General features: G+C 44.6%; 2 protein-coding genes, 1 long non-coding RNA gene and 1 pseudogene across 4 annotated transcripts; 2 read left to right on the forward strand and 2 right to left on the reverse strand.

Annotated features, from left to right (window-relative positions):
- The first annotated feature begins 300 nt into the window (after positions 1-300).
- Positions 301-15,672, forward strand: LOC129645970 (40S ribosomal protein S4, X isoform-like). 2 transcript variants are annotated; one of them, XM_055571567.1, is made up of 2 exons: positions 301-561; positions 14,780-15,672. In XM_055571567.1, the coding sequence occupies exon 2, from the start codon at positions 14,782-14,784 to the stop codon at positions 15,571-15,573; it is 792 nt and encodes a 263-aa protein (XP_055427542.1). In that variant the 5' UTR covers positions 301-561; positions 14,780-14,781; the 3' UTR covers positions 15,574-15,672. The 2 variants fall into 2 exon arrangements, with proteins under 2 accessions (XP_055427542.1, XP_055427541.1); XM_055571566.1 differs by having other exon boundaries at positions 303-561; positions 14,775-15,672.
- Positions 15,673-26,412: 10,740 nt separating this feature from the next.
- LOC129645974 (uncharacterized) lies at positions 26,413-33,125 on the reverse strand. Its single transcript, XR_008711614.1, has 4 exons — positions 32,720-33,125; positions 32,255-32,369; positions 28,907-30,444; positions 26,413-27,150 (listed from the first exon to the last, which is right to left on the reverse strand). It is a non-coding gene; the product is annotated as an uncharacterized LOC129645974 (long non-coding RNA).
- An 18,297-nt stretch (positions 33,126-51,422) lies between these two features.
- On the reverse strand, positions 51,423-61,402 carry SRSF3 (serine and arginine rich splicing factor 3). Its single transcript, XM_055571572.1, has 6 exons — positions 61,245-61,402; positions 59,342-59,549; positions 57,909-58,043; positions 55,722-55,760; positions 55,432-55,518; positions 51,423-55,254 (listed from the first exon to the last, which is right to left on the reverse strand). Exons 2-6 carry the CDS (start codon positions 59,545-59,547, stop codon positions 55,227-55,229), a joined length of 495 nt encoding a protein of 164 aa, XP_055427547.1. The 5' UTR covers positions 59,548-59,549; positions 61,245-61,402; the 3' UTR covers positions 51,423-55,226.
- Positions 61,403-69,661: 8,259 nt separating this feature from the next.
- LOC129647238 (protein transport protein Sec61 subunit beta-like) lies at positions 69,662-71,041 on the forward strand (annotated as a pseudogene).
- Positions 71,042-71,369: the final 328 nt, after the last annotated feature.

The raw sequence follows: 71,369 nt of genomic DNA on the forward strand, positions 1-71,369 counted from the left end.
CAGACGTGCCGTTCCTGTGTAGATGAATTGCATGGTGCTCTGCGCATGCTCCGAGAAGCCGCGCTCTCTTCCACGTATGGCGGTGTGATTCCTGTGTGGACAGAAACCAGAGGGTGTTGTGCGCGGAGGTGTATCAGTGGCGGCTGTGCAGTTACCACTGTAGATATTGCTTGTGTGGGGGTGGACGTTAGGCGGTGGCAGGAAGCCAAGGGCACGGCGGCCACTTCCGCAGTGAGAAGGAGGATGGGGGTCCCATTGCAAGACCTCGCCCGGGCCGGACTCGCACTTCCGGGCCCGCACTTCCGGACCCGCCTACGGGGCATTCTGGGAAGCGGGGCCACGCCCACCGCGCAGGCCACGGGGAAGCGGCGGAGGCGGTTGCGCGCGCTGTTACCGGAGCCGTCTCTTCCCTCGCCTGCTGGGGGCTGCCCTTTGAAAGCAGCGTGGAGTTTATATCGCCCAACTCGCCGGCTCCTACCGAGCGCCATACCCCGCACGTCTATTTTCTCCTTTAATCGTCACGGCCAGCCTTTGAGGGACCTTCTAATCCCCACCGCACAGGTGAGTTACCTCAAGCTCCAAGAAGGAAAGGAGCCATCCCGGCTCAGGCCCCTGACGCCCAAACTTGCCGCGAGAGAATTTATGACGAGAAAAAGGGCCACGGGATAATGAAACTCCCCGAATAGTGTGCCTTTCCCCCGAAACCTGTCGAAAGATAGCAGAAATCCCTCCTCAGACCTTTCTGAATTTCTCGCACTTGCTGGAAAGGGAGGGAATCATCGGTTAGTGCAATGAAAACGAAGTTTGAGGAATTGAGGTATTAGATAAGCTCGTATGGTATAATATGATACTTCCCAGAGGGTGTCCAAGTAAATAATGAAGAAGGTAATTGTCCAAAGTTATATTTAATACCCGTTGTGGAGTGAAGGATTAACATCAGTTTTTAAGTTCCACGTGGTCATTCTTCAGATGTGCTTCCGGTGGCGTCTTCCTCCTCCTCCTCCTCCTTTATTGTTTCTCTTTCTTCTGCTATATTTTCCTGTGTATTTGATCTATTAGGCTGAATCATATGAAATTACCTTTTATGTAGATCAAAACTAGTTAAATGTTGGCAGTTTCATATGTTCAACCTAATGTATTTTAGAAAGCTTTTGGGGCGGCTAGGGGGAGGGGTGTGTCGTGCAGGATCTTAGTTACCAGACCAGGGATCGAAACCACACTGCCTGCAGTGGAAGCAGGGTATCCTAACCACTGGACCACCAAGAAATTCTTGGAAAGCTTTTATATTTTGCGTTTCAGAAACCCTGAGATTTTCACTGATTGTAGGAGCTTATACTTAACGTATTATGGATAGAGAGGTGACATATGGTGTGCTGGAGCTGGCTCTCCAGGTGATTGTTAAATATTCAAGGATTTTGCAAGAGAGTTGTTAAACCATTGGTAGCCTGAAATTGGCCATGGAGGGAATATTTACACCATGGAAATTGGCTTCCCTCCTTGCCCTCCTGGGATCCAGTTTCAGTTCAGTTCAGTTGCTCAGTCGTGTCCGACTCTTAGGCCAGGCCTCCCTGTCCATCACCAACTCCCGGAGTTCACTCAGACTCACGTCCATCGAGTCAGTGATGCCATCCAGCCATCTCATCCTCTCTCGTCCCCTTCTCCTCCTGCCCCCAATCCCTCCCAGCATCAGAGTCTTTTCCAATGAGTCAACTCTTTGCATGAGGTGGCCAAAGTACTAGAGTTTAGCTTTAGCATCATTCCAAAGAAATCCCAGGGCTGATCTCCTTCAGAATGGACTGGTTGGATCTCCTTGCAGTCCAAGGGACTCTCAAGAGTCTTCTTCAACACCACAGTTCAAAAGCATCAATTCTTCGGTGTTCAGCTTTCTTTATAGTCCAACTCTCACATCCATACATGACCACTGGAAAAACCATAGCCTTGACTAGACAGACCTTTGTTGGCAAAGTAATGTCTCTGCTTTTGAATATACTATCTAGGTTGGTCATAACTTTCCTTCCAAGGAGTAAGCGTCTTTTAATTTCATGGCTGCAGTCACCATCTGCAGTGATTTTGGAGCCCAAAAATATAAAGTCTGACACTGTTTCCAGTTTCCCCATCTGTTTCTCATGAAATGATGGGACCGGATGCCATGATCTTCGTTTTCTGAATGTTGAGCTTTAAGCCAACTTTTTCACTCTCCACTTTCACTTTCATCAAGAGGCTTTTTAGTTCCTCTTCACTTTCTGCCCTAAGGCTGGTGTCATCTGCATATCTGAGGTTATTGATATTTCTCCCGGCAATCTTGATTCCAGCTTGTGCTTCTTCCAGCCCAGCGTTTCTCATGATGTACTCTGCATATAAGTTAAATAAGCAGGGTGACAATATACAGCCTTGACGTACTCCTTTTCCTATTTGGAACCAGTCTGTTGTTCCATGTCCAGTTCTAACTGTTGCTTTCTGACCTGCATACAGATTTCTCAAGAGGCAGGTCAGGTGGTCTAGTATTCCCATCTCTTTCAGAATTTTCCACAGTTTATTGTGATCCACACAGTCAAAGGTTTTGGCATAGTCAATAAAGCAGAAATAGATGTTTTTCTGGAACTCCCTTGCTTTTTCCATGATCCAGCAGATGTTGGCAATTTGGTCTCTGGTTCCTCTGCCTTTTCTAAAACCAGCTTGAACATCTGGAAGTTCACGGTTCACATACTGCTGAAGCCTGGCTTGGAGAATTTTGAGCATTACTTTACTGGCGTGTGAGATGAGTGCAATTGTGCGGTAGTTTGAGCATTCTTTGGCATTGCCTTTCTTTGGGATTGGAATGAAAACTGACCTTTTCCAGTCCTGTGGCCACTGCTGAGTTTTCCAAATTTGCTGGCATATTGAGTGCAGCGCTTTCACAGCATCATCTTTCAGGATTTGAAATAGCTCAAGTGGAATTCCATCACCTCCACTAGCTTTGTTCGTAGTGATGCTTTCTAAGGCCCACTTGACTTCACATTCCAGGATATCTGGCTCTAGGTGAGTGATCACACCATCGTGATTATCTGGGTCGTGAAGCTCTTTTTTGTACAGTTCTTCTGTGTATTCTTGCCACCTCTTCTTAATATCTTCTGCTTCTGTTAGGTCCATACCATTTCTGTCCTTTATCGAGCCCATCTTTGCATGAAATGTTCTTTGGTATCTCTGATTTTCTTGAAGAGATCTCTAGTCTTTCCCATTCTGTTGTTTTCCTCTATTTCTTTGCATTGATCGCTGAGGAAGGCTTTCTTATCTCTTCTTGCTATTCTTTGGAACTCTGCATTCAGATGTTTCTAGCTTTCCTTTTCTCCTTTGCTTTTCTCTTCTCTCCTCTTCGCAGCTATTTGTAAGGGCTCCCCAGAGAGCCATTTTGCTTTTTTGCATTTCTTTTCCATGGGGATGGTCTTGATCCCTGTCTCCTGTACAGTGTCATGAACCTCAGTCCATAGTTCATCAGGCACTCTATCTATCAGATCTAGGCCCTTAAATCTATTTCTCACTTCCACTGTATAATCATAAGGGATTTGATTTAGGTCATACCTGGTCTAGTGGTTTTCCCAACTTTCTTCAATTTAAGTCTCAATTTGGCAATAAGGAGTTCATGATCTGAGCCACAGTCAGCTCCCGGTCTTGTTTTTGTTGACTGTATAGAGCTTCTCCATCTTTGGCTGCAAAGAATATAAACAATTTGATTTCAGCGTTGACCATCTGGTGATGTCCATGTGTTTAGCAGAACTCTATTGGTTGTTTGATTTATCTTAGGCCAAGTGAAATCGGTTCAGAACCACATAGATCCCCAAACAGAAACTGAGACTGAGGAAAGAGTAGAATGGATGCTGGGGAGGCAACCAACAATTTCAGTGGTTGTGGGAGAAAACACTGAAAACTTGGGAATGTGCTGTCACAGTTCATAATTAATAATTCACTTTAGTTAGTGTTAAGTATTTATCAGCACTATTTGAAGTACTTTATATGTGTTAACTCATTTGATCCCCACAGCAACCTTATGGCATAGATATCATTGCTATCCCTATTTTACAGATGGAGAAACTGAGGCTTAGAGAGGCTGAGTAACTTGGCTGAGGTTATAGTAAGTGGCAGATAGATAGTGGCAGATAGTAAGTGGCAGAGTTTGGCTTTGACCTCAAGCTATCCTAACTCAAGAAAACATGCTTTTAACTACACTGTATTATATACGTTGTTAGTCTATAGTAATAACCTCCAAATTTCAGTGTTTTACAATAAAGACGGTTTATTCTTGCTCACATTTTTACATGTTGCCTATGTGTCGGATGTGATTCTGCTTCACACATCTTATTCTGGAACCCAGGCTGAAGGAGCAGCTCCTATCTTGGCCCCAGAGGAAAAAAAACAATTCTAGCACCATGCAGTGATTCTTAAGATTCAAGTAATATGTGGCATACTCCTTGTTACATTCCATTGGTCAAAGCATATCACGTGGCCAAGCTTGACTCAGGAGGGCTGGGAAATAGAATCCCCCTCTCCCTAGGCACTGCAAGTCACATGGCAACCTTCTGGGTAGTGAATAACTGGGAACTGTTTTAGGTTAGGTTCCCAGAAGCAGACCCTGAGTCAAGGATTAGAGTGCTCTATTAAGGAAGTGTTCCTAGGAGAATCCAGAAAAGGAGTGGAGGATCAGGACAGGGAAGGAGGCAAAGCTAAGTAAGGGTATAATTTCAGGCCAAGTCCTGAGCTGAGCCTTATCCAGAGGGGGTTCTGGGTATAAATTATACCTCAGAGTTTATCCCAACTCAAGGCAGGAGAGCTGGACTTTCATATTTCCACAGCTGTGAGTCATCAGTTAAGGACTGCTCTAAGGGCACTTTTTGCTTTCTGAATATGGATGAAGCAGTTCCAGTAGCCCTGGACCAGTCCTTCAAAAAGAATCACGGGTGCATGGCTCTTAGAAACAAAGTCACACAGAAGTCAGGAGAGGGAACAGAACCTGAAAAGAGATTTGAGGAAATGTGCACAGAGCACCAATAATTGACACTAAAGGAATAGTAATGCCATCTACCACACTGCCTCTATTTTAGACCGTTTTATTTTGGTATCAAAGGTATGACATTTTATTCTCCTGTAGTTAGTGGCATGTCTTTGATGTCAGAAAGAGGGACCACAGTTTTCTCCACTTGAAACAAAAGGTAATAGGGAATCATTACAGGTTTTTCAATAATCCTGTGTAGTACTTACTGAGCATGTGTGTCTAACACTGAAATTTCTCCAGAGTGAAGAAATCTGTGTATAATACTGTGGTGCAATTCTGTCAGTAACCCAGAGTTAGTGCAGCCTCCATAGGTTAAGGGTACAGTCCCTAATAAGACTGCCCTGTTCCACCTACACCAGCTGCAGGTTCAAGGGTTCCCAGGCCCTGCTTGCTTCTGAGCTATAAATTCAGGAGTTCCCATGACCTTTTCAGGTTTCTTAATTTGCTAAGATGATTTATAGAACTTGGGAAAGTGCTAGGCTTTATGGTTAGTTTTGTCACAAAGGATACATTAGTTTTGTTACAAAGGATTCAAGTCAAAATCAGCTAAATAGAGAGGTAGAGGAGGAGGTCTGGGAGAGTCCTAAACATGAGCCTTCCGAGCCCCTCCTTGAGGAATCTGGATGTGTCACCTTCACAGGACACTCATCTGTTCATCCAGAAGACTCAACCAAACTTTGAGTGTCCAGAGTTTTATTGGGATTTCATTATATGTGCATGATTGACTGAATTCAGTCTCCAGCCACCCTCCTCTTCCTGGAGGAAGTTGGGCTAATATCACATGACTCAAATCCCCAATCCTTTAATCACATTATTGGTCTTTCTGATGTAACCAGCCCCCATCCTGAGTCACTCATTAACATAAATTCAGGTGTGATCTGAGAGCCCCACCATGGTTAACAGAGACACCGTATCTCAGGAAAATCAGGAAGGGTTCAGAAGCTCCCTTCCCAGAACCTAGGACAAAGACCAGATAAATTCTTTATTATGCAGCATGTATCATCAGATTGGAGAACAATATTTAACTGAGCAGAATTTTTGTAATTCCACGGGTAAACATAAATGTAAAAGCAAATACAGTACATCAAAGACAAAAAGTCCTATCCTAAATGCAACCAGGGAAGTAAAACAGATGACCTAAAAAGGAACTGTAGAGTAACAGCAGACTTATCTTGCACAGCAGTAAAGGCTAGGAGATAATGGAGTATCTCCAAGAGAATTATAAGGTAGATTGCTCTTATTGCTCTTACTGAAAGATAAAGCATAAAATAATTATAGGATACTGTAGTGATATTTATCTGACATCCCAGAAGAAAGTTAATCTGTTACTGAAGTTATCCACATAAAAACCAAAACATTTTAATGATTTCTGATATAAATCATTCCAAAGTATATCACCCCATCCCCCTCCCTTCTTAACTGGTGAGTTCAGCATTCGTGTGCTTTTAGGTAGTGAGACTCCCAGGCAGGAGTTACTGAGGTCTTCTAAGCTGTTTGCACCAATATTAAATGTTTCCACATGCTGTATTTTATCGGAGAAGGCAGTGGCACCCCACTCCAGTACTCTTGCCTGGAAAATCCCATGGATGTAGGAGCCTGGTAGGCTGCAGTCCATGGGGTTGCTAAGAGTCGGACACGACTGAGCGACTTCCTTTTCACTTTTCACTTTCATGCATTGGAGAAGGAAATGGCAACCCACTCCAGTGTTCTTGCCTGAAGAATCCCAGGGGCGGGGGAGCCTGGTGGGCTGTCATCTCTGGGGTCGCACAGAGTCGGACACGACTGAAGCAACTTAGCAGCAGCAGCAGCAGCTGTATTTTATACTTCTTTCTGCTTATTATAATCCTGTCTCGCTGCAGCAGCAGTTTTATTGAAGCTCTTAATCTGTTGTTGATTTAATGTGCATTTGTCTGAATACGGGTCACAGGCTTTCTCCATCCTCCTAATATATATAGCTCATTAGCTATATCTGACAGATTTTATTTTTTGAAAATGAGCACCATGGTACAGTACATCCAGCACGTTCTTCTTACTGTGTCATGTTGACATCATGTAGGCTTTCCCCTCTTGAATCTGAGTGTGTCCATGGTGCTATGTAACTTCCAAGGTTATAAAAATATGATATAGCTTCCACCTCTCGGAATGCTTGTTCTTGGAACCTAATCACTATGCCACGAGGACGGGGAGAAACCACAGGGAAAGGCCCCATGTAGGTGTCTGATAGAACCCCAGCTGAGGCTCCATTCAGCAGCCAGCACTAATCTCCAGCCTTATGGATAAATGAGTGAGTGAGCGAATGACCTTTCTGGTGAGTCCAGCCCTAGCCTTCAAGCCACCCTAGTTGAGACCAGGTGGAGCAGAAATAAGCTGTCCCTGCTGATCCTGCAAGTAATCCAGATTATGAATTTAATAAGCCAAAGAGTGATGGTTTTAAGCCCTATCTAAGTTTGGGATGGTATCATTCACAGCAATATATAACTGGAAAACAGTGTGACTACTTTTTACTCACAGCTTAAAAGTTGTTCCATGTGGCTTGGTTGGAGCCACCTGGGAGCTCTTAACCCAGAGGTTTCCTTTGCCAATTTTAAGGAAGTTAAACCTTGTAAATTATGTTAAGTTTGTTCCTGCTCTAAACAAAACTTCTTTGGTTTCAAGGAAGGAAAAAAAGAACCCGTTCAATTTACTTCAGGAAAGGGGGATTTAATGAAGGGACACAGGGGCTTATAGGAACCCAAGAACAGAAACTGCTATATAGCATGGAAACTGCAGCTGTTTTTACATATGTAAAAGATATGTATACATAATATATAAACAAATATAGATTTTATATATACAGACATATGTATGTTTGTAACTTCTACCACTCTCTGCACATGTACTATATTCTTTTCTCATTATATATTCTCACTTCAGAAGTGGTTCATCATAACCTTTCCCCACTTTGTAGTCCCCTTTCTAATCTCAATCTTTATAATTCAAGTGCTGTTACTGATTCAGTGCCCAGTTTCCATTTCTTGAAAAAACATCTGATTAAAACAGCTCCTCTATGCTAAGTAAGGTCCCACAAAGGACAAGCGTCTGGGCTAATTACACCTGAACTAACTTTGGTCAGGTGTCCATCTCAGGGAAGACAGCTGCAGTTTTGAGGTAAGGAGTCCCCCAGAAAGAGTGGGTGGGCATGTAGTGACTGACATCTCTAGAGCAGCTCCTCATTAAGGCTGTTAACTCCTGGCCAGAAAATGAAATCTGAGATGGGATAAGCATGACCAGATGAGAATAGCACATAATCAGGAACTGGCAGCTCAGAGGAGGATCAGGAAGAGAGAGCATGAAGAAGAATTATGTCTGGCAACAGATGGTGAGACCTGCAGGCCCTGATAACATCTGTAGGTGTCACTTCACCCTAGATGGGGCCATGGTGTCCTTCATAGAGACCCCAGAGTATAATAGACACAGTTCAAGTTCTAGGTCAACTAGTATAAAAGCTGTGAGAACTCAGGCAAATTACCATCTTTGAGCCTTGGTTTCTTTTATCTGTAAAATGGGAGTAATAGCACCACCTTGCTGGGCAAGGGTGGGAATTACCTAACTCGTGCCACAGCCACTCAGTAAGTGTGAACTCCCTTTCTTCCTCCACATGGAAGTCAGAGCTCCCCTTCCAGGTTGTGAAGTGTGCTGGGACAAAGATCCTGTGGCTAGAGGTCAAAAGTTTTCTCACTCCAGTTACTCACAACCTCAAAGGAATTCCCTGCCTCAGGGCTTCACACCTTGCAAAGGTGAAACAAGCCTTTATGGGTCCAGAGCTACCCTGATGGGGCCACCGATTACACCTTTTTCTAAAAATCACCAGATTTCTGGAAATCTAAAGAACAGAAAGACTATAGATGGTTTGGAGACATAACCAATAGATGTGCAGTTTAGAAATCAGTGAACAGAAAATGCACAGCAAAATAGCATTGAAGCTCTTGGATAGGCCCCTCTCATTTTAAGAACATAGAGAAATTATTAAACTATCAGGCAGATCTCAGTTCCCTGAAGACTCTCACTCTCTTCAGGTGGGTTCAACACTGTACAGTGGCAATTACTGAACTGTGTGTGTGGCTCGTCGAATGCCAGAACAGAGACATGGAGCCTGAGGGGAGGGGCTCTGGGTCAGGAGTTCCAGGTCTGAGGTCCATTCCCAGCCTTGCTGCTGTCTAGCACTATGTCCTTGGGCAAGTCACTTTCCCTCTCTCATCCTGGATCTCCACACACGTAAAATAGGATGATTGGACCAGTTTCCAAGAGGCCTCAAACTCAAGTAGGAAAGGAGTATCTTAGTGATTAAAAAGAACCCTAAGAATTACCCAAAGTGAAAATGAAGTCACTTAGTTGTGTCCAGCTCTTCGCGACCCCATGGACTGTAGCCCACCAGGCTCCTCCATCCATGGGATTTGCCAAGCAGGAGTACTGGAGCGGGATGCCATTGCCTTCTCTGAAACATTAGTTCAAATCCTGTCTTCCACTATTAGCAGTGTGACCCTGAATAAATTGTTTAACCTCTATACACCAGTTTCCTTATCTGTAAACTGGGGATAGTTACAATATAAGATTGTTTTGAAGATCGAAGAAGATAAACCATGAGTGCGTGCAGCACACCACCTTGTACATAGTAAGTTCTTGATGAATGTTAGATATTGTTGTTAGTGATGGGGATTTTAAAATATATTTTTGAAAGCATAGCTGTATTAATCATGTTGACCCCTGGGACTCCTCAGGCCAGAATCAATAGATTTCTGGAGTGTCAAAAGAGGAACAGATAAAATTTGTACAAAAAAGTCATTGCACTCCTTCAGTTAACAAGTTTCCCTTTTTTTATGATGGTGGGGACCTCCTTGTAAGACAGTGATCTTGAAAGCCAGGTTATGGGGAAAATGAAATGATTTTACAAATGTTTTAAGCTCCCACTCCTTTATGTCAGCCTGGAGGACTTGATCATTCAGGAGGTTACTTAATCCAGGCTACAGAGAACTTAGTATATGGCACAGAGCAGTATTTCTGTAATTTCTTGAGAGAGGGAACAAGACTCAGTTTCCTGGGTCACATCCCAAATTGATGGCTAGGAATCTCCAAAGGTAGGAGCCTCTGAAGGGATGTTTATTTAAGCCGGCGCCCAGTTACTCTTGTCCAAGAAGTTTAGGAAACCTTGGCAGAGAGGAGAGATTACAAGACTGAGAACTGACCCTTCCCCAAGGTACATGGGAGGAGGAGAAGGGAGAAATGGTCATTTTAATGAGGTGACTGAATATTTATCTGTTAAGTGCAGTAGAAATGGAGGAGACCAAGATGCCTAATGGAAAAGTTGTCCCCTTCCGTCCCAGTTCCTGCTCCATGAGGTGTGGACTCATGAGACAAATGAGGGGAAGAAAAATAATGTCTTTGTACATCTGAGTGTTCTGAGTGTCCTGTGAATGAATTGCTGCTCTCAGTGATATCACAACATTGTCATCAAAACATCACACCATTGTTATCAAAAAGTCTTCAGCTTAGAGTCTCTTCAGCTTTGAAACCCAGCTTTTATGGGTCTGAGGTCACCCTGGGGCTAAATCAGGTTACGGCCCCTTTAGGTCTGAGAAGTTGCCCTTTGCCTTCAGGGCAAGAACCAGAACATGCTCTTCTGGTCTTGCTGGGAGACAGTTTGGGAGCAAGAGGCTGGGAATTAAATCTTCCTGGAGGAATCACATAGCCAACCAATTAAAGGGAGGGTCCACACAGATGGTTATAAGAGAACAGGTCATTGTGCTTCCCTGGCCTTGGCATTCTGGTTTTCTCCAGTGGTCACACTTCTGGGCCAAGGGTTCATGTCCCTGGGGCTCTGTCCTCTTTCTGAGAGGGATTTCCTTCTTTTTTCTGGTCACTTCTTGCTCTTCCCTAGTACAGATGAAGAACTCTTAAATTCTGAACATCTAATGCCTTTGATTATTAATTGTAGAAATAATCATAATAAACTCAGATTTGAACTATCATTTATACTGTTTTTAAAATTGTAGTAAAGAACATATAAAATCATTTTAACCATTTAAAGTATGCAACTCAATGGCATGTAGTACACTCAACAATGTTGTGCAACCAACACCACTCTCTAGTTCCTGAGTTTCCTCACCTCAGAAGAAACCCTGTACCTATTGAGTAGTCACTGTCCGTTTGTTCCTGACCCCCAGCTACCAGCAGCCACTAATCTGCCTTCTGTCTTTGTGGATTTGCCTGTTCTGGATATTTCATGTAAGTGGAAGCATATGATATGTGGCCCCTGGCTTCTTTCACTTAGCATAAAGATTAAATAGTATTCCATTGTATTTGATACACTGCATGTTGTGTATCAATCAGCTGGATATCCTATACACATTTAAAGTGATTTTTTTTTTTTAATTATTTATTTTTGGTTGCACTAGGTCTTCATTGCAGTTCAGGGACTTCTCATTGTGATGGCTTCTCGTTGCTGAGCATGGGCTCTAGGGCACGTGGGCTCAGTAGTTGTGGCGCATGGGCTTAATTGCCCTGCAACATGTGGGACCTTCCCGGACCAGGGATCAAACCTGTGTCACCTGCACTGGCAGGTGGATTCTTGAGCACTGGACCAACAGGGAAGTCCTGAAGTGCTTTTTATATACACCGTATCACCTGATCATCACCAAAACTCTGGGAGGTGGTCAGGGCAAATATTATTCATTGTTATGGAGATTTCCCCCATTTTACAGATGAGACTGAGGCTCATAAAGGTGGTTACTTGTCCAAGGTCTCATAGGTGGTTAACATCAGAATCAGAACCCAGGTCTCTGAGTTAGGATGACCAAAACCTTTCTTGAGCTGTTTGCTTTGTAATACTAAACAGTGTCCTTCCTCCAAGATCATGAGTAAACATGTGCTCATCATGGCAAGACACTTGAGGACCAGTGAGAGTTGAACCCTTCAGTTCAGTCGCTCAGGTGTATCCGACTCTTTGCAGCCCCATGGACTGCAGCACGCCAGGCCTCCCTGTCCATCGCCAACTCCGGGAGTTTATTCAAACTCATGTCCATTGAGTCGGTGATGCCATCCAACCATCTCATCCTCTGTCAGCCCCTTCTCCCACCTTCAGTCTTTCCCAGCATCAGGGTCTTTTCAAATGAGTCAGTTCTTTGCATCAGGTGGCCAAAGGATTGGAGCTTCAGCTTCAGCATCAGTCCTTCCAGTGAATATTCAGGACAGATTTCCTTTAAAATGGACTGGTTGGACCTCCTTGCAGTCCAAGGGACTCTCAAGAGTCTTCTCCAGCACCACAGTTCAAAACCATCCATTTTTCAGTGCTCAGCTTTCTTTATTGTCCAACTCTCACATCCATACATGACTACTGGAAAACCATAGCTTTGGCTAATAATCATAGCTAATAACCATAGCTTTGATAATCAGCCCCAGGGTTTGATATAAAGGTGGTAGAGCTACAGGAGAGACCATGCATGGCTGCAGCCAGCAGCCAGAGAGAGTGGGGCTCTGAGTCCTGGAGTGGAGGTGTTTGGATGGATGAATCTTACACTCCCTGCTTGCACAGGCCTAATTTTGTCCATTGACAAAGTTGATCGCTGCCTGCAAGGCCTGATCTTACAAGGCTTTTCTGCTCAGACCTTAAGAATTCTCCTTCCATCTCTGCATGAAGCATACATACTTTCCTAGAATACTTTACTCTCCAACAGCAAACGTAGCAGTCAGGGCTTCATAAATGTTTGCCAGCTAAGTCAGTTCAAGGACTTCAGGTCTCTGATGTTTCGCCCTTTTTCCTCGGCAATGTGTCACCAGTAGCAGTCTTCAGTGCAAATGAGCAGGACTTCGGGGAGTAGATCCCACTCTGCTGCAGTGAGAGTTTTATTCCCGCTAATAAAACAACAAAACCAATAATGGAATGTTTGGAAAGCTGAACAAAGCAACAAAAATGATCCATAACCTTACTACCCCAACACAACTGTTATTTTGAATAATTCTCTTTGCCTAGCTTTCCTTCCTTTCTACCTTCCTTCCATCCATCCATCATGAAAGTAATACAAAATATTGTAATATTTTAAACATTACCTAATATCTCACACCCAGAGAAAACCACTGTGAACATTTTGCCCACTTTAAGATTTATTCATTTATTTATTTGGCTGCACTTGGTCTTTTGTGGCCTGCAGTATCTTTGGTTGCATTATTTGGACTCTTAGTTGCTGTGTTTGGGATCTAGTTCCCTAACCAGGGATTGAACCCAGGCCCCCTGCATTGAGAGTGTGGAATCTAAGTCACTGGGCCATCAGGGAAGTCCCAGAAAGAGACACTGTAAAAAAAAAATAAATTTCAACTGCACTACATGGCATGTGGGACTTAGTTCCCCAACCAGGGATCCAGTCCCCACAGCCTGCATTGGCAAAGCAGTCTTAACCCCTGGATCACCAGGGAAATCCCTTCCTCCAGTTTCTTTAAATGCCTTTTTTTCATAATTGCAGCTATACTGAATATGCCATTCTGTTAGTATGTATGTTGTTTTTGTTACTAATTTTTTTCTAATAAATAGGTTTATTTACAGAAATTTATGGGAAAAATTAGCAAATAAAAAGGAAATAAAAATTACCCAGAATGTCCCTTCTGCATATGGAAATTTTAACATGCATTTTTTAAAAAGATTTATTTGTTTTTGCTTGTTTGTTTTTGGCTGTACTTGGTCTTTGTTGCTATATGTGGACTTTCTCTAGTTGCAGTGAACAGGAGCTATTCTTCACCGCAGTACTCGAGCTTCTCATTGCGGTGGCTTCTCTTATTGTAGAGCACGGGCTCTAGGTGCGTGGGCTTCCAGTCGTTGCAGCTTAGGGGCTCAGTAGTTGTGGCGCACGGGCCTAGCTGCTCCATGGCTGTGGGATCTTCGGGACCAGGGATCGAACCCATGTCCCTTGCATTGGCAGGTGAATCCTTAACTAGTAGATCACCAGGGAAACCCTAACATGCATTTTTTTTACATGATTGTGATACTACTGAATACAGTTTTTTTCTTTTTTCCCCACCTATCTTAATCTCATTTCCACATGTTGCCCATAAGTCTTTATCATTAACTTCATTTTTGTCTTTTTAATATGTAACACATTTATATAGTACAGTATTAAAAAAATTAGGATACTATGGAAAGGTTTTTTCCCCACTTATTTTGCATTTGCCTATTTTTCCTCCCACAGCACCCACTGTTACCTGTTCCTTGTGGACCCTCCTCCTGAAGTGCCCTTATGTGCATATGTAAAATACATTATACTTAAATATATTCTTTCCCCATCTTTCCATTTTTTACATAAAAAATAATGAACATTGCACACTCACTTTCTAAAACTCAACAGTATATCTTAGAGTTTTTCCTATTTATATTCAAACAGCGCTTCCTCATTTTTTTTAATATACCACATAGGATTACGCTTTATGTAGGGTAACATAATGTATCAAACTAGGTCCCATGAGGGGAGAGGCAAGATAGGGGTATAAGTACAAACTACTATTTATAATGTAAATATGCTACAGGTATGTATAGTAAAACAGAGACTATACCCAATATTTTATAACTATAGATGGAATATAACCTTTAAAAATTGTGAGCTACTGTGTTGTACACCTGAAACTTACATAATATTGTATATCATCTATACCTCAGTTTTTAAAAAAATGTTTAGAAATTAGCCCCCATCAGTGAATATTCAGGTTATTTTCCTCTCTTTGTGCGCAGTGCAGCTATGGCTCGGGGTCCCAAGAAGCACCTGAAGCGTGTAGCAGCTCCAAAGCACTGGATGCTGGATAAGCTGACCGGCGTGTTTGCCCCTCGTCCATCTACCGGTCCCCACAAGCTGAGGGAATGTCTCCCTCTAATCATTTTCCTAAGAAACAGACTTAAGTATGCCCTAACAGGAGATGAAGTGAAGAAGATTTGCATGCAGCGTTTCATTAAGATCGATGGCAAAGTCCGCACCGATGTAACCTACCCTGCTGGTTTTATGGATGTCATCAGCATTGATAAGATTGGAGAGAATTTTCGTTTGATCTATGACACCAAGGGTCGCTTTGCTGTTCATCGTATTACACCTGAGGAGGCCAAGTATAAGTTGTGCAAAGTGAGAAAGATCTTCGTGGGAACAAAAGGAATCCCTCATCTGGTAACCCATGATGCTCGCACCATCCGTTACCCTGATCCCCTCATCAAGGTGAATGACACCATTCAGATTGATCTGGAGACCGGCAAGATTACTGATTTCATCAAGTTCGACACTGGTAACCTGTGCATGGTGACTGGTGGTGCTAACCTGGGAAGAATTGGCGTGATTACCAACCGGGAGAGACATCCAGGTTCTTTTGATGTCGTTCATGTGAAAGATGCCAATGGCAACAGCTTTGCCACCCGGCTTTCCAACATTTTCGTTATTGGCAAAGGCAACAAGCCATGGATCTCTCTTCCCCGTGGAAAGGGTATTCGCCTTACCATTGCTGAGGAGAGAGACAAGAGGCTGGCAGCCAAACAGAGCAGTGGATAAAATGATCTTTATGTAACATGATTGGAAAAGTCTTTGTACTTAGTTAAAGATAATAGCACATAAAAAAATAAAGTTGTTTCCAGTCTGCTGCCAACAATACTACTGTGACTAACACTGTGTGTGTGTCATTTCACATGTGTGAGCCTCTGTCTGTGGAATAAGCCCCTAGAAGTGGAATTGCTGGGTCAAAAAGTGAGTGCATTTTTAATTGTGATAAGGCCAAATTGTACTCTGTAGGTTAGCAGCACCAACATGTGATTTAACCCAGTGTCTAGCCTTAGTTACTTTCTCCATCTTCTGTTGTCCCTATAACAGAGTTAGGACCAGCCTCAGGGATAAAGCAGTTTTCCTTTCTGGCCACTTATACATTATCTGTAATATATTGAAGGCTACTGGATGACAGACACTTGCTGTGTGTTAAGAGACAAATATGTATAAGACACAGGTGCTGTCCTTGGGAGCTGATCTCAGAGCTAGTGGGGGCTGGGAAGGGAGCACGGAGGAAGGGATGTGTAAGAAGAGCCCTCAGCCTCTGAAGGGGAGGAGCTGGGTGTGGTTTTGCTCTCCTTAACCTGGCACCTAGCAGAGCAGATGGTAGGCAGCCAGTATTCAATATACATTGAGGGAATAAACGATTAAATAACAGTGTCTGGTGTGAGGGAAAGGGGAAAGGTGCTGGAGCAAGGGTGTTGGTCAGGGCAGGCTTCACAGAGAACAGCATTTGAGGGCCTCTTTGAGAATTTCACCAAGTCAAATTCTAGGCCAGAGAGGCTAAATATTTGTTGGCTTCCTGACTCAAAGACCAGTTGGACAAGAAGAGTAGGGTGTCAGGAAGGATCTGGAGACAGATCTGAGTGGGTGGGGTTTGGGGGTCCCTCTGATAAGTGCTGGACGATATCTTCGAAATAAGGCAGAAGGTCTTTGAGTTAAGACAAAGGGGGAGAGGCTAGAGAAGACTGCCAAGGAAAAGCCCCCCCGTTTCCCCACTCCGGTGCAGAGTGCAGCTCCTGTGGGGGGCAATGACCATTCCCCTTACCTTGTCCCAGACCCTGGTATGCCCCGGACAGTCCAGATTCTGCACTCTGCTGGTGCAGGCTGCACAAAATTTGCCCACCCCTTCCCCATCAACCAGATTGCAAATCCCAGAAACTGGTCTGATGGCTTGGAAGCTCTGCCTGTGTCTCCAGGAACACAGATCCCTGATTCTTTCTGGGGAGCAAAGCAGTATGATTTTAGCTTTTCTAGTTCATTTTCTAGAATTTTAGAACATTTAAGGATCTGACTCCTACAGAAAATCAAATGCCAGCCCCATCCCCCACCAGCCCACCTATTTTAAAAGTGAGGTCCCTCAGAAGCAGTGCTAGGTCCTGACTCGATCCAGTGCTCTCGGTTCTGAACCAGGGTACGGCGGTCAGGATGGTGACACACAGCACTGAGGCTGGAGAGGGGAGCCCAGGGCAGGAGCAGGAAGCAGGGTAGCGGGTCAGCTACCTATACCTGTTCCAGTTGCTGCGTTACAAACCCTCTGGGAATTCTAGATGATACACTCATGTCTAAGCTCCCTGCTTGGAAGCAGGTTTGCAGCATGGGTTTCAGACAGTCCTTGGCCCAGGAAAGATAGGTGTGTCACCGAGAGAAGTGGCCTGGCTAAGGGAGGTGGATGTTGGAACACCAGGTTCAGGAAACCATCTCAAGTAGAGCTGTTCCACTCCTGCTCTCCCAGGGGCCCCGGACGGCTTCTAATAGTGACTCAGAGCCTGCAGGCAGTGTCCCTGGGAGCCTAGCCAGAGCGGAGTGGCGGCTGGCCTCTAATTCCTAGACAAAGGATGGGAGGCTCCACCTCCTGACTTCTTGGGACCTTGACTGCTCTTGGGAAGCTGCTTTGAGAATACACCAGAACTTGATTTTCTCTTCATAAAATCCACGGGGAGTCTACTTTGGGATTTAGCCTCTTTAATGCTTTTCTGGGTACACTTTCAACTCTGGCCCACTCCAGCCAGGGATTCCTGAGGAGTGAGGGGCAAGCACATTCCTTTCTCCTGCAGTGGAAGAGGAAGGAAATAATTCACCTACTAGAGCAGACAGACCTGAATGAAATGATGAAATAACAAAATGATGAAATCAAAGAACTGTCTCTTACATCAGTGAGTGGGTACCTTCAGGTTTCTTGGCTCCTGGTAGTCCTGATAGAACCCCGTGAGGGGTTTTGTAAGTCCTCTTACAGATAGGGAAACGGGCCCAGTGAAGTCATGTCACTTACTCTAGGACACAGGAAAGTACCCAAGGCCAGGACTCCGTGACTGCTGGCCTAGACAGTGACTCCTCCCACTCAGGTCCTTGCTGCTACACCACCCCAGGCCTCCCCTGAACAGCTGATTGGCTTTCCAGTCATAAACTCACTCAAAGAGAAACTGAACAATACTGGTTGAGGGCCATGTTTTTGCAGATTTAGGGGATTGTGATTCATATTAAATGCATTTTTACACCACGATGCAGTAACCAGACACAAATATAATTCACAACACTTAGAATAGTTGGTAATTATTTTCTGTCTACTTACAAATATGTAAAAACGAATGCAAGTTTCATAAAATAATGTTTCCTCCTCCTGCCTGTGAGGCAGTCTGGCATTTTCTAATTCTCTTGCTATTCCATGTCAGCCTTTTTTGAAAAGTGCTCATGTGATTCACTAAATTAATTCCATGACTTGAAGTTTGAGAAGCACTCTGATGGATGGCAGCTGGGTCCCCCCACCCTTGTCTACAAGCAGGAAGTGGACAGTGAGGCAAGAGATCAGACTTTGTACACTTTGTGCCTGGCATTGAACTGTGTCCTCCGGGGACAGGAAGAGATACACCCACGGGATCCCTCCCTTCAGTCACTTATAAACAGGGGAAACAAGACTTGCCACGTGTAAAGCAGAGCTGACACAAAGGCAGAAAGAATCAGGGCCTCTTAAGGACTATATTAATCTGCTCAGAGGTGCTATAACAAATTATCACAGACAGGGTGGCTCGAACAAATTTACTTCATCACACTCCTGAGGGCAGGAAGTCTAAGATCAGGACGCCAGAAGACTTGATTTCTCCTGAGGCCTCTCTCCTTGGCTTGCAGAGGGCTGTCTTCTTGCTACCTCGTCACATGGTCCTGCCTCTGCAGATGCACCCCCGGTGTGTGTGTGTCCTAGTCTCTTCCTATGAAGATAGCAATTCGATTGGACGCTAAGGTACTGGGGGATAGGGCTTCAGCATATGAATTTGGAGCAGGGGCTGTTCAGTCCATAACAAGGACCTATGTGCACAGCACATTAGCTGATGCATCTTCACCCCGGGCTGGGCACTAGAGGCCTTATTCCTGTTTTGAAGACATGGAGGCTAGTCCTGGGAGCGGTTGGCAATGGCTTATGGTCCTCCAGTTGACAAGTAATGGCACAGCATTTGTGTTCATGCTCTACCCTCTCACATATCCTAGACTTTGGGACTTCAGTGGGAGAAGATGGCACTGGGCGGAGTTTTAAAAAGCTGTCCTGCAGGCAGATGGGAGACGAGTGAGAGCAGAGGAGAAGGAGTCAGTACCTCGCAGGACCTCATAGCTTTGTCCAGATGAGAGGAAGAGGAGAGAGTTCCAGACAAGGACAGTGAGAACTGGAAGGTCCTCCTGAGAACTCAGTCTGCACTTCCCATTTCATCGGTGAGGAAACGGACTGGGAAAGGAGGGAGTGACGCAATGCTTCCACCTTGTGTATCTTCACGTGAAAGTCTTCTCCCTCTACTCAAGGCCAAACAATATTGTCAGTTTCTCTGTTCTCCGCATAGGGCCCAGTATGCCCTTCAGAATAGAGGTTCAGGTGTTTAGCTACGAAACACGGAGGAAAAGAAACAGTGGTAAGGGGGTCTCAGCTTTATGCCCCTGACCCCCAGTGGTGGTGTGTAAAGGTATGCTAAGTCGCTTCAGTCGTGTCCGACTCTGTGTGACCCCACAGACGGCAGCCCACCAGGCTCCGCCATCCCTGGGATCCTCCAGGCAAGAATACTGGAGTGGGTTGCCATTTCCTTCTCCAATGCATGAAAGTGAAAAGTGAAAGGGAAGTCGCTCAGTCGTGTCCGACTCCTAGCGACCCCATGGACTGCAGCCTACAGGCTCCTCCATCCATGGGGTTTTCCAGGCAAGAGTGCTGGAGTGGGGTGCCATTGCCTTCTCCGGTGTAAAGGTATACACTACATCAAAGGAAAAAGCAAGCAAATTGCTAATCACACACACTCCTAGAGCATGAGGATGTGTATTTTATATACACACATACCTGCCCCTAACAACACACACAATTTTTCACCTTTTTAGACTTTTCACTAAAGAGACATCCTTGAGCCAACAATGACTCAGCATCAGAGGGTCTTTTCCCTCTCCAGACTCCTCTTTCCTCTTCTTCCTGCCTCCACTGGAATTCTCCATGTTCTTCCATGCATCTTTAAATGAGGATTTTGCTAGACAAACCTCTTTCTTTGACCACTTCTCAAGTGTTATTTTTCTAAAATATTTGCCCAAACAACCCAATCAAAAAAAAAAAAAAAAAAGGTGTGGAAAACCTAAATAGACATTTCTCCAAAGAAGACATGCAGATGGTCAACAAACAGATGATCCAGCAATTCCACTCCTGGGCATATACCTGAAAAAACCATAATTCCAAAAGATGCACCCACCCAGTGTTCACTGCAGCACTGATCGCCAGGACATGGAAGCGACCTGAATGTCCATCAGCAGAGGAATGGATGAAGATTTGGTGTGTACGTAAAATAGAATATTACAACGACTGGTTCCAAATAGGAAAAGGAGTACGTCAAGGCTGTATATTGTCACCCTGCTTATTTAACTTATATGCAGAGTACTTCATGAGAAATGCTGGGCTGGAAGAAGCACAAGCTGGAATCAAGATTGCTAGGAAGCTGGAATCAAGATTGCCAGGAGGAATATCAATAACCTCAGATATGCAGATGACACCACCCTTATGGTAGAAAGTAAAGAGGAACTAAAGAGCCTCTTGATGAAAGTGAAAGAGGAGAGTGAAAAAGTTGGCTTAAAGCTCAACATTCAGAAAACGAAGATCATGGCATCTGGTCCCACCACTTCATGGGAAATAGATGGGGAAACAGAGGAAACAGTGTCAGACTTTATTTTTGGGGGCTCCAAAATCACTGCAGATGGTGACTGCAGCCATGAAATTAAAAGACGCTTACTCCTTGGAAGGAAAGTTATGACCAACCTAGATAGCATATTCAAAAGCAGAGACATTACTTTGCCAACAAAGGTCCGTCTAGTCAAGGCTATGGTTTTTGCAGTGGTCATGTATGGATGTGAGAGTTGGACTGTGAAGAAAGCTGAGCGCCAAAGAATTGATGCTTTTGAACTGTGGTGTTGGAGAAGACTCTTGCGAGTCCCCTGGACTGCAAGGAGATCCAACCAGTCCATTCTGAAGGAGATCAGCCCTGGGATTTCTTTGGAAGGAATGATGCTAAAGCTGAAACTCCAGTACTTTGGCCACCTGATGCGAAGAGTTGACTCAGTGGAAAAGACCCTGATGCTGGGAGGGATTGGGGGCAGGAGGAAAAGGGAACGACAGAGGATGAGATGGCTGGATGGCATCACTGTCTCGATGGACGTGAGTCTGAGTGAATTCCAGGAGTTGGTGATGGACAGGGAGGCCTGGCGTGCTGCTATTCATGAGAGTCAGACACAACTGAGCAACTGAACTGAACTGAACTGAGCCATAAAAAGGAAATATAAAATAGAATATTACTGAGCCATAAAAGGAACAAAACTGTGCCATTTGCAGAGACTTGAATGGACCTAGAGACTTAAACAGAGTGAACTAAGTCAGAAAAAAAATATTGTATAATATTGCTTGGAATTTAGAAAAATTGTGGAATTTAGAAAAATGATACAGATGAACTTATTTGCAAAGCAGAAATAGAGACAGAGATGTAAAGGACAAACATACAGATACCAAGTGGGGGGCAAGAGGGTGGGATGAATTAGGATATTGGGATTGACATATACACACTACTGTATATAAAATAGATTACCTACTGAGAACATACTGTATAACACAGGGAAGTCTGCTCTCTGGTGACCTAAATGGGAAGGAAAAATCAAAAGAGATATGTGTATACATATAGCTGATTCACTTTGCTGTACAACAGAAACACAACATTGTGAAGCAACTATATTCCAATATAAATAAAATATTTGCCCAGTGTTGGGCTGGTAAATATTGAACAACCAACTCTCCAGGGGAAAAGCAGATATATCAACTATTTCAAAAGAGTCAATTAAAAAAAAAAATGGTAGTAAACTAACTAGGAAGTGATGAATTTTGAGTAAATTTTACTTTTGTTTTTAATATAATTATGAATTTATATCATGCATTGTCAACAGGGGTGAAAATTGGTTTTTGGCAGGGGGTGAAAAACAGTCTTACTCTTTTTATATATAAAGCACAAAAATACATCCAGTGCATAAACAGATATGCAATGTATCTGCAATATTAAAATTTTACAGGGATAGTGGTAGGAGATTAAGGGGAAAATGTCTAAAAAGGTCCTTAGGAGGCTATGAACAAACTGTTGAGAAACACTGAATCATATCGTTTGATTTTTAACAACCAGCTCACAGAACTGGCTCTTGCAAGCCTGTCTGAGCTGGTTCCAGCACACCCCAGATCTGGTGTAAGGCAGGTGGGAACAAAGTAGAGGAGAGAGAAAGAACCCCCTCTGCCACTCAAATAGTACAGCAGGCTGGTAGGAAAAATGGCATCAAGGGGTGTTAAAGCAAAGAGTCTCTGCTGCTGCTAAGTCGCTTCAGTCGTGTCCAACTCTGTGCGACCCCATAGACAGCAGCCCACCAGGCTCCACCGTCCCTGGGATTCTACCCCATAAATCATGGTGGCTGCCCCTCTATCAGCCACTGAGTCTCTGCCCACAACCTTGGGTCCTGGCCCATGTCATCCCATCAGATGGTTCCCCTGTCCTCCAGGAGCCCCAGGGCCTAGGCAGCATGGCAGGTGGGCGGTGGCATCCCACAGGGCCCCCTACCCAACAGGGCACAGCAGGGATTTGTGTACACACCCTCATCCTCGCCCAGAGCGGCAGAGAATTCAAACTGTCTGTTCAGTGCCTCTGGTTGGGTGGTTCTGCTGAAAGGTCTCAGGCAGGCATAGGGTGGAGTGGGAGGCAGGGGGGCGGGGAGGTGGGGGGAAGGGGGGGGTGGTGTTCAGGAAGGGAGGGGCTTGTTTTCCCGTTGGGAATCAGAGGGGCCCATTCAATGATGTTCCTCCTCATCAAAAGTTTCCAGTGGATGTCACAGGCTTCAATGCTTGATTAGGTTGGGCCCATGAAAACCTGGAAGGCTTTGGGCAACTTTTCAGAGCTTCCTAAAGCTCTGGGGGTAGGGGTGGGGGGTTGGGGACCTCAGGCATGCAGATCCCAACAGATTCCAGCATGGGGCCCCCAGCTGGGCCTTCAGCCTTCCTGTGTCAGTGGCAGGACTGGGCGGGAGAGTGCCCTCCTTGAAGCCCTGATGGTGGTTGCTCTAATTGCTTCAAGGGAGCCCGTCCGGAGTCAGCCAAAGGCACTCTGCTTTCTGTAAGCAGGGTGGAGAGGAGGCACCGGGAAACCTAGGAGGAGGCAGTTCCCTTTCTGCCACCCATCTCTCCCCCTTTCCTGACCTGTTAGGAAGCTAGGGGCTTGCTGCTCATCCCAGAGGTTCTCTGAATCCTCACAAAATCTCTACATAGCTCCTCAGAATCTCATTTTCCAGAGGCTCAGCTGCCTCCGGAAAGGATCAGGCCTAGCAGTCACCCCACAGAGCAACTTTCCTCCCCACCCTTGCCTTTCCCTTTTCCTGTCCTGTAAAATAGGCTTAATCATTGCCTTCTGACCCAGTCAAGGGGTAGGAGTTAATTGGTATGAGTTGAGTGCTCTGAGACCATCAGTTGAGGCTCTGGTGACCACTGCCCTTTTGTGCCCCCAGCTGCTCCGAGGCTTTTTACAAAGTTCATTTATGCAGTGCATGTGTGCTAAGTCGCTTCAGTTGTGTCCATCTTTGCAACCCTATAGACTGTCCAGCCTCCTCTGTCCATGTCCTCCTCCAGGGGATCTTCTAGACCCAGGGATCAAACATGTCTCTTACCTCTCCTGCATTGGCAGGTGGGTTCTTTACCACTAGCGCCACCTGCCCTTCACTATTTCTCCAAAGAATCACTGGGGGGTTGCCCTGATGCCTATCTGACAACACTGTCCCTATCAGTCACTACATCAGCTTCTACTTTGGGGCCTTTGTCAGATCTCCCCTAGGAGGCCCCTGAGGCCAGCCTGTCACTTGGAGCTGAGGGAAGCTGGAATCTGCACTAGCAGAGGGTGGCCAGCCTCTAGCCTGGTCACGGAAGACTTAGCCACAGTGCTCCAAACAGATGGGCCACATGCCTGGAAGGGCTGGCCAAGGTCAGCTGGCCAGAGATTAGGGCAGGACTTCTAGTGCTCACGCTCAGCACGTCCTGCCAACTCAGAGCCTTTACAGACACCGTTCCCTCTACCTGGAAATCTCTTCTTCATTTGATTAACTCATTCATCTGCCCCAGCCCAACCATCACCTCCTCCAGGAAACAGCTTTCTTCTCATTTTCCACGTTTATGACAAACCTGTGATTACAGTTTTCATAGCTAAGGGATCCTGTGTATTGGGCCTAACTTCTTTGAGTGTTAAAATGTTGTTAATCTCTCTGTCTCCACTTGAAGTTTCCCAAGAGTAGGTAGAATGTCTGTTCTTGCTCATCATTGCACCTCCATCTAAAGATTTACTGAATGAGGGGATGAAATGAGTTACCACCCCTGTAAGGCCCTCACCACATAGCATTCCCTACTGAATGTGTTGAAATCAACTGTGCTGAAATCAACTGTTTATATATCCGTCTCTCTAGGACTTGAGGTACTGAGGTGATTTGGTGAAGAGCATGGGTAGTGGAGCCACATTGATTGGGTTCGTACTCGGGCTCTGCCACTTACTAGCTAAATAATAACCTTAGGCAAGTTACTAAATGTCTCTGTACCTCAGTTTCACCATCTGTAAAATGAGGGTAATGGCAAGTGAGTTAATACATGTGAGATGCTTAGAGCAGGGTCAGACGGGTAAATGCTCCGGTGAATGCGGGTGCTGTTACTATATGTCACCCAAACCTGAGGGCCTGGGGCATAATAGTTTATTGATTGAACCAGCAACATCCTAAAAAAAGAAAACTGAAGAGATGGGAGAGTGAGCCTGAGGTAAGAATTGGAGGGCCTTCAAGGGTAGAGAGAAGGTAGACAATCAGAAACCTAGCTGCCTCAGTATTTCCCTCCCTAGCAGTGCTTTTTCCCCCTTAGTTAGAACTAACATTCCAACTCATTCCAACATTAACAACGCATTCCAAGAGTAACAGCTGATTCCAATTTGCTTTTTCCACCAGTACTCACAGAACCAGCCTCCAGGTTTGCCCCCAGGGACACCAGGACCACCAGCTGACACCGCCTCACCAGAAGTCTGGGTTTCTGTTGCAAGGCCAGCCATCCTCCCAGCTTCTAAGTTTTAACAACTGCAACCTTCTCCCTTTGTTTCTCCAGCCCTAGGGAAGCCCCACTGTTTCCTGTGGTTGTGACTCACTGACACTTTGACATTCTCTCTCTGCCCTTTTCAATTCTTTACGTACATATTTTATACTAGATTCTCTGTTGAAATGACTGGTGTGGTTTCTGGCTCCTGACTGATACTTATCAGATCCTCAAACCTGAGGCCCAGAGTAATACAGCAGGAGCCAGCACCTCATATCCCTGCTTTGCCTGAATTCTAATGGGAAACAGCTGCTCCAACCCCTTTTCAGGAATCCTATGGACGAGAGAGGGATATACTGCTCACAGGAATATCTAATCGGCTCTGGAAAAACTGGGCCAACAGTTAAACCACACAAACAAAACAGCTGCAGCTCCACACAGAACTGGCTGCCTGGGACAGTGCCAGGACCAGCAGTCAGGGGGCTCCGGGCCCCACCAGGGCTGCAGGCTTCTTGGGTCTGCATGGATACATCTCAAGAAAGAGGGGTTGAGTCCCCAGGGGCTGTCATTCCTGGACTCCAAGCCTTTCTTCATGCCTCTTGGATTCTCTAGAATAGGCTGCCCTGTTTTATTTTAGAACCTTCTGGTAAACTGTGGAGCCTTCCGGGGCTTCCTTTCCTGGTGCATGTCAAAATCAGTGAAATACAAATGGGAAGTTTCTAAAAATACTGATGCCTGAGCCCCACCTCAGTGCTGGTCAGAGATTCTGGTCTGGTCCAGCATTAAGCATTAAAGCTCTCAAGTGATTCCACTGTGCAGTCAGGATTAAAATCCACTGAGCTAAAAGAATGTATTAGGACAGCAATTCTCAAATTTGAGAATGCATCAGAATTACCTGGAGGGCATGTTAAACCACAGACTGCCAAGCCTCACACCAGTTTTCCGATTCAGTAGTTCTGGGGCAGGACCCAAGAATGTGCATTTCTTCTAAGTTCCTGGCAGATGCTCCTGTGTAAGGACCACATTTTGAGAGTCCTTTACTTACAAACTACAGCCCGGGTTTGAATCTCAAGTTTGCCAGATGTAGTTGACTATCCACCTGTCACACGAGTGTATGCTCCTTGGTCTCATCACAACAAAGATTTGGAGTGACGGACATTAAAGCCCCCCTCAGGGTGTCACAGCTCTTGGGTCTTAGACCGTGATATAGCTCTCAAGTCTTAAGCGGACCGTCTTATAGCTCTTAGACAAATCAGTGTTACAGCTCAGTGTTACAGCTCTATTTTATTTAGATAATAGCAGGAAAATCCATTGTCGAGGCGTGAGGGCATGTCGACCCAAAGACACGAAGAGAAGAGCACCCCAGCGCCCAGGGGAGAGAGAGTGAGCGAGCTTCGGCTCCTCTTTTTATCTGTTTTTCTCTCCCTGGGCCTGTCCTGTGTAAATTGGGCCAGCCAGGAGTGTTGTTTGTTTTACCTGACGTCCTCACTCCGGTCCTCGGACCTTACCTTCCTTTGTTCTATTTTCACGGGCTTTTCTCTTCCTCATCTTTTAGCCACCGCCATTCTGGACTCCTTTTCCCTATTCGAACTACCTAACATTCCCCCCTCAAAAGATGGGAGGCCCAATTCTTTGGGAATAGGGGCATCGAGGTCTTTCTACTTCCTGCTGAACTGGGATGGCGAGGGGTGTTGGGCCTCCCCCTCTTGCTAGTTTCAAGCCTCAGAGTCCTTATAGCAGTGTCCATCTAAGGGTGAGTGATATTTTCCATGGTTGGCTGTAGTTTTATATCTTTGTTGAACTGGCGCTGCGTGTTGTAGCTTGTTGACCTGGTGGCAGAGGCTTAGCCTCTATGATCTCAAAATTGGAGACTACTGCATATCTGGCTCTTCTTTTTCCATCCAAGATAAAGCTGCTTCCATCAGTGTACCAGATTTCTTCAGGATTGGTCAGAGGATCTTCTGACAATCCCTCTCGGGGTTTTGTCCAGTGGTCCAAGGTTTCTAGACAAGAGTGAAAGGGGAGAGAGCCCTCGTGGCTAGGCAGGAGGGTGGCTGGGTTAAGAACCTCACAAGGGGATATAGTGAGGCCTGGACTTTCCATCAGCATTACTTGATATCTGAGGATTCTTTGACCAGACATCCATAAATGGCCTCTCCCATTTAGGAGTTGTTTTACTTGGTGGCTGGTAAAAATAGTTTGCCCTCAAAGGAGAGTTTTAAAGCATCTTCTATCATGATTGCAATAGCTGCAAGATTTCAAAGGCAGGGGGGCAAGCTTCAGGTGCCCCTGAGCCTGTTGGATAAGTAAGCTACAGGTTGGGGCTCAGATCCCAACCTTTGAGTTAACACTCCCAAGGCTATTCCCTCTCTTTCATGGACATAAAGTTGGAATGCTTTTTCTGGGTCTGGCAACCTCAAGGCAGGTGCCTGAGTTAAGGCCTGTTTTAGTGTAGCTTCTGCCTTCTTTTGAGGAGTTCCCCACATCAGTGGGATTGAATCACCCCCATCCCTTTAAGCTTTCATATAAGGGCTGGGCAATTAGACCATAGTTGGGTATCCAGAGTCTAACAATACCCAGTTAGCCCCAGGAAAGCTCGCAATTGTTTTCAAGTCGTGGGGGAGGGCAACTGGAGGATTCCTTGTACCTGATCAGAGGACAGCCTCCTGGACCCGTGTGTAATCTGAACTCCCAAGTAAGTGACCTTTGTCTCGACCATCTGTGCCTTAGCACAGGAGACTTTATATCCCCTTTCTGCCAAAAAGTTTAGAACCTGAATTGCATATTGTTGGGCACTTTTCTCATCTGGAGAGCAGATTAGTACATCATCTACATATTGCAATATTTTCCCATTAGGTCCCAGGGTCCAGATCTAGGAGATCCCGGCTAAGGGCCTGTCCAAACAGGTGGGGGCTATCTCTGAACCCCTGAGGTAATACTGTCCAAGTCATCTGTTGGTGTTTTTCTCCTGGGGCCTCTCACTCAAAGGCAAAACGATATTGGGATACTTTAGCCAGTGGTATGCAAAAAAATGCATCTTGGAGATCCAAGACTGTAAACCACTTGGCCCTGGGTGGGATTTCTCCCAAGATTACATAGGGATTGGGTACTGTGGGATGGAGGGGGACTACAGCTTCATTTATAATCCAGAGATCTTGAACCATTCTCCAGGTTCCGTCTTTTTTCTTTACTGAGAGGATTGGGGTGTTACATGGCGAACTGGTGGGGACCAATAGCCCACAAGCAAGGAATTTATTTATTAAAGGCTGTAGTCTCTCCTGAGCCTCTCTTTTGAGAGGATATTGTTTCCGGTTAGGAAACTGAGTGGGATCTTGGAGGACAGTGATAACCGGTTCAGTTTGGTAGGCTCGTCCAGGAATCCCCTGGTCCCCTGGGGGTTAATTTTGTCCTCCCATAGTTTTCAGTCCCTCTCTATTGGAGAAAGTGTAATGGGTTCTTCAGTAGTAACCAGGAGCTGTAGGGGTCTAGGGGCTGAAAAGCTTCCCATCACAAGGGTGGCCCCCAGTTTAGTGAGTATGTCTCTTCCCATTAAGGGAGTAGGACACTCAGGGACCACCAGAAACTGGTGGGGAAATATTTGTCCATCCCAGCAACAAAGAAGTGCTTGGGTGAATCTTTTAGTAGTTACTTTTCTTGTAGCACTCAGAATGGTACAGGTTTGGGAGGAGAAGGCTCCGGAGTAGGAGATCAAGATGCAGTAGGTAGCCCCCATGTCAACCAAGAAATTCTTGGACCTACCTGCCACATCCAGTTGCACCCTGGGCTCCAGCCCCGTGATGGTTATCTGCGACAGGCCGGCTGGCTGGAGCGGCCGCTTCAGTCCTCTTGAACCATCGTGAGGGCAGGCTTGGCGCTTGACCTTGAGGCTCCTGGGTCCCAAGGGCAGAGTGCCGCCCAGTGTCCCAGTTGATGGCATTTGTGGCAAGCCGTTCTAGGAGACTTGTCAGGGTTTGGACACTCTTTGGCCCAATGTCCCACCTGTCTACAGATCAGGCATTTGCCTAGTGCCTTGTCCTTCAAGGACTCGGGGTTTGTCATAGGGCTTCCCTGGAGGGCGGCCAGCATCTGGGCATGCCTTGTCTCTTTCCTTCTCTCCCTCTCCTGGGCCTTGGCCTCCTTCTCCTGTTCTCTGTTATAAAAGGTATTGGTGGCTGTCTGGACCATCTCATCTAAAGAGGAAGCAGGGTCCTGCTGCTGTAGCTGTTGTAACTTAATTCTGATATCTGATGCACACTGGGACAGGAATTTGTCCTTTAAAATCACCTGTCCCTCGTAAGAGTCTAAGTCGAGATTGGTAAACTTTTGGAGGGCCTCTTTTAGCCTTTCCAGAAAGGCAATGGGGTTCTCACTGGGCTCCTGAGTTATTGCTGAGACCCGGGCATAGCTAATTACTTTTTGTTGGGCTGCTTTCAGTCCTGCCTTCACACAGATTAGAAAATGATCCCTTTCCCAGATGTGCTCAGGGTCATTATAATTCCAATTAGGATTGGAGGAGGGGACTGCAGTTTCCCCTACTGGGTATCTGCCACTGGACATGTGAAGCCCTGTTGCATACCTCCAGGCTTCCTTTAAGACCCTAGGATGTTCAGGGTCAGATAAAATTTGACTAAATATGACCATGATGTCTTTCCATGTCAAGTCAAAGGCCAAGGTAATATGTTGGAATGTATCTATATATTTGCCTGGGTCATCTGTATAGCTTCCCAGGTCTTGTTTGATCTGTCTTAGTTCTAAGAGGGAGAAGGGCTTATGGACCCAGTTGGTCCGAATTCTCCTCCAGTTTCAACTAAGGGACATACTCGAGCTGGCTTTTGTGGAGGAGGTACTCCCAGGTATGGGGGCACGTTTGGATATAAGGAAGGAGCACCAGGTAACTCGGGAGCTGTGGCAGGTGAGCCTTCACGAGGGGGTTCCTTTTCTTGGTTGCCTGTACCTAACACCATTTGCCTAGTAGGCTCACTTTTAGGGCGTACAACAATCCCATACCTAAGACAGAGTTCCTTCATATCTCTTAGTTGGAAGAAAATTTGGACATAGGGGATCTCTGTCCATTTCCCTTGTCTTTTGCAGAATAATTCTAGCTGCAGGATGATATTGTAATTTAAAGTCCCATCCTCAGGCCAGTGTTCCTCGTCCCCCAGTGGATACTGTGGCCATGCAGTGGCATAAAAGAATTTTAAGCAACTTCTCCTTAGAGTTAGAGGATCGAACAGCTTCCAGTTATCAAGGATGCATTTCAAGGACGTCTGCCGGGAAGTGGATTGGTTATTTCCCATCTGAAAGACAGTCATGACAGGGAGAAAAGAAAAAGAAAAAAACTAATAGGCCTCCTTCGATTTCTATGGGTGGACTTCCTTAGGGGTGAGTCTTTCTGAAGCTTATCCTACCCAGTACTGTTGCAACCTGACAGCCAGGCATCCCCGGGTCAGGATGCAGATCCCCAGGCAGGCTGAGGCGTGACAGCCTCCTAGAGATCGAATCCCTGGGCAGGTCAAGGCGTGACAGCCTCCTGAGAATTGGGTCCCTGGGCAGGTCGAGGCGTGACAAGCTCCTGGGACCCCTGGGACTGGCGGATCCCCGAGCAGGTTGAGGCGTGACAACCTTTTGAGGACCAGATCCCTAGGCAGGTCAAGGCAGGTTGACCTCCTGGGACCCCAGACTGGAGTTGAGAATCCCCAAGATCTCCAGCGTGACCAGTGCTGGGTAGGATTAAGGGGTTGTAATCTTAACTCATAGCTGGTTTGTCCACCGTGGATGAGAATAGATATGATGTAAAGCAACCCAAGCCTGTGCCCAGAGATGGAGAAACAGTGCAACAGTCTTAAGCCTTGTCCTCTTTTTGCTCTGAGGGATTGTAAGTCACTGATTTCTTCCCCTAGTCCTCCATAAGAGTAGGTTAGGGTGTCTCCAGTGGTAAACATTGCATTGTCATAGACCCACTTTAGGTAATAACAGAAGTAGTGACAAAGGAGAGGGTTATCTGGCCCTTTTAGGGACATTAAGGTATTTTAATAGTAGGCTGGCTGGAGCAGTGTTGCCTACAAGGGGAAGGGTCATGATTGTAGGAGTTAGTAATTGGCTTAAGAACAAATTTGTTAAGAGGCAACAGACCAGATGTTCCATAAAAGTGGAGTAGAGATTTGATCCGATCCAAGGGTATGTTTGTAACTTTAGGAGAAGGGTGGTAAGGGTTTGCACCCAAACAGCCTGTGGGGCCAACTCCCAAAGTGGCAAACATTATCCCTGGAAGCCCATCACCCACCCTAGCGGGTCCACTGGGAGATGCTGATGTTGCACATGTTGTAGGAAACATGGAAGATGAAGGGCTGAATATCTAGAGGGATTGGATATTATATAGTATTTCCCTCCCAAGGGCCAGCTATTTTCTGGTTGTCCCTCCATAAGATTGTAGAGGTGACATTGTGGGCCCGGTTGGGGCTGGGGAAAAGAGCATGAGACAGGAGGGAAGGGGGCAGAACACAACCTTTGAAAGAATGACATAGCACAAGGGTGTAACATAAACCAATTAAAATCAATTGGGTCCAAGAGGACAAGTCAAAATCAAGTCAACCTTAATCCCCAATCTGTAAACCAAAAGACACACCCAGAGGTGGCAGATCAGCTCTATGCTATGCTATGCTATGCTAAGTCACTTCAGTCGTTTCCTGTGTGTCGTGTGACTCTGTGCGACCCCATAGACGGCAGCCCACCAGGCTCCCCCGTCCCTGGGATTCTCCAGGCAAGAACACTGGAGTGGGTTGCCATTTCCTTCTCCAATGCATGAAAGTGAAAAGTGAAAGTGAAGTCGCTCAGTCGTGTCCGACTCTTAGGGACCCCATGGATTGCAGCCCACCAGGCTCCTCCGTCCATGGGATTTTCCAGGCAAGAGTATTGGAGTGGGTGCCAAGCTCTAAGGCACTGTCAAAAGACAGAGGAGTGGGTGGTTCCCCAGTGGCTGGGGTGATCCTCTCACTCATTAGCATATGAATTCACCCTGCTGGCAAAACCTAGCCAGGCCACATTCCTTGGCCTGTACCCTGTACAGTGCAGCGTTTCTCTCTGAATCTTAACAAGTCTACCTCTTACCTATCGCTTTGTCTCTCGCTGAATTTTTGCAACGAGACATCACAGCCTGAGCTTCATTAGGTCCTGAAGTCGGGCATCCTGGGTTTTGGTCGGGCTCAAGTCCCAGGAGAGAGAGCTGAAGGACAGGAGGAAAAAGCAGTCGGAAAAACGTGCCAAGGAATCCCCTTCATAGCCTGCGGGAAAATTTGCTAAATATCTGACCGGTGCTCACAGTTTTCATTGGTCTGATCCTTGGCAGAGAAGAGAAAGGACAGAAGAACCCCCACCGGCTTGTGTAACAGCTACTGGGGCTCAGCAGATAGCGCCTTTGGGACATGCTGAGGAGTAGCCCCTCCAGAGTCCCTCAGTTGCGCCCACTGCCGCCCGCCTGTTCGCAGGGGGTTCGAGGAAACAAGAAACGAGAGACTAAGGAACTAAGATTTTGTTAGGCATGTCCCTCCAGCCATAGGAGCGAGGACCTCCTACCTTAACCGGAGGTCTTCTGGAATCTGAGGCTGAGCCGCGTGAGCTTTCTGCTGAGTTCGCTTTAGCTGCCGGGTTTACAGCACTGGGCCTCTTGTCACTTCCCTTGTGCTGGGTTTTCTTCGCGGTCCGCTTCTACCGCGGGAGCTTTCGCTGAGTTGGGCTTCTGCTGTGCTTGGCGTCTTCCGTGGAGGTTGTTTCAGCCAGGTTAAACCCGAGTCACGACACCATAGAATGTCACGCGAGTGTATGCTCCTCGGTTCTGTCTCGTCACAACCAAGATTTGGAGTGACGGACATTAAAGCCCCCTCTGCGGTTCACAGCTCTCGGGTCTTAGACCGTGATGTAGCTCTCAGGTCTCGAGCAGACCGTCTTATAGCTCTTAGACAAATCAGTGTTACAGGTCTTAATTTTAATAGCAGGAAAATCCATCATCCAGGCGTGAGGCCATGTCGACCCAAAGACGCGAAGAGAAGAGCGCCCCAGCGCCCGGGGGAGAGACAGCGAGCGAGCTAGCTTCAGCTCCTCTTTTTATCTGTTCTTCTCTCCCTGGGCCTGTCCTATGTAAATTGGGCCAGCCAGGAGTGTTGTTTTACCTGAGGTCCTCACTCCGGTCCTCGGACCTTCCTTTGTTCTATTTTCGCGGGCTTTTCTCTTCTCTTTTAGCTCATCTTTTAGCTACCACCATTCTGGACTCCTTTTCCCTTTTCTAACTACCTAACACACCTGCGAGAGTTTTGTGAGGAATGAGTGACGTAACTTGGCCAAAGAACCCCACAGAGTATGTACTTAAGATAATTAGTAGGCAAAGCTACAGAAGTCTTTTTTTTTTTTTTTTGGAGGAGGGGTGGGTGAGGCCATGCTACACAGCTTGCAGCATCTTTCTTCCCCGACCAAGGGCTGAACCTGGGCCCACAGCAGTCCCAAGTGCTGAGTTCTAACCACTGGGCCACCAGGGAATTCCCAATAAGGTGACAGAAATCTTGACTTGCAGCAATGTGAAACTGAACCATCATTTTAATCAGAGCCTCAAATTTCCCCATCTGTAAAATGCAGATAATGATACTCTCGCTCAGCCCAATTTACATGTTGCAGAAGGATCAAAGGAGTTCCTTCATGTCAAAGTGTCCTGGACACTATAAAGCCCTGTAGGAGAGCTTTATTACAAAGCGGTCAGGCCAGCACAGCCCCATCCTGGAGCCACAGGTAGGGTTCCCTGCTCAGGGACGACATCCGAAACAGCAGTTCACAGGCTGGTGAGAGATGAATTCCAGTGAGGCCCTGCTGCATTCCTGCCACTCTCAGTGTATTCAGATGTCTCAGGGGAAGAGAGAGGGGGATGAGGGAGCAGCCAGGCCCCGCCTCAGCAGCATTTCTGCAAAGAAAAGCAATGTGGTGGAAGAGAGCAAAGTTGTGTAAAGGTTCCCTCCCCAGGCCTGGCCACACTGTGGCCATCAGGTGCCTGTACCTCTGCCCACCTGGCTCCAGGGAGGGAAGATGGGCAAAAGCTGCACTCCCAGCAAGACTGTTCTGCTCCGGGTAGGCGTGTGTCCACTTGGTGCTGTCTCTGCAGTTCAACTCAACAGACACATACTGTACATCTGCTAGTACAAGGCTAACAGGCTAGTTAGTATTAATGCTTTCTGAATTTTTCTTTTTAATATATATTTTGGAGGAATGGCCTCACAGGGGCTGAGTTGAAAAGAGCTAAGAGCCCTTAGCAGTGAGGACTTGAGAAGCCAGTGGGCCTTTACACTGCCAGTAGGGAGGGGCAGGGGGCTTGACTGACTCAGGGGCCATTTGGCAGAACAGATCAAAAGTCCAAAAACATGCGTTATCTGACTTGGGGAAGTTTAGGAATCCATCCCAAGATGATATCACAAAATGATCTGATTTTTTTTTTTTAGTCTTGGCTCTAATGTGGGTGCCCTAGGGCAAGTCACAGCTTCCTCCCTGCTGCTGCTGCTGCTAAGTCGCTTCAGTCATGTCCGACTCTGTGCAACCCCGTAGACGGCAGCCCACCAGGCTGCCCCATCCCTGGGATTCTCCAGGCAAGAATACTGGAGTGGGTTGCCATTTCCTCCTCCAATGCATGAAAGTGGAAGGTGAAAGTGAAGTTGCTCAGTCATGTCCGACTCTTAGCGACCCCATGGACTGCAGCCCACCAGGCTCCTCTGTCCATGGGATTTTCCAGGCAAGAGCACTGGAGTGGGGTGCCATTGCCTTCTCCGCTTCCTCCCTAGAATGGGGTTTAATAATGGCATCCCACCAGGCAGGGCCAAGGAAGAAATGAGACAGTGCCTCAAATGCAGTAATTGCTCACTGATATCAGCATCTTGCTTGGGGGACCCTCAGATATAGAGCCCCAGAGAAGAATTTGGGAGGCGAGCCCAGGAATCACATGGGGCTCTGAGACGGGGAGGGAAGGAAGTCCGTGCACGGCACATGGATCATGCTGTGCACAGAATGAGCTGCCTGATGAAGCAGAGTCCGGAAGGTGAGGGGGTACCTGGAGGTCTCTATTCCTTTAAGTCTTGCTTTTAAAATGCTCAAGACTGTCTCTACAGTTGAACGTGAGGGGAAAATATTCTCAAGTTTAAGCCACTTATTTTGCTCTTCTGTTATACACAGCTGAGTTTAATAATCCTTATCTGAAGCTGGAGGCCAGTGGCTGTCCCCAGCAAGAAGCTTTCCAGGGGGTCCCAGTGTGGAGGCCCAGTAACATAGGCAAATGCTGTGATACTAACATTTCCCTAGGGAAATGATCTCACTAAGGGACTCTACTCACACTACCCACCCTCCTGGAGCCTAATTTTGTAGTGGAAAAAGTTCTCCTAGGTAGGAGTTCATCCCTCCCACCCAAATCCCTAGGGTGTCTGGCACCTCCTTCCTGCTCAGAGGTGTCACGACACCTCCCCCAACGTGGCCTCCCTGTGCCCAACCCTTCCCAAGGCCTCCTTCACAACTGATCCGTTCCCTGTGCCCTTCTCCTTGGTCTCTGGTCTCTTAGGCAACAGCCAGCACATCTGACAAGTGAATCGGTGTTACTGGGCTAATGTGTCACCCTCCAAGTAGCCAGGAGGCTACTTTTACAGGAGCCAGGAGGAGTCGAGGCCCTATGCCCAGAGCTGAGTGACATGAAGATCACCAGAAAAGCTAGAGGCCACCCTGCTGCTGGCCTCACTTCCTGTGCACCACTCCCATTTCCCCCTTCATCCCATGCGCTCCCTTGGAACAGCCGACCATGGTCGTAGCTCCTACCTCAGCAAATGCCAGGTCCCCACCCTCCACCGCCATTTGGCCTGAGCTGCCACACTGAAAGCGAAAGGAGGAGTCGGAACAGAAAGAAAAATAATAAAACTACTGAAAGAGAAGAAACAGCTGGCAGAATATTGGAAAAATTCCCAGGCGGGAATCCCCAGCCCTCAAGGGCTATGACTGGCCGAGGACCTTCTTAAAGGGCAATCTTGAAATGTGTTCTTCACATCGTGGTCAACTCACAGGAGTACCCGATCCCTGGACCCCACCCTGCCCCAGAGTGGAGTACATGCATGAGCTGTGGTCAGAGGGTCAGAGCAGAGTTACGGTGGGAGGGAGAGGGGAAGGGCTGAAGGACGCAGCAGGGACGTGGATGCATGAGAATCCAAGCTCTTCTGGGATTCCAGGGGGGGACAGGCAAACCCAGCAAGGAGAAGGCTTGGCAAAATCGTGTAGCCAAGAGGGCGTGCGTGCAGGTGCAGGGAGGGGGCCTCCAGAAGGCTGCCAGTGCAGCTGGGCGGTGGCAGCCAAAATAAAGTTGGCTGCTCTTACCTAAACCCAAGTGAAACTTTATATCCGTTCAGGAAACATGGATGGCAACTGGAAAAGGTTGAAAGGGGGATCTGGCTTGTGCTTCTGCAAGTCTGAAGCAGGCATGACAGAGGTTGGCAGGCAGGGAGGCAAAAGCAGAGGTACCAAGAGCACAAAAGCAAGGCTCCCACCATGCCTGGGGACCAGAAGACCGGCCACCAGGAGGGGCTGGCCTTAGGATTTCTGATGAAGAAATATGAAGGGGCCTGCAGGGTAGGGACGGGGGTGGGGGACGGGGTGAAGGAGAATAGGAGCGGGTCTGCAACTTACCCAAACTCTGGGTTTGAGGTAATGGAGTTTGGAGAGAAAGACCAAGGCTGGACCTGGCACAAATCATCATGTCTTCTGGCCAAGTCTGGGAGACCTTTCAAGCCCCCGTGTTTTGGGCTCAGGACCTGACCTACCAGAGAGGCCCCCTCACCCTTTGTGAAATGCAGTTACTGATAATACAAAGAATAATCCACAATAAACCGGCAGTCAGTCCTCTTTGATGAGAGAATAATTTCCACCAAGTTCATTAATTCCAGACAAGCTATGACCTAAGGAATGTCCCAAGCCCTGTCTACTGATTCTTCTGTCTTCACTCTTCTCCCTCCAGCCAGTAAGGTTAGAGGGGTTCACTGCCCGCCCCCAAATCCCCAAGTTCTTCCAGCCATGTGCTTCTCCCCATTTGACTCCACACACACCCCCGGAGTGGGCTTCCCCTGTGGTTCTGCTGGTAAAGACTCCACCTGCAGTGCAGGAGACCTGGGTTTGATCCCTGGGTTGGGAAGATCCCCTGGAGAAGGGAAAGGCTACCCACTCCACTGTTCTGTCCTAGAGAATTCTATGGACTGTGTAGTCCATGGGGTCGCAGACTCAGACACGACTGAGCGACTTTCACTTTTACGCCCCCAGAGTAATCTTCCAGAAGCACTTGAATACCCACTTTCCCTGCCCAGCATTTGCCACCATCCAGACCAGCCCGTGTTGCCTGGCAACCTGACCTCCCACCCTTTCTCACTGAGGGTGGTGGAGTAGAGGAATGTTATGGTCAGAGCAGGGGCTCTGAGTCTGCAGCTGCCTCCACTCTCGGTGCCAATACTTCCTCATCTGCGGACTAGAGACAATAACCATGCCTAGTTTATGTGGATGTTTTGAGGATTAAATGAGTAAATAAAGTACTTGAAACAAGTGCGAGGTATGTAGTAAACACTTAATCCTAAATCGCTTCAGTCGTGTCCAACTCTGTGCGACCCCACAGACGGCAGCCCACCAGGCTCCCCTGTCCGTGGGATTCCCCAGGCAAGAACACTGGAGTGGGTTGCCATTTCCTTCTCCAATGCATGAAAGTGAAAAGTGAAAGGGAAGTCGCTCAGTCGTGTCCGACTCTTTGCGACCCCATGGACTACAGCCTACCAGGCTCCTCCATCCATGGGGGATTCTCCAGGCAAGAGTACTGGAGTGGGGTGCCATTGCCTTCTCCGAAGCACTCAATAAGTGTGAGCTATTATCATCCTGGCTATGCACTACAATGTCCACAGAGGAGGGATTTTTGTTTTGTTCACCAGCTTCATCCCAGTAACTCGAACAGGGTCTAGCACATAGTAGACAATGTACATTTATTATTGTAAAAACTCTGTTCTAACCTAACTCTTCCTTCCCTGTAACACATTTTATACATTCCTACCTCCATGCCTTTGCTCATGCCATTCCCGCCTCTTGAACCCCATCCAGGGTTATTCCTCCTACTATTCTGAATTGCCACTCCAGCCTCCCCGCTGCCCGCTCCCGCCCAGACGCCTTCCCCGGGCTCAGAACCTGCACAAAACAAGCTCTCAGCAAAGCCTCAGTCGCTTGTGGCCGGGATTTTTTTTTTAATGCTTTGGCTCCAAAACAGTTTCCTCACTGACTTGGCACTTAATGTTCACCACCTCCTGGGGTGGGCCCCAAGAAGTGGCGCCCCTCCCCACCAACCAGCTACTATATATGTCACTTATCTTGTGGCTTTGACATTGAGAGGGCTTCCGAGGTAAAATTACCTGAATAACTAGACATAACTGGACACGTGGTCTCCAAACCACAGTTTCTAGGCTTCCTAATTGGTGAGTTGAGAGACATGGCATCTGTTTGCCCAAGAAATATGAGCCAGGCGGCTCTACATCAACAGCCCGCTTTCCGCCCTGGATGGGGCAACAGCTGCCTTAACTTGGCTGTTTGTGCACTAAAAAAAGAAATTCCATGGTGACCAGTTGACTCAAGCCAGCTCCCAATGTGAGGAGGTAATTTCAAAGTAATCCCTGATGACACCAAATGCTCCCCACCCAGTCCTTAATGAAAAGAAAAAACAAGGGCAAACCTTGAGCAGGAATTTGCATCAGTTGATATTCTAAACCTCCTGGAGTGTGTGGTGTGCGAGCTGGAGTTGCATCTAGGAGGTTGCAGGCCTAACGGTCCCCTCCAGGCAAGCTGGTCCCCCCTCCCCAGAGACAGGGCACTCTCCCCACTCCCTGAGAAGGATCACAGCACCATCGGGAAGGTCCACTTCTGAGGCTGAGGGTGGGGAGAGAGCAGGAGATTGACTTGACTAGCAGCATGTCCGGGCCGGATTGTCCATGGGCCTCCTTGGATAGCATGATCAGGTTTTCTCCACAACCACACTTATCACACATTAGGCTTTCTTCTCAGTGCATTACATACATAGCTCTTTTTAAAAATTTTTATTTATTTTTATTTTTGGTTGCAGTGGGTCTTTGTTGCGGTGCACAGGCTTTCTCTGGTCGCAGAGAGCAGGGGCTACTCTCTGTGGTGTTCAGGCTTCTCACCGCCCTGGCCTCGTCGCAGAGCACAGGCTGTAGGCACAAGGGCTTCGTTAGCTGTGGCACCCACGTACTTGTGGTGCATGGGCCTGTTGCTCCAGGCGTGTGAAACCTTCCCCGGCCAGGGATCCTGCGTCCCCTGCACTGGCAGGCGGATTCTTGTCCACTGTGCAGCCAGGGCAAGTCCCACAGTTCTCTCTCAATCCTCACAAACAGCCAGGAAGGTAGGCCAAATTATTTCTGCCGTTCTACAGGTGGTGAAACTGGAGCCCAGAGTGTTAACTGTCCCACATGTAACCACTTGAAAATGGCCAGGCTGGTTGAAACCTGGCCCCGAGTCCATTCTGAGTCTAAGCTAAGTGGACTTCAGTGTGTGCCCTTCCTACCCCTTGAGAGTGCCACCACCGCCTCTCCAGCACCACCGCCCACGCTTCGTGCCTCCCAGTCACTACTATCTGCGTGAACTTTGCACTCTGCCCCTGTGGACCCAGGAGAAGTGCTTCCTCGTAAGAGCATATCGCCCAGTTTTATAGTTTCCTCCTAGACTCTTTGGCAACACCTGAGCCTGCTGCTTCCCTCTTCCCCATCTCCACTCACAGTCACCCTCACACACTCAGAATTACACTAGTCACACACACACACACACTATACACACACATTCACACAGAAGCGGTGATGACATTCACACACACCTACAAAGTCACTCACCTCTGTGATGGCTAATGGGATGAGAACTGCTTTCTAGAAAATCCTGCCTGACTCTCCTTAAAGCCCTTTTTCCCAGCCCCTGGAGCTCCAGGCTTCTGCCTCGTTTCATGTTTCATGACCGAGTAACTCGCTCCGAGGACCACGGTCCCCCCGCTTCCTGTGCCCGCAGGCAAATCTGGATGTTCTTCCCCGTGCCCAGAACTGTCGGCTCTGTGCCCAGGGGAGACCCACTTCCCCGGGAGGTTCCAGGAGCCAGGTGGGCTGTTAGGAGAGGTCTACATCCAACTGTCCCCCATCTCCGACGGGCAAGCCGAGTAAACCAAGATGCCCTCTTCCTCCAGCCGGTCTTCAAGGGCACAGTCAGCTGGCACGGCAGATGGGAGGGTGGGCCCCAGGACCAGTGCGTGTCAGGCTTGAGCTCACAGACAGGCGTGTGACCGGCTCTCACCTCACTCGCTCCACTCAGGGACACTTCCAGGCCTCTCTGCCTTTGGTGAGGCAGCAGCCCAGGTGTGCCCCTCCTTTCCTCCTTGAGCCCAGAGCCAGTGTGTTTCAGGCAGAGTGATTTCAGCTCCTCTCTTTTACTCAGTTTTATTTTTGGCTCTCTGGTGCAGAGGGATGAGTCAGCCCTACTCCCCAGATGACGGCTGCCCTCACCATGCCTGGCTAGTCACGGGCCACTCCCATCCCCCTGCAGCGCAGACTGCCATTCTAGTACATCCTTCTTTGTATGGCTTCTAAGTGCAGGGTTTTGTAGGTGTGTTACCGCACGGCTTTGCCTGCTGCTGCCTCTTTCATTACCATTTTCCTGACTGTTATTTAAAGTGTTTGGGGGAAGGGTTATAATAGACACAACCTGTTCCAGAGTGGAAGTGCCTTACACTGAGACTCTCCGTATTAGTGATCATGGAAGTGACTGCACTTTTTCACTGATTTGTGTTTCCTCAAACATAACCTCAGGATTGTGGGTCATGGGCACCCCGACTGGGCAAGGCTGCCCAGAGGCCTGAATCTTCACCCCCAGCTCTGCCTGAGACCCCCTGCAGGTCTTTTTACCTCTGATCTTTGGATTCCTCATCTGTTAAATAGCCCTTAAACTAAGGCCCTTAGAAAGATCCATCTACCTTGAATGGTCTTTGACACTCAGAAAAGTGCTGTCTAGGAGTCACCAGCCCTGGAATTCTTACCCTGAAGCCAGACAGCCTAGGTTCCAGTTCCAACTTCCCCACTTGCTGCCATGTAATACTGGGCAAGTTACTTTACTGTGTCTTTTTTAACTTGAAGATAGTAATAATACCTACTCTCTGAGGGTTGCTGTGAAGATTAAATCAATTAAATTAGGTGAACAGTGCTGGGCACCTACCAAGCATTCATTAATGATTATTGGAGTTTTTTTTATTTTGTTTTAAATTTTATAATAGCCCTATGTTCCCATTTTACAGATGACAAGACCAAGGCTCAGGGAGCCAAGTAACATGCCCAGGCTTACATAACAGTATTACTAGGAGCTAAATCTAGGTCTCCTGACTCTGAATGCTATGGTCTTCCCACAAGAGAAAGCCTTAGGACTTCAATGTGCAACCTGGAGACATTATGCAAAACATTCTTGATACCAATGAGTGACAAGAGGTGACCCAGCGCCCACTGCACAGCCAAGTCCTGGCCCTGGCAGTCTTCATTCCTCACTGGCATCCTTTTCCTTTACACCCACTTGCCCTCTCTGACAAAGAAACTGCTTCCTCTAGGGTTCTGTGGGTATCCACGCAGCCTCTGAGTCAATGTGAACCACAGTGCCAGGCCCGTTAATAGCAGACACACAACTGAGATGTGCTAGCAAGAGCTTGGGGCTAAGGAGTCAGGCCTGGGTTCTAGTCCTGGCTGTGGCATTTCCTCACTCTGGGAGGAAATTTTCCTTCTCTAAACCTCAGTTTCCACATCTGTGCAGTGGGAATAGCAACTGTTAACAAAAATGTGTGAGGACTATTTGAGAGACTATCGATCTTAATCAAATACGAATATTTGCATGACCACTTTCTAACAGAAAGTTCCTGTTAAAAAATCCTGATGCCAGGATTTCCCTGGTGGTCCAGTGGTTGAGAATCCGCCTGCCGTGGGGCAACCAAACCTATGAGCCACAACTGAGCCCGAATGCTCTGGAGCCCACACGCTGCAGCAAAGACCTGTACACCATGTACCCAATGCAGACAAATAAATATAAAATTCTTTAAAAAGCCTGAATCAGCCTTGGATGAACTGTCACCCACTGTACGCAGTTAACATTTTTCCTTTACTCTCCAGAAAAATAACTGTCTGAACCGGCCATCCTTACCAAAATATCATATTTTCTGGACTTGACAAGTTTTAGAATGTAAGTGTTGGAAAAGACCTTGCAAACCATTTGGTCCCAGTGTAGTATAACCTGTATCTGATCAAGAGCTGCCTCTGCCTGAAGCAGCGCATGAGCTGAGAGTCCAGCTGGAAGGACACTGTGGGCCATCTATTTACCCGGTGCAGTAAGAAGGCACAGGCTGCCACACGAGGCACATGCCACCTGCAGCCCCACTGTCCCCCCTCCTACAACGGGCACACCAAGGAGGTGAAGGTCCGTCTCTCCTCCAGCTGACCCTCAGGGCCACCAGGTCTGACTGCCATGTTGGCACAGGAGATAGGTCCATGTGCCACCTGGACCAGCACAGGGCAGGGCCCACATCATACGTGATCACTCACAACCACCACACAATTAGGGTTCTTGAGCTGCTGTCTTTATCTTTTTGGAATTCTTTAAAATTACAGGTAGATTTTAGGGAACGATTTGCCTACAATCCACTTGACCTCCTCCTCAACGTGTAATTTTAACGGCTGAAACAGTGCATATTTGTTACCTTAGGCATTAAAACACTGCAGTTGGTTTCTTTTAGAACACAATGGAAATATTTGCTGGGAACTCCAAGACAGGTAGCAAACAGGAAAGACCAGAAGAAAGCAAACACAGACTAAAAAGCACCCTTTTAAAAGCGAGGGAAGCGACTTCCCTGGGGTTCCAGTGGTTAAGACTCCATGTTTTCAATGCAGGGGATGCAGGTTTGACAGCTGATCAGGGAACAAAGATCCCACATGCTGTACTGCACAGCCAAAAGATTTTAAAGGGGGAGGGAGGGAAAAGCCCAGAAGGAGAGAACTTATGTGCTTGCAGAGCTAAGGACAATGCCAACCCAGTATCCCTGGGAAAGCAAAAAACGCTGAGTTTACTCACAACCTGCCCACTCCCAGGACTCCAGCACTGGACAGGCTGCAAAACAGGAATTCATCTTCAGTGAGGAGGTTTTAAGTACCTCGTCATCATGAGGGAAATACATCATGGGCGCAGGCTCCCTGTAAACACGGGGGCTCGGGGGCAGGTGTCTGAGGCTCACGGGTGGGCACCTCTGAGGTCCCTCCTGGTCCTGACACGAGTGCTGGGCTTGGACTTAGGCTGTGGAGTTCAAACCTGGCTTAACCTTCCTACTCTTGGCGTGACCTTGGGAAAGGTACTTCCTCTTTCTGGTTTCAGTTTCCTCATTTGCAAAGTGGGGCCATGATATCACCTCTCTAACACCCGCTAAACACAAATGATGTTGGAGAAGACTCTTCAGAGTCCCTTGGACTGCAAAGAGATCCAACCAGTCAATCCTAAAGGCAGTCAGTCTTGAATATTCATTGGAAGGACTGATGTTGAAGCTGAAAGTCCCAATACTTTGGGCACCTGATGCGAACTGACTCATTGGAAATGACCCTGCTGGCAAAGATTGAAGGCGGAAGAAGGGGACGACAGAGGATGAGATGGTTGGATGGCATCACCGACTCGATGGACATGAGTTTGAGCAAGCTCCAGGAGCTGGTGATGGACAGGGAGGCCTGGCATGCTGCAGTCTATGGGGTCGCAGATTCGGACGCGACTGAGCGATTGAACCGAAACACAAACAAATGAAGACACTTCCCACTCCAAGCATACAGAATAAATAAAATAGGATAGAAAAAAACTTATGAAAATCCAAAATCTACTGGGTCACTTTCTTATGTGCTGTCTGCCATTATCGTGGATTACCTTTGAATTAAAAGTGAGTAATTAAAGAGGATGGAGTAGAGCTCATGTGAAAAATGCTGAGCCTGGCAACTTTCGGGGCTCCCTCTGTGCCAGGCAGAGTTGTTGAAGCTTTACACACGTTACCTCAGGTTTTGTCCCAACAAGCCGGGAAGGGAAGCAGTTCTGGCTCCCACTGCTCAGCTGTGGAGACTCAAGTTCCCAGAGGAGTCAAAGGCTTCACTATCGCGAGGGGCCACGGTGACGTGCCAGCAGGGGGTACGCAAATACACAACAGTATGGTCAAGGTCAGCACGGCAACTCTGGAGAAAGCAGAACCTTCTCCCTCTCCTGCGACATGACCACAGAGCCTCGGAGAAGCCTTTCGCAGCAGAGCAATACTCTGTGAACCTGCTTCTGGAGGACCTGCTCTGAGTCAAGGTCAGGTTAATTTATTATTTGATAACAGCCTGTGTCCAGCCAAAGGTTTCAGTGTGTGAACTTACTTTTAAAACATTTGTTTCTGTATAAACATATTGCTTGCTCATGGTATTTCTCTCCTCAGGAGCAAGAGAATGCATTCTCTAAACAAAAACACTAATACGAATAATGCTGTGATTAGAATACCTCCTAATAGTGGTTTATCATGCCTCCCTGAAAAAAAGGCTGCAAATGATGATAAATGGTATTTTTTAAATCCTGGGAGTCAGTAGCCCACCTATTCTCCCATGCTTCAGAGCCACCACCTGTCGCCAACATGTCTGCACCCTGGTAACACAGCACCACACCCCATGACGCTGCCCCGCCCTGATACTGGGCCTGAGGTCGATGGGGCAAGGCTCTGAGCCGTCCACAGGGACAGGGCAGACAAGTCCCTCTGTGGCCTGGAAAACCCTCCTTGAAAGAGCCGACACCTTTCTCAAGCTCACAGGTGTCTGCCTGTTGCTCAAGAGCCTGGATCTGGCCACAGTGAGGGAAGGGATGTGGCACAGGCAGAAACCGCTGGGTCAATCAGACCTGCGCTGACTCCTGGAGCCATGTACTGTTTGCCCTCCGTCTGAGGCTTTATCTGCCAGGGAGATGGGCAAGCAGCCAGGGCCTTGGCAGGTGAGGGGTTGTACAGCCAGGGCGGTGGCATGCGGCCACACCAGATTTCAGTCTCTCAGGAGTACTGAGCTGAGACTCAGGAGGCTGAGCACCCAGAGATGGCCCTAGCTGGGCTCCATGAGTCTCAACAACTCACTCCCCTGTCCCTTTACCTCAGGCTTTACAGGGTAAAGGCCTGGGCAGCGCAAGAACTCTTACATGGTGCCTCAGGAGTCTCCCAGGCATTTGATTGTGTTTAAAATATATGTTTGTATGTCTAATGATTGTTTTTTTAGAACATAAAACTTACTAACATGCTAAAGTGAATCTGTGTTTCTAGGTTGTTGTGAGGTAGACTTTCCATCCTTGTCACTTCTAGGATTGCAAAATGAGTTGTTAAAAAATGTATTTACTTCTCTGTACAACCAAAACAGGAAAAACTTGGCTCTGAAGTCAATTTAAGACTGCATTCATCAAAACATTATTTTTCCTTTTATCTACCAGAACTTACATCATTTAAATTCTTATGTATTTTGTAATATACAATTTCATTCCAGGAAAAGGTTTGGCTTGTTTTCAAGTTTGAAAATCACCAATCCCTGATGAACTCTTAAGTTCTCCTCTAGTTGTCACTTTTTACTAATCTCCAATTCTAAACCCTGAATCAATTCACAGGGTTTTAAAAGCTGTCAGTCCATAATAAAACCTTAAAGTTTCCTGCCTTTGCTTTTATGCACATGGCTTTTTTCTTTATACAGCCAGCTTTCTATCCCAATCCCATTCTTCAATACTTAGCTCAAGTACAACCTCTTCTACACAGAACACTTAACATGGGTCTTGGACCTAAGCCTTGATTTCTTCATCTGTTAACATGAGAAACTGCCCTCAAGTGGTGAGGTTTAAGTGAGCTAGTAATAGGTATATGTAAAACATTTAGCAAGATGCTGGCAGAAGTTTAAGGAATACTAATTACCACTCTCTTGTCTTTATTACTACCTTTATTGTTACTATCATAGTGGAAAAGAGAGACTCTGGAGTCAATGGAGACACAATTCTACTCAACAAGTGTGTGAGCCCAGGCAAATTTGGGCCAGTATTCTCAACAGGGCAGTACTGCCTCCTGGTGGGTGCTGGGGAAACGGCAGCTTTTTTCCTTTTTATGGTTGTCACACTGGCCAGGGAGCATCACTGACATCAGGTGAAGAGGACAGAGACACTCAATGTCTGGCACACAAAGAACTGCCTATGCCCACAGGTCTGAACCAAGTACAGGTAGAAAGTATTACAAGTATCTGCATAAAGCCATTTAAAGAAAATGATTAAATGGGATAAAGACATTGTCTAGAATTGTACTTTACCCTGTGCAATCGGGACTAGTCAATTTTTCCTAATTGTCATTCCCCTTCTACCAAAGGACTGTCGTCGTTCAGCCACTGTCACGTCCAACTCTTTGGGATCCTATATACTACCTCATACTTTATGTTTAAAAGTGACAGAACGTTTTGAGCACCTTTCATGTACTAATTCACTTAAATCCTCATAACTTAATGGGACAGAACTGTATTTATTCCACTCCCCTCGCCCCATGTAGTTTTTTTGGCCATGTGTCCGGCAGGATATGACCAGGGTTCCCCTGCAGTGAAGCATGGGTCTTAACTACTGGACCACCAGGAAATCCCATTTGAGTTTCTTTTTTGACATAGTTTTAAGACCCAACTCGTTTGTGAGAATATTGTGCTATCTCACTTCTTCAGTTCAGTGATTTGTTGTATTTGTCTTGACATGTTATCCCTACTTCAATTAAGCTTATTTCTCCCTCTCCTATCATATTCAACTAAGTATGGTCTCATTACTCCCTGGCTGTAGCTTTTATTCTGATTTCTACATGTGCCTTCACTCTTTTCTTACAGGTCAAGTATGGAACAACTTCAAGTGGGTTCAAGCATCTGACTTATTTCTTGTCTTCTGGCAGTCATATCCAACATACACAAATACATTCTATTTTAAACTGCTCTCCTTTTTATATTATAGTTAAGGCTTCATCTTGCTTTCTTTTTTAAATAGTGAACACAGAAAATGGATTTCACTTCAGGATAGTGAAGGATCATTACAAAATGTATTTTTATACAAAGGGAGCACCAAGTCTGTTAAGAGTCGAGACCACTCTCCCTCTCTGAGCTTCTTGAGTAAATGAGGTAACCCCAACATCAAGAGTTGGTAATGAGGGAAAGCACTATACATATGCTAAGCATGTGGTACTTCCATTTCAGCTCCGTTTTCCATTTTCTCTCCCATACTTTGCTCCAGCACTAGCAACCAACTTGATCAATGAACAAAACAGGATTTTCTGGTAAAAAGTGTCTCATCCAACTGCTAGGCAACACCAAGGCAAGCACCCAGGGGCGGCGAAAACTGGGCAGCACCCAGTCGTCGGTGCTGTCTTTCCCAGCAAAGTTAAGCAGCAAGAACAGGGATGTGCCTTTCTCCACATACAGGGTGGCCTGGGAGAACTGGGGTGAAGAGGCAGCAAATATACCCAAAAGACTACTGCGGGATCAGAAACAGATCTTAATTCTGATCTTAACAGATCGTAAGCTCTTTAGACTCACCTGTTCAAACTAAATAAGAACATCTGGGGGCACGGCCCAGGTATTAGTTTCAAAAGTTCCTCTAGGAAATTCCAGTATGCAGCCAACAGTGGAAAAAACCACGTACAAAGATTAATCAGTTTAATACCCTCTGAAATGTTTTGTTATCCCCAGCTTTAAAAATATAAGTGACTTGTCCCAGACACACACAAAGATGGAAATCTGAATACAGGCTGGGCTAATTTGAAAACCTGTTTCTAAGGAGCCATCTAGCAGTTAGAATCCACCTTATCCTTCCTATCTTTTTGAGTTCAGAAGCCCCCTTTTTGAAATCTGCCTGGACCCCTGTAACCACAAATGTTCCTCTTGACCTTGCAACCCTGAAAGCAACATCCCCTCAAACTGGACAAAATATTCAAAAGTAGGTAAGGACCAGGGTCAGTGGAAACACTCGTATGCACTGGGGGCACTCCTGCGTGCCCAGCACCAAAGTGGTTCAGTTTTTCTTTACCAGCTGAGCCACCAGGGAAGCCCTCAGTTTTGCTTAAAAGCCATTACTTGACTGCAAATTGCGTACCGGTGTTAGCCTGCCACGTACGCGCTAATGCTTATTGAGCAGTGTTGTCTGTGTTGGGTGCCATTATCTGCATCACATTACTACATTCTCAAAGGTAATTAACCTAAGATGAGAAAAATTAAGTGTCAAAAATTATGCAGCTGGCCATTGGGCTTTAAGTGAGGAAGCCAGGATTCAAACACTGAAGTCCTTAACGTTATACTGCTCTCTGGAATAGCACTTCAGTAGCTGTTGAGGCAATCCTTGTCCCAGCTCTGCCAGCATCCCTGCATGACCTTTGGCAAACCCACCTTCTCGTCTCTAAATATAGGACTCCAACTATGAACTCCAACCCACTTTGTTATTCTACACCTGGTATTGCAACCTGGTTTACACCATTACAGCTCAATCACTCCTTAACAACTTGTCCAGCCTTCTCTATACTTCAGTCTCTTCCTCAATAAAGCGTGAGTACATTACCTTATTACTGAGACTCTTTTTAATTATTTTATTCCTGTCACCTGCTTTCAAGTCCCAAAGTTGGCCCTGGTTCAAGAAGCCATCTTGGATGATGCACTTAAACTCTCTTCCTTCCATTCACCTCTACGAGAATCAATCAAAATCATTTAGTGTTCTTCCAGGTCAGCAGGCTGCGGCTGTTGGAGGCAATTCAATAGCTTTAATCACTAAGTCCACTGTCAAAATCTAAATGATCACTCAAATGTGCCTACTTGGAGATGTTTTCCTCAATCTCTGCAACAGCGTTCTTAGCCATGGAATTCTGGGGTACTCTCCCTAAAATTCCATTATTTTAAAAAAGGAAAACATAATTGGTATACTTTTCTCTACGAAGTTGCCATTATTAATAATTAAAATGCGCCTCAAATGAAAGTTTGATGTTTACCAGTCCTCACATAAACTGCAATACTCACCAATGTTGGTCTCACATTGCTTTAAGGGTGACCACAGGTGATGTCAAGATCAGGAGACTGGAACAGCCACAGCAACCAGTAACAGCTTTGACGCATGCCCATAACACAAAACTAATAGTCAACATGGACTGATGGAAACAATGTCAACCCATCTATGTCAGCACAGCTTTGTCCTCCTTGACAATGACATCTTAGTCATTAAATTAGGCATCAGGATAAAGCCAGCTGTCTTGCCAGGTGGCACACTGGTCAAGAATGGCACTCCAGCATTCTGAAAAATCCCATGGACAGAGAAGCCTGGCAGGCAACAGCCCATAGGGTCGAAGAGTCAAGACACGACTGAGTACACACACAAACCCTGACTACGTAACAGCCGTACTACTGGCCCAGACGATATGCAAGTTTAGACAGTGCATTTCAGATGAGCGTGCCTCAGACGTGTAATCAAAAGCTGAAGGACACACAGCACTTCTAGCTGTATAAATACTTGCTCATCACAGTATGCCTAACTTTCTAACAAAACTTTAACAAGTTTTTATCTCTAGAAAGGAATTAATTCCCCAGTGTGTGTACGATTTACTTTTACCATAAGCATATTTTACAACTAGAAAGATAAGTCCTAAACCCTGTTAGTCACAATATAGTGGTGTCTTACAATTGGGTTGTAAAATAAAAACACAGTAAGCAGAAAACAAAGGCTTGGGAGTCTAGTATGGCCTCAGTGCTGAATCCACTACAGTTCTTCCTTATGATGGGGTCGTATCTTGATAAATTGAAAACACAAGTCAAAAATATATTTAACATAGACCTAACCTACCCAACATCAGAGCCTGGCCTCACCTAAACGTGCTCAGAACATTAGCCTACAGTTGGGCAAAAACATCTAACAAAGTACTCAATCTTTCATGTAACTCACTAAATACTGAACAGAATGAAAAACAAAATGGTTCTGGGTACAGAATGCTTTTAAAGCATATTAATCGACCTTTGTGATCACCTGGCAGTCTGGGAGCCAAGGCTTGGCTTGCTGCCCCTTGGTGCCCAGCACCAATAGAGTATGGTGCCAACCACTACTGGCCCAGGAAAAGATCAAAATTCAAAGGAGTTTCTGCATATTGCTTTTGTACCACTGTAGTCAAATCACAGGTTCAATCACCAAGACTGTCTGTACTGTTTAGCAGGATGAGGAATGATAAATGAGGAACTTTTTTCTGCCCTTTTTAACAAGGAGACTCACCTCTCAACTGGTTAAGATTTCATAAGAATAAAGTCATGGATAATGTTTGGCAGACCAGTACTCAAAAAGAAAACTTCCTTTCCTGGAGGATACAGCTGGCCAAGTGAGTAGAGACAGGACCAGAACAAAAAGCTTTTAATTTCCTTTCCTTTCCTATGCCAACCGTCTTCCCCCCAGCTTCCACCATCCTGAGAGCTTTCTTAACCCTTTCCAAACTATCATTGTTCATCTACTCCTATTTTCAAAGTGGGCAGCTTCTATGCATTGCCAACTGAAGACAACCAGGACTGTCAATTAAGTCAACTTCGTATCCCCACTAAAATTTTCATTAGAGCAGTAACACTCCCAACCTTTTAGCCTTTCCACCAGTACTAAAGCTACATAAGCTATCCGACACTACTTATTTAGCAATAGGGCTGAAAGAAAATAAAAAATTAGATGGAAATTGGTACAAGTTCAGTAAAACACTCAGTTTTACCTCCAAAGAGTTGTGCACTCCACTGCTCCTGTCTTCTAACTTCTACTTTATGACTAAAGTTATTTATACTCATTTCTTCACCTCAGATTCTCTACATTCACTTGTCTTCCACTACTGCTAGGTAAGGGGCTTTTCAAAGCACCTGAAATGTTTGCCACCTCACTCAAGATCCAAGAGCCTCTCAGAACATTTAAAAGCCCTACAACCAACATCTTAAATCATTCTAATCTACAAGGGAACTTATTACTATTTAGTTCAAGGTTTCAACATCCCAACATTAGACAAAAGTATTACCTTTGCTGTTTTGAGTCAGAGCTGGTGTTATTCCTTATCACCGCACCCCATTCCCCATTAAATGCCTGTCAGTCTGCCATGTGGGGAAAGTGTGACACAAAAAGGATTAAATGACAAATCAACACTCCAATTTGTATTTATTTACAAGACACTTTTGATGAAAGTTAACATGGATGGTTTTTCCTAAACTAAAATTTTCTCATTACAAAAGAAATTCGGTGGCAGAGAGCCAGCTGGATTGAGTTAAAAGAAGTGCCAGCTGCTTAAATTTAAAAGGATGTAGAAATTGTTTCCTGAGGGAGTTCTCTCAAACCTTAGAATGTTTTTTATGTTGATCATTTCCATTTCCCTTTCCAAATGACCGATACAAACAGCAACCCTACAGCATTCACTAAGTAATTTTCTTCAGCAACTTTCCAATTTGAGGTTTGGGGACTTAAAAAAAAAAAAAAAAAAGGCCACTAAAAGGATACTAACTTGCCCCAAATGAAATCTGTGAGTTATATACTGAAACAAAAATGCCAGTTCATAAATGAACAGAACTTCAAAAGGAGGGGGGGAAGTCACCTACAGCCTACTCTTTCTGGAAGGTATAATTTTGCTCTGGAAATAAAGTGAAATATTCTCCATCTCATCTAGTCCCCAACAATGAATAGCAAAAAAGGTAAGTATCAATGTTTCTAGAGATTTTCACTTCAAGACTAAGTACATATATGTACTAATAGATAAGGCACTAAATGGTCACAATGCTTTATGTAAGTCAGAGAACCAAGGAAAAACTTAAAAAAAAAAAAAAAGTAATATTCTACACAAGTACTTCATGTGTTAGTCTGGGAAACATTTTGGCTGTTGTCTTGTGTTCCATCCAGGTAGTTAAAAGAACCGGGATACAAAATTATGAAAATACCATATTATGAATATCTGCAGTCTCAATTAGACATTAAGTTGCATAACAAAATTAAGCAGTTAACTAGGTTTATCAAGACAAATTTTCAGTATCTCTTCTCAGAACCTTACAACTATTCTGTGTATAGCTGAATTCTTTTGAAGCAGCCAATTTAATAAAGTAGAATGAAGAGAATTTGTGTGGATATATAAAATTAAATCCAACAGTACCAGACTGTTTTGATAAAAATATACTCCAACCCAGTTTTTCTTCAGCTACTTTAATTATAAAGTCTTTCATGTTCTCAAAAAGAAAAGAAAAGAAAACCAGAAGGCAACAGTCTAGTACAAAAATATACAACTGGAAGACATTGCCACCAACCAGATCTGACAACTAAATCATGTTGGGGATTCCGAAAATAAAAGCACATTAATACAAAGTACTAAACCAGTGGTTCTTATATAACCCAGGGATGGAAAAATCAATCAGTAGGCCTGGAAAATACCATTCCTGATAAAGCACTGCAGAAATATGAACCACGACGCTTGATAAAAAGCAACCAGGACTTTCCATCCAAATATGGGTGAGTTTAACTAAAAAGGTGGTGATGCCATCTACTCATCACATTATCTTTTAGGGAACTGTAAAAAAACATAGAAATAGTTGGTAAAAGGTATCTATATCTCTAAAATTAAAAACTTCTCTTTCTGCTTAAGACATGGAGGTCAGATGTAACCCACAATGAATTGAGAACCATAGAATTAACTATTCCTGCAAAAATAAAAACTATAAGCCTTATATATGTTCCCTAAGTTATCACCAAGTGTTAACAGTGACCTCTAGTGAACACCTGTCACCATTACATCACAAGTCAAAGTTTCTGTGACTGCTTTCAGTATAATATTCAACTGAGAATCCAAGACACTGGCCAATAGGACTTGTAATTTCAAAAATTAGTTAACTACAGAGAACTTTTTAAAAGCCACAATGTAAATGTAAAATACAAAGTTTTAATAATTTCTACCTTCCATATTTTTTAATAAGCCATAGAACTGTGCTAAGGCTTCTGGTTAAAGTGATTGCAAATCTGGATCCTAAGGATACATCTGAGTTAACTTTATATTGGGTCTGTATTGGCCACTTTGTAGCTATAATCTTTCCTTTTTACAGAAGCCCAATTTAAGACTCTGCAAGTTGCATACTGTCAAAAATATCCATGTTCATTATAAGAGCAGTGTAATAGTGATGTACCACATTACTTCCACAAATCAGTAGCTATCTTGCCTTGCTTGATCCCAACAGTTTTTAAGCTCATTATGAAAGCCAGAAGGCACAAAGCCTGAGCTCTCAGTAAATAAGTAGGCAGTTTTACAAATGTCTTCTGCCAGCAAGGATCACACTGAACTCCACTGACACCAGTTCTCCCCTGTGATACCCAGGACTCTTCTCCCTTGATACTTTTGTGAAAGGTTAAGAAGGACCACTGGAAATAAACTTGTTTAGGATGAATTTCTCATAAAACATCCTTATAGATTAACACAATGACTTGTCTTTCATGTTAAAGAAAAGTCAGTACAGCACAATCCAAAACTATCTTTAAATAGCACATTTAAGGAAACTAAGCCACAAGACTGTTGCATTATGATTTAATCTAATTGCACAGAAGTTTGAAATTACAACTCCTCTAGATATCTAAGAGGAAGATTATGCATGCCTCCATATTTCAATTCTGCACTGTTACATTTGAACATGTAGTGAATTTCACATAATGATGGATCAATTTAGAATTCCCATGCAACACCTCAAATTATATAAAATGGAAGCAATTTTTAAAGCTCTGTGGAACGTTTTCATGCTAGTGATAGAAGCTTTTTTTTTTTTTTCTGGCAACTTTGGATTATAATGTATCAGGTGGCTATACTTTAAAATGTTGGTCACTGAATATCATGGACTTTAAACTGGCTTCTGCTCCAGAAGACATATCACTTAGGTAGACAACCAGAAAGTCCCTTCACTTCAAAAGCGTCAAATGTATTTCCTAAAAAATAAGATTTGTGTAACCAACTGCCTTCTGTGGGACAAGAACTATGGTAATAGTGGGTTCAACTATTACAATTATGCTTATATTTTATTTTCAAAAGCACTTTACAAGAAAATATAAGTATGGCTTCCAATAGGAATGTTACACCTGGACTTGGTACCAAGCTCAGATTTTAGTTTTGCAAGGAAAAACAGGCTTTCAGGTTAAACAACAATTTGTAACCAAAACTTTAATCCCAAGGATTCTCACAAAACATATTACAAATGACAGCATGAAAAAAGAATCTTGCACAGTAACTCAGTTCAGCTCTACAATGTACCCTTAAACTGGCAGGACATTTGTTATCTTGAGTAGTCTCATATTTCCAAATAAAGAATGTTACAAAGAGCTATGTATTCATATACAGCAATCACAGAAGGAACTTACAACCTAAAGCAAAGGTAAACTAACTTCCTTGAAACTTCTTAGATTCTACACCAACTGGACAACCTTTTGTCCAGTGTGAAGACTAGTAGGATTTTTAAACCTCTAATCTAGTTTAAGGTTGCAGCTTTAATTTTTCCAGCTGGCTTTTGAGTTCACAGCAGCTTTTAAAAACTGCTTAACTACAGCTGCATACCATATCCCAGGTATGTTGAAAAAAAAAGATCTTCCAATTTTTGCCAGTTTTTATTTCCATAATGTTAAACATCGACTGGGCAGGAGTTAAGAGGTTTATTATCAGCCTATGCAAGACTAAAATTCAAAGCAAATTAAATTTTGCTTAAGGGAACATTGTAAAGTAACAATTCTTGATATTACATGCCTCATATGATCCATTTCAAACCATAGAGAATTACACCTTTGTGTCACTGTTCCAACAAACAAATGTGAACAGCTAAAACATTTTAAAAATGCACCAAGCTTATGAAGTCTCAAACAAAACTTGAATTTTCTGTACATACTCCTGTCAAATGAAGTTATTTCCTGTACACCACTCCTCTTGCAAACTGGTCTTCTATTTCCTTTCATTTGACCTAGATCGGCTGGAAAACAGAAACAAAAGTTACATCTGTTAACTCAGTTACAGGCAAAACATCATCAAAAGATTTTTACAGTAAAGTTATAAAACATTTTGTCCTAGTAGCTTAAAAGACCTATTTCTGTTTCTAGTATATTATGTATGTAAGCTCTTAAATGGCTCAGGTCATTAAAGATCTTACCTACGAGACCTAGAGAAAGATCGGGACGGCTTGTGATTTCTCTCCCGGGACAGTGATCTCTCTCTTCTCCTATCTCTAGAAAGGGACCTAAAATAAGAGGAGAAAGAAAAACGGAGCCATTCAGGATTACACACAATGTCTAAGTTTTTGAAAGCTAGAAGTTCTATATGTTACTTGATTCATTACTAAAGTCAGTGTCTATTGCCATTAACTGAGTCATCTGGAAAACAGCTTAGAAATTTCACAAACACTCCCATTTCTGAGAATGTGGCCCCCAAAAGATACTTTACCTGCTCCGGCTGCGGGAGAAGCTTCTCCGTCTTGGAGATCTAAAAGCAGAAAACAGAAAAATTAGGCTAATTGTCAATTAGCATTTATGGCGTGAGGCATTTCCCAACTTTTCAATCTCACTGTTGGGCCCAGTGAATGTGCCGAAGAACTGGCACCCATCGTCCAAAAAATAAAATTTTTTTAAAGGAAAACAAAACAAAAAAAGGGCACAGAAGGATTAAGGAACCAAAAGCTCAAGTGAAAAGCAGGTATTCCAATCATGGATTCACTTTAACAAAGAATGTTTCACAGCAGATCTGTCCAATGCAAAACTTCATGTCAAACTAACTTCACTACCCAAACACCACACCAAAATGTAGTCCCACAAGTAGTTCCAAAAACAGTACCATAAACCAGTATTTGGAACCCATGCAAACCTGTAAGTCCATGACAAGACTTAGGTACCAGGTGGATAGTGTAATTTTGTGAAAACGCGCTAGGTGTAAATATTGATGCCATTAAGTGCTACATTAGAACTGCATTTGTGATCGTCACATTTAAGAGTGTGTTTAGACTTATCAAAATTACCTTAGCTTGGCCCACTTCACCCCCAAAATTTAAAAATTTTGAAAACTGTTAGTAAAACCATTTAAAGGTGATAGGATTCAACAAATTTTTGCTAGAAAGGAAAGCTAAATCTGTTAGTTATTAAAATTTTTAGTTTGGCATCTCACACATGCAAATAAGTTTCACTTGAAGGTCTAGTTACATTATGAGTTCCCTATCACCCTTAAAAGTTTTATTCAAGCAATATATATGTACGTTACCATTCAATTATGCACAGCCAGCCTTTGATCCAGAAAAAAGAATTACTTTAAGCCGCTTACTCCTTATTTTAACCAGCAGTAAACTGTATAAGCAGGAAAAACTTACTAGTTTTTGGGTTTCAACAAGCTAGAAATGGTGAGGTGAGGCTGCCGGACTGACGGCCAGGAAGAATTTGCTGAAAAGGTTTTGCCAGATGTTGCGTTGGATTTAGTTGGTTGGCGAAGGGGGTGTTGTGGATTTTTCCTGCTTTTTTGTTAGCCGAAGGCTGCTGCTGTAGTTGTTGTGAAGACATTTGGTAAATAAACAGCTGAGCTGATTGGCCAGGAATGTGTGGGCGGTCGAGGTGGCTGCTGCCGATTTGGTTAAGGTTGGAGAGAAGGCTGAGAGAAAACAGCATGCTCGGGAACCAAAGGGCGGTGCAACCTGACGACTGGCCATGCCTGGGTCATGTGAAACGACACCAGCCAAGCTGAATGGGGCGCGCTGGTCACATGACGCTGAAAGGGCTAGTTGACTGGCTAATGCAGACTCAGAGGGTGGTGAGAAGAGACATGATGGTGACTCTGTAACGGGGTTCATTTTTATTAATAGATGGACCAAAAAGCACAAAAAAAAATGAAAAACAAGCCATCAGTACAACCATCTATTAGCTAACAAATACTCTTTATTATGATGGGCAACAGTGTGTTGTTTTGTTTTTCAAAACAGCAAAAGGGGCAAGATTTTGAACTCCTATCTCCTAGGACTTCACTCACCTGTAAGAGGTAAATTCAGTCCTATAGAAACTATTTTGGAGGTCTGAGGAGATGTGGAGTTAGCATCCAGACAATACTGCCTGGTCCAAGAATGATGCCATTTTCAATTATAAAAAAAACCTGCATTCTCTCCTATTTGGGTTTGAAGAACAGATGACTGGGATTACGTTAGCCCCCTTTATTGGTCAGTGACTTTAGTTTCAGAATGATTTCTACTTTACCAGTTGTAACAATAAAACAGCTGCCTGTTTGATAAATATTACAATCGTGCTAACAGTAGAAAACACATTCTTGTGAAGAGCTAGAGTTGAATGTAATGTTTGTCATTATGGAGTCAAGAAATGGAAAAAGGCCTAAACTGAAGTATAAGGGAAGACTTGGAAAGATGCAACTAGAAGATGAACTAGAAGACAGATCCAAGATAGAAGTTACTGACTACCAACATGAACAGTGACCTAAAGACAAAAGCCAACACTCAGCACAACTCACATATCCCAAACTACACCCAACAAACGCTTCGTAAAAACCTGATTCTTCAAAGTTAAAACCCACCAACAAACTTTAAGAGAGATACCTGTTCCTATTAGCTACACCAATACCTCTAAACACGCTCTCTCTAAGTACCTGCGTCGAGGTGGAGGACTCCTCCTCCGATAATCATCTCGAGGGCGACGACCCCAAGAAGGAGGTGGGCCACGATTACGACTTCTCTTTTCACCATTCGATAGTTCCACTCTTACTCGGCAGCCACAGAGTGTTCTAGGAGGGAAAGAAACAGTGAATTTAAAACAGCCAAACTAATTTTCTAGGAGATGTGCATTAAAGCAAGGAAAAAACAAATACAAAGCCCCCTCTTATAGCTAGCTTCTTTGCAAAGAATCCAACTGAATGTCTGCAGAATCCTTAATACCAAAGCAAGTTTTAGTTCCTTATCTTTTTTCTAGTAAAGAAAACCAAGTTCCTTGTGTTTTATTGCTGTTAGTCAGTCTGATCATTGGGCTCAATACAATTTAAGTGTGAAAACCTAGATTCATCCTCCAAGGTAGTTAGTTCATTTGGTACATCCTATTTTGACTTCTTCCTTGGGAAGATGCAGCAACTGTTTACCAATCATAAATACTCCATTTGTTGGTCTCTCTCCTCCCCATCCCCTCTAAGCAAACATCAGTAAACAGGACAGAAGCATCCTGGACATTTTACATTTTCATTTCCCTTCAATCATCACACAACAGGTTAAACATAGGAAACTGTAGCTGAGAACAATTAAAAAAAAAAAAGACCTTTATATTCCACCTACTCATTGGTCCACAATTACTAAGTTTAGATAAGCCACCATATGTGGACAGTGATTGGGGAAGAGGTGGGGCCCTGGAAAAATGTTTCTGTAATCTGCTTAGATAAATGACCTTTTACATATCTTTATAGTCAACTCGCAGATCCTTTAATTTTTGGATCTTAATTCTGTTCCTTGGTTTCATGAAACCCAAGTTTTCAAATGCCAAGAAGAAAGGCAACACCTGTTCACTGTTAAGACTCAGTTGTTAAAAAAAAAAAGAAAAAAAGACTCAGGTGTTAACTTACCAGCCAGCTAACAGAATATTGTAATGCAAAGGGAAATACTGTTATATGATCCACACTTCTTAAATATTTCCAACAGGTATCAAAAAAAGATAATAGTACAATAAACCCATATAACCATATCCACTTACAATCCTGTGGCCATTAAGAGGGATGATTGAGCCACAATTATTTTAGACACAATTCAAAGGTGACAATATGATTGATGCTTTGTGGTGGATTTAGATTAAAATGTTTCAACCACATGAAGCCACACACCCAAGCTGACCATTAAAATTATTTTCTCCAATGGCCAACTGAATAAAAAACTTCCTAGATATCTTCACAAATTGTTCACTTTGATTGCCAAAAAAAAAGTTTTATGTAAATTTCCAATACCATCAATTTCAGATAGCAAAGAAGCCATCTAAAAGCCATATATCATAGAGATTTTGACTATTAAAACACAATCAACTATCATTAATTAATCAACAAATTACCTCCCATCTAGCTCTCGGACAGCATCAGCTGCGTCTCGGGGATCTTCAAATTCAACAAAAGCAAAGCCGGGAGGGTTTCTAGCAACCCACACACTTCGGAGTGGTCCATAATAGCCAAAAGCTCGTTCCAATTCAGTCTTGTTACCATTGTTTCCAAGATTACCTACATAAACTTTACAGTCCAATGGACAGGAATCACGATGCATTTCTGCAATAAAAAAAAATTATAATCCACAGTGAAAAATAGATTCAGGAAAGAACTCAACACTAAAACCCCAAAAGCTAGAACTATCCCAATAGTACCGATAACTGCATAGAAGACAGAACAAATTGTGAAAGAAGTGGGGGGGGTGGCCTCCTTGAAAAGCGGGGGGAGGCGGGGCGGCGGGGAAGAAAACACACCAGAGGAGTGTTATACCAAAGTAGAAACTAAGGATTTTATCTATTTCAATTAATTTCACCTAGAAGAGTAGATCACCTACTCAGAAGCAAATTCCAAAACAAAATCAACTCGCTGAAGACAATCACCAAGAAAACTGATACTAATGTGCCTTCACAGGTCGTTAACCAGCATCACTCCTCACAACGCAAGACAAATCTGTTTTTAAAAAATGTACCTTACTGTATTCTCAACAGCCCAAAAGTGTCAAGCCAAATATCCAGCAACAGGTACATAAACAAAATGTACTATCCAAATTATTCCGGAATCAAGTACCCATAAATGCTACAAATGTGTCAGAGCATACTGTTAATAGATATTCGACACAAAATAGTGCACATATTACGATTCCAAGGATGTGAATTATCCAAAACGGGCAAATCCAGAAACATTTTAGTAGGTACCAGGGGCTTGGGAGAGAGGACAAGGCAAAAGGTGAATGGATGCTTCGGTATACAGGTCACTTCGTTGGGTATAAAAGACGTTCCAAACTAGTGAGGTGATAGCTGTACAACAATGTGAACATACTAAATACCTCTGAATTGTGCACTTTAAAATGAAGCTTATGTTAATTTCACCTCAGAGAAAAAAACACTTGTTGCATAATTTAAGCCACCCAGGGGGCTTACATTTTTACAAACTTTAGATACTTACAGTCACTTAAAGCAGTATCTAATCAACTTACAGGCCAGTTATCAATTGCATAAAAAAGCAGTCTGCCCATAAACTCAGCTCAAGAGCTTTACCCTTTTTTCCTCACTCTGGGTTTATCCAATTAAAAAAAAAAACAAACCAGTCCAGACACATCCTAATTGCGTGACCCCACCCTGCAACCAGTTCTGAGACCAAACCATTGCTGGGGAATAGGTTTTTTCCCTTTTCCAGAAACTTTACAGTGACCAGTTTCAGGCCCACGCATCAATAGGAAAAGTCACAAGAACAATTCAGCTCAAGGAAGGTCGGTTTAAAAAAAAAAAAAGTTATTGGGTCCCGACTTTAAAAGTGAACTCAAGTTAAAAGAAAAACATAAAAATGAAAATGAGCATCGAAATTAATTATTATGGTTCTAAAGGCTCAGTTTTGATTAGTGACCTGAAGGGAAAAAACGATGAGAAGCTACCTAAGGAAACGTGCTGCCGGAAAAAAAAAAAAAAGGCGCCATAAATTGAAAAGCCGCGGCCTAAAGTACAACCGACTACTGAGTCCCCCTTCGCCTCGACCCGGATAATCTCCCTTCCCGGCTCACGGCCTCTCCGTTCCCAGTGTAGGATTAAAAACATCTCCACTTTGAGGGCTGGGTATACCTCCGAGGGGCCGAAAGCCCCCGCCACAGCCCCTAGCTGAACGTCACAAAATGGCGGCACGGTCTCTTTGTCTCAGCCTACCGCCGCCATTGGCCTATCCCCACTTCGGCCCCTTTAAGACCCATTTCCCACCTCATTCCTTTAGTAGTCGTTCGCTTACCGAGATCTTGGGTTAGAAATGCGGAGGTTCAAATCCACAGAACCTAGGTTAGGTCTTCCCGGTCCACCTCCCGCCCGGCGTTCCCGGATGCTCTCGCACACCCGGCGTCCACGAAATGGCGGACCACCGCCGTCTCCTCGCCCTTATTTATACGACACACCAGAGTCACATGACTGGATGGGCTCGCCCAATGAGAGGCGGAGAACGCCGTGACGTAATAGCTACAAACGCTGCGAGAATCGCGGTTGCTGGGAGCGCGCTCAGGTCTTGGCGCCTTGTCTGTAGAGGCGGCTGAGGGATGTCTCAGGTCCGGAGTTCCCTCAGGTGTAATTCCCTAGTTGCTGACTTCCAAGTTATCCTCAGTCCCGTCTCCCTCACCTCCAAATAGGCGGGGGTTTAAGAACACCTCCGCTGTTACTCTCACTGATAAAACGTTTTGCTCCTAATAAGATTAAAGTATTCAATACTAAAGTATTCACTAATTACTTCATCCGCGTAAGCGGTTAGGGTGGAACTAAGACCATCACGTTTAGGAAAGTACTTCGGTATTGCTCCCAAGGTCAATGAGCCTTTGTGATCAAGCTGCCACCAGACTGTACCAACCGGGGTCCCACAGTTAGAGAAAAGCCCAAGCCTAGAAAGTCTGGAACTCTGGCTGGTATCTCACGTCTCACGCAAACTGCAGGATTTGACCGAGACTATGGCGCATTATCACGGACTCTTGAAAAGTTTAATAGCAACGCAAACGCAAATGAGACTGCGTTCCAGGCCATCTGGAAACGACCACATTTAGCAAATGAAAGTGGAAGCTCCTGAAGAAGATTGAATTTAAATTCAGGGCTCCGGACGAGTGCTAGCCTTTCTCCTAGCAATGGCTGCTGTATTGGCCTGAGGGCAGGGGTGGGGTCCGTGGGTCACTCATACCTTCCTCTGTTTTCTACCTCCCCTAAAAAAAAAAAAAAAAAAGGCACGAGCCACAAGGTTAACTATTGGGAGAGAAATATAACGACTGTGGCTTCCCAGGTGGCGCTAGTGGTAAAGAACCCGCCTGCTAATGCAGGAGATAAAAGAGAGGTGGGTTCGATCCCTGGGGGAGGGAAGATGCCCTGGAGGAGGACTTGGCAACCCAGGCAACTCCAGTGTTCTTGCCTGGGAAATCCCATGGACGGAGGATTCTTGCGGGTTACAGCCCAGAGTGGAACTGTAGCGACTCAGCATACGTGTCAGAAAAATCACCAAGAGCCCCTTCCTCACAACAGTGAGTTCAGTTAGGAAGTTTGCCTGGTGTTCCCTACCCGCTTTCACTGGAGTCTGTGTTAGTTGTTCAGTCGTGTCCGACTCTTTTGCTACCTCATGGAGCTCAGCAGGCTCCTCTGTCCATGGGATTTTCCAGGCAAGAATACTGGAGTGGGTTGCCATTTCATCCTCCAAGGGATTTTCCCGACCTAAGGATCTACCCAGGTGTCCCGGATTGCAAGCAGGTTCAGTGGAGTCTGACTTATGCTAAATCTGCTCTCAAGAGAAACACTAACAACTTGTATTTTCCCACCGTTACCTGAAAGATATACCAATTATTGTTTTGTTTCTCTCAGGCGTTCTCTTACTGTGGCTCTGAGAGGTTTATCCATAGTGGGGGGAAAATACAAAGATTAAATAGCCCTGAGCCTTAGTTTTTACATCTGTAAAACGGGGCTTCCATACCAGCAAGGGAAGAGTTGCTGCTGCTGCTGCTAAGTCGCTTCAGTCGTGTCCGACTCGGTGCGACCCCAGAGACGGCAGCCCACCAGGTTTCCCCGTCCCTGGGATTCTCCAGGCAAGAACACTGGAGTGGGTTGCCATTTCCTCCAATGCATGAAAGTGAAAAGTGAAAGTGAAGTCGCTCAGTCGTGTCCGACTCTTAGCGACCCCATGGACTGCAGCCTACCAGGCTCCTCCGTCCATGGGATTTTCCAGGCAAGAGTACTGGAGTGGGGGAAGAGTAGGGAAGGAGAAATGCAGTGGTCGAGGCAGACCCTGAGCTGGCCTTACCTTGGGTGTTTACCAGGTGAGGGATTCTAGCAAAACCTTTCTGTTTCTTACTTTTCTTTCCTTCTCTTATTGTTTTTCTTTTCTGGCTCACATAAATTTGCTTTGATTTGTTCCCCTCCTCCAAGGTAAATTTTTCTCCTCTTTTTATTTCCTTCTATTAAACCAAACCTTTTTAAAAATTTTTTTATATATTTTTTCTTTTTGGCTGCACCCAGCAGTATGTGGGAACTTCATTCCCCGGCTAGGGATTGAACCCGGGCCCTCTACAGTGGAAACATAGAGGCTTAACCACTGGTCTGCGGGGGAAGTCCCAAAGCAGGGCCTTTTTTAAGTTAGACTATCCTGGATTTGGACCATAGCACTGCTGCTACTTAAAGTGTCTGCAGAAGAGTCCCTTACCCTCACTCAAGATTGCTTTCCTCTCCATAAAATGGAGTAATTATATCAATGCAGGGTTGTTGCGTCCTGTCTCCCCTCAGAAGAACTTCAGCTTTGGTCTCCTGTGGTCACTCCTGCATCCCCAGGGCCAGGAAACAAGCCTGACACATAGCAAGTGATCAAAACATATTTGGTTAAGTATTTAAAATAAATGATGTATGTCAATCAGCTGGCACAATCTTTGTTCAAAAAAATTGTTTTTTTTTCACGTCTCATATCCCATTCTTTCCCACCATTTCCCCTATTTTTGTTATTATGTGTGTGTGTAATGCTAGTCTAGCATGCATCTTTCAGTGGAGCACTCTTAATCCCTCCCACTGTATTTTCAAATACCTTCTGAACCTCCTCTTCTGGTCATCCACACAGACTTTCCATCTTCTGGTAACCACAGCCCAGTGAATTATCCATTTAAATTATAGACTATTTTAATGTTCCTTTAAATTTATTCAACCACCAGCCACTCTTGTCTAGACCCTAGAATCATAGGAAGCTTCAAGGAAACATATCAGAAATTCTTGAATGGGGATCATACGTTGTAGCAAACAAGTATCTTTTGACTTTCTCTGAGGCAGGATTCTCACAGTAGACCATGTGATTGACTTAAGTGTGGCTGGATCCTATACCCTACTTTTTTAGGGGTAGAGGCATGAGCACCCCTAGTTAATTAAATCATCCCCATTCTTAGTAGCCTCCTTGCCTTACCTCAATTAGTTCAGGAATGGATGAGTAATCCAATCAGACCTGTCAGCTAATGGGACTTGTAATTTGCAAAATTACAGTAATTTTAGAACTTTTAATAGCCACAATCTAAATGTAGAATGTAAGATTTTAGCAGTTTTCACATTCCATATTTTTTACAAGTCATGAAATTGTGCTTGGGCTCCTGGTTAAAGGGATTGAAATTTGAACTCTAAGGATAATTTCCTGGGGTTATCTTTATATCATCAGGTTCCATATTAGCTGCATTCTAGCCATAATCTATTATCCTTTATACAGAAACCCTTTCAATTTAAGACCCTGTGAGTTGTATACTGCCCAAAATGCCCACATAAATTTATAAGAGCAGTGTAATTATTGATGTACAGTATTGCTGTACATAAACTAGCTATCTTGTCAGCACTGCCACTAAGCCAACCAGAGAGAGAGGTATGTTCCTTTTCTCTGACTAGCAGGGTCTTGAGCCTGGCAGCCATCCTCTTTCTAGAAGGGAGGAAGCAGCCTGCAATCGATCCCCAACCAAAAGAAAGGGCGAGCTGAGAGGTGGGGACTAGACTCTTATTTAAGAAACACTGAACCCAATTCCATTTTTGAGATTTCCAGTTGTGTAAACATACATGTTCCCTACCTCTGCCTCTCATTGTAAGTCACTTTCAGTTTTTTTTTCCTGTTACTTGCAAACAGAAGGATTCCAAATACAGGAATTACTCTGACACAGACTTCTCATTACCCTGTCTATAACCATGACTGTAAGCTATCTTGCATTTCTAAAATTTGCCTGCTACCAATTTGCTGCTGCTGCTGCTGCTAAGTCGCTTCAATCGCGTCCAACTCTGTGAGATCCCATAGATGGCAGCCCACCAGGCTCGCCTGTCCCTGGGATTCTCCAGGCAAGAACACTGGAGTGGGTTGCCACTTCCTTCTCCAATGCATGAAAGTGAAAAGTGAAAGTGAAGTCGCTCAGTCGTGTCCGACTCCTAGCAACCCCGTGGACTGCAGCCTACCAGGCTCCTCCGTCCATGGGATTTGCCAGGCAAGAGTACTGGAGTGGGTTGCCATTGCTTTCTCTGACCAATTTGCTAAGTGCTTTAAAAAAAAATTTTTTTTAATTGAAGTATACTTCATTTACAATGTCATGTCAGTTTCAGGTGTAGAGTAGAGCGATTAATATATATATTCTTTTCCAGATTCTTTTCCCTTATAGTTTATTACAAAATATTGGGTAGAGGGAATTCCCTGACAGTCCAGCAGTTAGGACTCAATGCTTTCATTGCTGTGGCCTGGATTCAATTCCTAATGGGGATCTCCTGCAAGTCCCTGCTAAGGCCAAAAAATAAAATTAAAAAAAATTTTTTTTTAAGTATTGAGTATAGTTCTCTATGGTATACTGTAGGTTAAGTACCTTTTTTTTTTTTTTTTGAACACCAAGAGCCATTTATTAATAGGCTGGAAATATAATCTAATCAAAAGACAATGACAGTTATAGGCATGCAAGAATAAATGTATCAAGAACAGTAAAGAATATATTGTGCAGAAAATTACAAGATTTTAATGAAAAACAAGATATGTAGAAATGCAGATACATATTAGGTTCCTGGACAGAAAAAAAAATCTAATAAATACCACTCAGTCCTCATAAAACCAGTACATAAATTACATGAGTGAAGTGAGTGAAGTCACTCAGTCGTATCTGACCCCTTGAGATCCCGTGGACTGCAACCCACCAGGCTCCTCCATCCATGGGATTCTCCAGGCAAGAATACTGGAGTGGGTTGCCATTTCCTTCTCCACCTATTTTTTTTTTAATTAAAAAAATTATTGGGCTTCCCTGATGGTCCGGTGGTTAAGAATTCACCTTGCAATGCAGGGGATACCAATTCGATTCCTCATCCAGGAAGATCCCACATGCCTGGGGGGCACCGAAGCCTGAGCACCACAACTACTGAAACCAGCACCACCTAGAGTCTGTGCTCCTCAATAAGATAACCCACCTCAATGAGAAGCTCAACTAGAGAATACCCCCCCACCCCAGTCACGGGAAGTTCCCCTGGAGAAGGAAATGGCAACCCACTCCAGTATTGTTGCCTGGAAAATCCCATAGACGGAGGAGCCCGGTAGGCTACAGTCCATGGGGTCGCAAAGAGTCAGACATGACTGAGCTACTTCACTACAACTAGAGAAAGCCTGCATGCAGACTCAGGGCAGCCAAAAATAAATTTTTTTTTAAAAGAAAAAAAAAAAATTACTGATGGTCAGGCATTATTAGCATTATGTATAACAAATAGAACTTTTCAATAATGTGATTGATTTCAAGTATCCACGAACAAAAATCTGTTAAGAGTGTAGACCATAACAATAGTTTATTAACTGCTTGATGTAGTCAGTGTCCTCATAGGATGCAGATGGCATACCAACAAAGGGTTAACTGAAGAGGTAATTATTTACAGAGGTTTGAGTTCAAGAAATCCACAGGGCAGTGGGGAACTCCCAGAGGCAACTCTTCTAAGCCCAATGGGGCAAGGAAGGGAGCAGGGTTACCAGAACCAGACAAACGCTGTAGCTATGAAGAGAGGCCCTTAGGTAGAGGAAATGTGGCAGCCCAGTTCAGGCAGGGGTGGGGGTGGCCAGAAATGAAATAACTGAATTCTTTCTCTTTCTATACTCCCATCTTTTAATAGTGCCTTCTATTGCCCAAGGCTATCTGGAAATCTGAGGACAAGAGAGCTGAGTGATGCAAGCCCAGATCAGCCTCCAAGGGCACAGAGGAGGACAGAGAAGACTGGAAATTGATCTAGGGTTATAGTGTCCAATACAACCACCACTAGGCTCATGCGGTTATTTGAGTCCAAATTGACATGTATTATAAATGTAAACATACTTTAAAAATACTTCCTGGATTTCAAAACCTTGGTATTCAAAAAGAATGTAAAGATCTTATTAGTTTTTATACTGATTACATGTTGAAGTGATGATGTTTTTATGTTTTGGGTTAAATCAACTATATTATTACAATATAATTCATCTGTTTCTTTATACATTTTGACTGTGGCTACTAGAACACTTAAAATTAAGTGTGTGGCTCACATTGTATCTGTTGGATTGTATTGATCTTCATGGACAAGTGGAAAATAACCACACATGACAACAAATAATCATTTAAAAACTCATTTTAATTCTATGTCCTGGACAACTATATGAAAATAGTGTTTCTGCAAATCACATAGTTTAAATTTTTTTAAACCTAATTGCCTTGATCCTTTGACATATGGCCCTTCTATGTATTTTTATATTATTCCCTGAACCAGTTTTTTTTTTTTTTAGCATGTGGGATCTTAGTTGCTTGACTAGGGATTGAACCTGTACCCCCTATATCTGAAGTGCAGACTCTTAACCACTGGACCACCTGGAAGTCCCTCAAACAGTTCTTTGGCTCATATTGCATATTTAACAATCACTCATTCAGTCAATAAGTGTTTGTTAGGTACCTTCTATTTTCCAAACACTGAGATGAATTTAGAGGGGTAAGTCAAAACCCAAAACAGAGTCCTAGGCTCCCATCATGGGGCTAAGTTCCAAGATATGGGGGAATTAGAAAAAGAATCATATAACTGGTTGTGAAATTACTTATGTAGAAAATGGTCTGAAGAGAGAAATGGTGTCTTAAGACCATATCATAGGAAAGATTGCCTGATTAGGTAAACCAAAGGAGGCTTCCTGGAGGAAGTGATGATTTAGCAGAAACAGGAGAAGTCTGGCAAAGTTTGTGAGAAGAAAGAAAGTTCCTGGAAGAGGGTACTGAATATATAAAGTTACTGTAGCAAGTTAGAAGAATTAAAGAAAAACAGGCCAGTGTGGTTGAAACACAAAGTGAGGAAAGATTTGAAATTTTATGAATATGTAAAATGTTCATGTTATACTTGTATTTATTTGTATATCAAGTATTTCAGTTCAGTTCAGTTCAGTCACTCAGTCGTGTCCGACTCTTTGTGACTCCATGAATTGCAACACACCAGGCCTCCCTGTCCATCACCAACTCCTGGAGTTCACTCAGACTCACGTCCATCGAGTCTGTGATGCCATCCAGCCATCTCATCCTCTGTCATCCCCTTCTCCTCCTGCCCTCAATCCCTCTCAGCATCAGGGTCTTTTCCAGTGAGTCAGCTCTTCACATGAGGTGGCCAAAGTACTGGAGTTTCAGCTTTAGCATCATTCCTTCGCAAGAAATCCCAGGGCTGATCTCCTTCAGAATGGACTGGTTGGATCTCCTTGCAGTCCAAGGGACTCTCAAGAGTCTTCTCCAACACCACAGCTCAAAAGCATCAATTCTTCGGCGCTGAGCTTTCTTCACAGTCCAACTCTCGAATCCATACATGACCACTGGAAAAACCATAGCCTTGACTAGACGGACCTTTGTTGGCAAAGTAATGTCTCTGCTTTTCAATATGCTATCTAGGTTGGTCATAGTATTTACCAAGCTACTAACCGCTTTCAGTGAAGCAAATCTAAATCTATCACTTTCAGTCAATAAACATAAATTGAATACTTATTATATTTCTCTCTGGAAGGCTTAGAGCTGCTACAGTGGTATGTTAGAAGTATGGAAAGTTTCACCCAGGAGATTTTCCGCCCTCTACCATGTGGAAGATTCCAGGTGACAGTTGGACTATTTATTTATTTGGCTGCAAGATCTTACTTCCCCAGCCTGGGATCTTACTTCCCCAACCTGTGATCAAACAAACCCCTTGCCCCCTGCAGTTTGAAGTATGAGTCCTAACCACTGGACTGCCAGGAAATTCCGTGGACATTTTATTTTCTGAGGAGGGTTCTTGTTCCTGGAAAAGAATAGTGATTGATTCTGGAGTTCTGATTAATGTTAAATTTGACAAAGTTTGCAATTCTTTTTATTTATTTATTTAATTTGCCTACACCGAGTCTTAGTTTGGGTATGTGGGGTCTTTCTTAGTTGCAGCATGTGGGATCAGGGAATGAACCCTAGATGGCTCCACTGGGAACTCAAAGTCTTAGCCACTGGACCACCAGAGAAGTCCCCAAAGTTTCAAATTCTTAAATCTGTTTCTTTCCGTATAGTTAAGCTAAACTTTGAATCATTGTTATTTTATTTTCTAAGAAACTAATTTTAAAAATAAGATCAATAATTCCCACCATCCTTAGATAAATCTTTAATAGAATCAAGGGACTTCCCTATGGTCCAGTGGTTAGGACCCACACTTCCAATGCCTGGGGACGAGGATCTGATTCCTGGCTGGGTAACTAACATCCTACATGCTGCATGGAGGGGCCAAAAAAAATCAGAAGTTAAACAGAATTTTCCTAAACAGTTAACATTATCTACGCACTTGACTGATTTAATTCCTTTAAATGTATCAAGTAACACTTGTATATTTAGTACATTTAATCCTCTGAACTATTTCAAAGGTCTCTCATAGCAGACTTAAAATTCTAACAAGCAAAATATCTCCTATTCATGGATTAAATGACTTAATAGTGTTAAAATGGCAATAATACCCAAAGCAAGCTACAGATTCAGCGCAATCCCTACCAAAATTCCTGAAGGGGAGGGTGGTCTTGTGAGACAGAGCTTTGTATCTGTGAAATCTCATTCCGTCTCCTGATAAACAGTTGATGTGGGATCTGAACACTGACTAAATGTTTGATGACATTAAGGAAAGATGATTGAATGAGTTTTTAAGTCCTTACCTTTTTAGAGATATATGCTGAGAGGCTCACATATGAAATGATATGTTCTGGGTTTGCTTTAAAGTAACATGGGGGGACTTCCCTGGTGGTCCAGTGGCTAAGACTCTGCACTCCCAAGGCAGGGGTCCCAGGTTCAATCCTTGTTTGGGAAACCGGACTCCAGAGTTTGCAGACCTCAACTAAAAGATACCCACACGTCGCAGCTGAAGATTCCATATGCCACAACTAAGACCCAGCACAATCAAACAAATACATAAAAATAAAGTTAAAAAAAAAAAAACCACATGGGCTCCTCTGCAGTTCACTTCAGTTCCCTACCACCCTCCCATCTTCAACGTGCCTGGCCTGACCCACTGTGGCGCTAACGTGGGTTCCTCAGGGCACTCTCTCAGCAAAGCAAAGCACCGTCTGGCAGAGGAAGAATGCCAGCTGTGGAACAAAGTGCACAGGCTGTACGACCTCAGCGGGCACTGGGGGGATGTGGCGATTCTACACAGAGGATTCACCAGGGCTCAAAGAGGGCCCTGTTCCAATATCAGTTATGAGTCTTCCGTTCATCGCTTCTATATTTATGTTGCACATTTGGGGCAAGTACACTTGTTCATAGATTCCGCTACATCCATCTGTCTGTCATCTGAAGAAGAAAGGAAAAAAATCCCAACATATCTTGGACCAAAAGCATAGTGATTTTCTGTTCATGAGGAAGAAATTTTCTGTAAGCTTATTGTTTTACAGGGAACTTAACGAGAATTAAACAATTTTTTTTATGGCTAATAAACTTTTTAATTCATTAACACACACACACACACACACACACGTGCATGGGGGAAGTCAATTGAGTCTCCAGTCCTCAGCTGATAAAACAAGACTGAGCTCAGAATTGTTGAAGCTGGGTAATGAGTACATGGAATTTGTTATGCTCTATCTACTTTTGTTATGTGTTTGACATTTTCCCATAATTAAGAAGTCAGAAAGAAAAAAAGGAAAAGCAAAGGAGAGAGGCCACAAGAGGAGATCAAGAAAGAGACTAAGCTTGCTGGTGATGATATCATAATAGTGTAGCATTTTACAGAACATTTATGGAACATTTACATTCAGTATCCAGAAGAGACCGGATAGATCCTTGATCTTTCCTAAACCTCTTCCCAGCCACAAGATCCCTTCCTGTCTTGAGACGGAAGCCACCCTGACACATGGAAGGTGATAAATGTTCATCAAGCATGA

This window comes from Bubalus kerabau, chromosome 3 (genome assembly GCF_029407905.1).
Source record: "Bubalus kerabau isolate K-KA32 ecotype Philippines breed swamp buffalo chromosome 3, PCC_UOA_SB_1v2, whole genome shotgun sequence".
Lineage (NCBI taxonomy): Eukaryota > Metazoa > Chordata > Mammalia > Artiodactyla > Bovidae > Bubalus > Bubalus kerabau.

Bases quoted from the DNA above. Each gene is read 5' to 3' on its own strand.
- SRSF3 (XM_055571572.1), bottom strand. From the start codon at position 59,547: ATGCATCGTGATTCCTGTCCATTGGACTGTAAAGTTTATGTAGGTAAT. The intron at 58,044-59,341 runs GTAATTTGTTGA...TTTCCCTCCTAG, and splicing joins GTCCGAGAGCTAGATGGGAG to AACACTCTGTGGCTGCCGAG. The intron at 55,255-55,431 runs GTAAGATCTTTA...TCTGTTTTCCAG, and splicing joins TCTTTCTCTAGGTCTCGTAG to CCGATCTAGGTCAAATGAAA.
- LOC129645970 (XM_055571567.1), top strand. From the start codon at position 14,782: ATGGCTCGGGGTCCCAAGAAGCACCTGAAGCGTGTAGCAGCTCCAAAG.